Source organism: Excalfactoria chinensis, chromosome 1, assembly GCF_039878825.1.
Source record: "Excalfactoria chinensis isolate bCotChi1 chromosome 1, bCotChi1.hap2, whole genome shotgun sequence".
Classification (NCBI taxonomy): domain Eukaryota; kingdom Metazoa; phylum Chordata; class Aves; order Galliformes; family Phasianidae; genus Excalfactoria; species Excalfactoria chinensis.
Genome location: NC_092825.1, coordinates 71,834,849 through 71,895,796, shown reverse-complemented (window position 1 = coordinate 71,895,796; position 60,948 = coordinate 71,834,849). Strand labels below are relative to the sequence as shown.

The following is a 60,948-nucleotide window of genomic DNA, read 5'->3' as shown; positions in this document are numbered from 1 at the left end:
GTCTTAAGAGCCAAGATGGTACATTCCCTTGTGCATTCTGTTTAAATCATTATAATAAATCCATGAGTTCTACAGCCATGAAGAGCCAGTGTACAGCCACACTACCGCACGCAGAGTGAGTGTGGGCAGGGGTGCCACTCCTGTGACTGCAACTCCATCGGTTTATCTCAGGCTTTCTTAGTTTGAAGAGTTATTGGTCTTATTTCTTGAGGACCTGACGTTCCCAGATCTTCTAAATTGTTCTTTAGTCTTCTTGATTTTCTTATTATCTTTAGATCCAACCAGGATCCTGTTTATCTGAGTCCTTTTCTCTTTTGAACAATGAAGTTCTTAACTTCAGAGGGGTATGACACAATGGAAAGCCCAAGAATGACAAAAGAACAGCAAGATCCCAGGCTACAGTGAGTAAAGATTCACTCATACGCAAGAACAATGAACACAGAAATAAAGGAAAAGAAACCTCATACCTTCAGAAAGCCTCATATATGCAGGGATCACAGAATCACAGAATCGTAGGGGTTGGAAGGGACCTCCAGAGATCATAGAGTTCAACACCCCTGCCAAAGCAGGTTCCCTACACCAGGTCACACAGGCAGGCGTCCAGGGAGGTCTTGAATATCTCCAGAGAAGGAAACTCCACAACCCCCCTGGGCAGCCTGTTCCAGTGCACTGTCACCCTCACTGTAAAGAAGCTCTTGCACACGTTCATGTAGAACTTCCTATGCTCTGGTTTCTGGCCATTTCCCCTTGTTCTGTCTCCACATACTGCTGAAAAGAGTCTGGCCTCACCACTTTGCCCCCCACACCTCAGATATTTATAGACCTGGATCAGGTCCCCTCTCAGTCTTCTTTTCTCAAGGCTAAACAGACCAAGTTCACTTAGCCTTTCTTCATGGGGGAGATGCTCCAGGACCTTCACCATCTTTGTGGCCCTCTGCTGGACTCTTTCCAAGAGATTCCTGTCTTTTTTGTACTGGGAGCCCAGAACTGGACACAGATGAGGCCTTACCAGGGCAGAGTAGAAGGAGAGGATCACCTCTCTTAACCTGCTCATGGCCAACCTGTTGTCCAACAGAACACCCAGGCCCCTCTCTACAGAGTTCCTCTGCAGCAGGTTATCCCCCAACCTGTACTGGTGCATGCAATTATTCCTCCTTGGGTGAAAGTCTCTACACTTGCTTTTGTTAAACCTCATCCAGTTTCTTATCACCCAGCTCTCCAGCCTGTCCAAATCTTGCTGAATGGCAACACAGCCTTCAGGTGTGCCAGCCAATCCTCCCAACTTTGTACCATCAGCAAACTTGCTGAGGGTGGCCACTATCCCCTCATCAAGGACATCAATGAAGATGTTGAACAAGATCAGACCCAGCACCAGCCCCTGGGGGACACCACTAGTTACAGGTCTCCAACTGGACTCTGCACCGCCAATGATGACCCTCTGTGCCAGTCAGCCAGTTCTCAACCCACCTCACTGTCTACTCATCTATCCCACACTTCCTCAGCTTTGTTACAAGGATGTAGTGGGAGACAGTATCAAATGCCTTGCTGAAATTAAGGTAGACTACATCCACTGCTCTCTCCCCATCCACCCAGCCAGTGACAACATCACAGAAGGCTACCAGATTGGTCAAGCATAACCTCCCCTTAGTGAACCCAAGGGGTATTTCACCAGAAATACTCTCACCTCCCCCTCCACAACCAATGAGGTCTGGGAAGGGGTGGATCCTGGCTCCACCTCTTCTGGTCACTCAGGTGCATTGCATGCACCTGAGCTCCCCTGGTTTAGCCCTGCCTTCCTACCAGGTACTTAATCACTGGTTCAAGCTGTGACTTAGCATTTCCTGTACAATTATATTATACATTCTATGGGGGCAGCTATGAAACTTATGCCCTCTGTTTTATTATGATGTCAGAACTGGATGTTGGTATTATGGCAGTAGAGGCTGAGCCTTCCTGCTACCATTCTGTTACATTTTGTTGCCATGTGACAGATGGCGGTAAGGAGGCAATCTAATGAAATAGCATCTGACATATAAAGCAACAGTGTGTCACTGAATTCCTTCATGTGGAAAAAAAAGGCAACCATTGACATATATCAGTGCTTGATGAACATGTATGGAGACTAAACAGGGGATGTGAGCACAGTGATGTGGTAGATGCCATGCTTTGTTGTAATACAAGAAGAATTTTACAGAGCAGCAGCCATGGATCAAGATAAGGACTTCACAGAGCAGCAGCTACGGAGCAGGATAAACAGCATGAGAACCAAGGACACCTCTAGGAAAAGAATGAATAGCTCATGACTTTGAAGGGGGGTTTTAGGGTTGTTATTGCAGTAGCTTTCCTTCAATTAGTGTGTGTGATTTTTGAACGCCCTCGTCTGCTATAAAAGTATGGCTTTTGGGCAATAAAGGGACGCAGCTATATTTAACCATATTGGTGTGTGGCTGTTTGTCCAAGCGCGCTGACCTTTTGCCTTCAGGTTCGCCAACAGTGCTTCAGCAGTGGTGAGTGACAGTGGGTCACCTCCTCTGGTGCAGGTTATGGCGAGCATGGCATCTAGGCTCTTGTTCATCACTGGTGAAAATACATAGCTAATGGGGGTTAGAATGTTGATAAATACTGTTTTGTAGCTGAAAATTTTCTCTATCAAGCAGTTACTATGCTCATTTTATCAGTTGTAGTTTCCACAGAAACAAATAGGAGGCATTACTTTTGGTGCAAGCTATGTATATGCAACATTTTCTTGAGTCATTAAGATGAACAAAACAGCAACTTCTAGTTTAACTGGCAGATCTAAAAGTAACTGGCCATGTTTAAAATACAAATAGTGGACAGCTATATGAGGAAATACATAGAAGCAAAGACAGTGCACGACTGGTGTGAGCTAAATATGCAAACTGACAATGGAAATATACAAACATGAAAATTCTGTTTCATCTTTGCTAGCTAGTTCTGCCTCTCTGAACTGGAGAGAGGGGCAGAAGTGGGGAAGTGCAAAGTCTTCCATCTGAGAAGGAATAACCCCACACACTTATACATTCTTAGAGCCAACTGATCTTGTGATCCAGGAGAACATGAGCCAATAATGCACCATCATAGTAATTAAGGCTAACAGCACTCAAAGCTACATTAGGAGAAGTGCTGCCAGCTGGTGCAGGGAAGGGTCCTTCCTCTTCCTCACTACTGGTCACATATAAAGTACTGGGTGCAGTTCTGAGCTCTCCAGTATTAGAGGAATATGGACATAGCAGAGTGAGGCTTGTGAAGAGCCAGTAAGATGATTATGTGAGTGGAATATCTTTCATGCAGAAAAGGGCTATGACAGCAAGGGTTATCCAGCCTGGGGAAGAGAAGGCTCAGAGCTATCTGATTGGTGTGTGTAAAGGAGATTGAATCAGATTCAGTGGTGTCTGGTAACAGGCAGGTAGGGCAGACTAAAATATAGGAAATTCTGTCCAAAAGACACAAGAAAACACTTTTTTACTCTGAGGGTTGTTGAACATTGGAACAGATTTTCCTCGGGGGCTGAGAAGTCTCCTTCTGTGGAGACTTAAAACAGTCCTAGGTAATCTGTACTAGCTGATCCTGCTTGGAGCAGTAGAGTACTAGACCTTTCCTTACTAGTCCTCCCTGTGATTCTGTGAGTTGGAGCCTTAGAGGGAAGTTTGAGTAGAGCTGTCCACTTATGGGGTAGTGAAAAGGATGTGCTCCCAGTGGAGTATATTGCTCTCAACAGGACACACACAGATCTCTTTTTAACTAGGTCTCAGGAATCCTTCAGGAAAGATGACAGCTGAGAATAGATGCAGCTAGAGGAATTGTCCCAGCAGTCTGCTGACCACCTATCCATCTTTATGCAAACAGCTAATTTTTGGCCTGCCTTCCTATTTGTGGTTGTTTGACTTTTGTGTTTTGAGTCAACATCTGTGTGTTGCACAGAACAGACAACATGCTTGGGAGCAGAACTCCCCATAGTTGTGGTTCATTTTCCAGTCTAAAACCAAAATACTGAGGCCAATTCTTGTATACCTGTGCTCTGCCATTCCTGCTAGCATCTTTTGACTTCTCAGATTATGTGTGTTTGGGGGAAACTATTACCCATTTAAAATGCCTTATCTCTTCTTATGGGCTCGCCACATTTTGTGGTATCAGTGTTTTAGTTGAGCAGTTCAAACATTTCACCAATCAAGTTTCTTCTTTCTTTCTTTCTTTCTTTCTTTTTAAAGTTAACTACTTGTCAAAAAACATATTTAAATCCCTTTGATACACCCAGTTATAGTTTGTTGAGTACAACGTCCTGTATTTCATGAACTAAATTTTCTCAGACTGGAAAAGTGGCTGATCTGGAATGATAAAAATCCAGAATGGTAAGAAATTAGATTGACTAGATGAATGTGTTGATCGCATAAAAGATGAAGAAGCTACAAAACAACAGATTGGACATTGACATCTAATGGTATCATGTTAGAATTTGTATTTATGAAACAAATTCAGTGTTATGCCAATAGGCAAGGTATCTGATTTGGCATTGTGATCTTGTTTTTTCTTATGGAAACTTTATGGTAAAGTATTTGTCTATGCTTATCATTCCTTAGCTTCCTTGATATTCTTTGGCTCAGGACAACATTTTGACAGTGCTGATACAGTTTCTTTTGATTTTCTTGTTTTCTTATTTTACCAGCCAGTTGCCTCTAAAGCTTCAAAAATGAGTCTTGGTAAGCCATTCCCTCAGGGTGGGAAGGTTATTTTGCTAGGGAAAAAACAAAAACAAAAACAAAACAGTTCCTAAAACGTTATGAGGGTTTGTTTTTTTCAGTCACTCTGGAGACAAGACCGATGGTTCTTGCTCCCTAAAACAGTGAAATAACTGCTTCACTGCAGTATGTATAATAAACTATAGAATGCTGCTTTCCTCTTCTGTTTCTTGCAGTTTCTTATTGTTCACTCCTGAAAACCTTGGTACTCACTCCAATTCCTACTTTCATCTATGTAATTACACAGCAGCCCTTTTAACACTCTTGAAAATATAGTGTGGACTGTATTTTCTTATTCATTCATTCTTCTTTTTGCTTTAGAGTAAAGTCTGTGTTACCATGTTCACAGCATTCCCTGATTCCCTATTCTCTTATCATCTTCAGTAGCTATATGGGGAGACAATAAGCTTCAGCTCTTGCAGCACTTTTTCTAATTGTTCCTTAAAAAGTTGCTTCTACATGTAAAATCGCAATAAAATGAACAAATGTTAGAGTTTGAAGTCAAGTCCCTAGTTGCTTGTCAGTAACTTACTTCATCACTTTCCTTATGGGTCACACACTTGCCTAAAAGCTTGTGAGCAATTGTTACCAAAAGATGATCTTTACAGCACCTGTTGCATTCTCTTTGTGATGAAACTCATCATAGAATCACCATGGTTGGAAAAGACCTCTAAGATCATCCAGTCCAACCATACACCTATCTAGTACAACATCTAAACATTTCTTGAACACCTCCAGGGATGGTGACTTCACCACCTCTCTGGACAGGCTGCCTGACCACTGTTTTAGAGAATAAATTTTTCTTAATCTCTAACCTGAACCTCCCACTGTGCAACCTGAGGCCACTTTCTCTAGTCCTGTCACTAGTTATGATGCAGAAGAAGCTGACATACACCTCACCACAACCTCCTTTCAAGTAACTGTGGAGAGCTGTAAGGTCTCCCTGGGCCTCCTCCAGACTACAGAATCCCATTTCTCTCAGTCACCCCTCATAAGACTTGTTCTCCAGACCCTACACCAGTTGTAGCCCTTCTCTGGACACGCTCCAGGGTCTTGACATTTTTCTTGTAGCGAAAGGCTCAAAACTGAACACAGTACTTGAGATACAGCTTCACTAGAGCAGAGTACAGGGGGATGATCACTTCCTTGTTCCTATTGGCAGCGCTATTTCTGATATCAGCCAGGATGCCGTTGGCCTTCTTGGCTACCTGGGCACACTGCTGGCTCATGTTCAGCTGAGCATCAACCAACAGCCCCAGGTCAATTTTTTCTACACAGTCTTCCAACCACTCTTCCCCAAGTCTGTAGTACTGCCTACGATTGTCGTGCCTAAAGTGCAGGACCCAACACTTGGTCCTGTTGAATTTCATCCTAGTGGCCTCAGCTTGTCCAGATCACTCTGTAGGGCCTTCCTACCCCTAGGAAGACCAATGCTTCCTTCCAGTTTGGTGACATCTGCAGACTTATTTAGGGTGCACTCAATGCCCTTATCCAGGACATCAATAAAGATATTAAACATTAAAGATATTAAATATTGAGGAGGGGCCTCAATACCTACCCGTGGGGAATATTGCTCTTGACCAGTCACCAGCTAGATTTAACTCCATTCACCACCATTCTCTGAGCCCAGCCATCCAGCTACTTCTTTACCCAAAAAAGAATCTACCTGTCCAAGCCACAGGCTGCCAGCTTCTCCAGAAGATTATTGTGGGAGATAGTGTCAAAGGCTTTACTGAAGTCTAGGTAGGCTATGTCAACAGCCTTGTCCACCATGTGGGTCACTCGATCATAGGAGATCAGGTTGGTAAGCAGGACCTGCCTTTTGTGAACTCATGATGGCTGGGCCTGATTCCTTGGTAGTCTTGCACGTGCCGTGTGGTGTCACTCAAGATTATCCATTCCATAACTTTCTCTGGCACTGAAGTCAGGCTGACAGGCCTGTATTTCCCAGATACTCCTTATGACCTTTCTTGGAGATAGGACTCACAATGGCAAGCCTCCAGTCCTCTAGGATCTCTCTGGTTGACCAGGAATGCTGATAGATGGTAGAAAGCAGCTTGGCTATCACCTCTGCAGCTCTCTCTGCACCTTGGGTGTGTTCCATCTGGCCCCATGGACTTGTGACAGTCCAGGTGGAGTAGAAGTAGTAGATCTTTAATTGCTTTCACCCAAATTGTGGGGGGCTTATTCTGCTCCCCATTCGAGACTTACAGGTCAGGGGGTATAGTACCCTGAGGATAACTGGTCTGACTTTTAAAGACAGGTGTAAAGAAGGCACTGAGAACCTCAGCTGTTTCCTTATCCTCAGTAGTCATGTTTCTTGCTGCACCCAGTAAAGTTTGTAGATTCTCCTTAGCCCTCCTCTTACTGTCAATATATTTGTAAAAAATGTTGTTTTCTTTTGCAGTGGTGAAGTTGAGTTCAAGCTTGGCTTTTGCCTAATCTTCTCCCTGCATATCCTAACAACTTCTTTGTACTCTCTCCAAGTTACCCATCCCTTCTTCCACAGGAATTAGACTCTTTTTCTCCTGGAATCTCAGAAAGAAGTTCCTTGTTCATCCATACTGATTTTCTTCCCTGACAGCTCATCTTACAGCACAGGGGGACAGCCTACTCTGTGCCTTTAACACTTCCTTCTTAAGGAGCATCCAGCCCTTCTGGACCTCTTCACCCTTCAGGGCTGAATCCCAAGGGATCCTCCATACTAGTGTCCTGAATAGTTCAAAGTCTGTTCCCCAGAAGTCCAACATAGCAGTTTTGCTGTCTTCTGCTCCTGATTTTGCCATGCATCACTCCACATTTAGACTATATGTTATACAAGAAAGGTATTGATTATATGGATGTGGTAATTTTTGGTTTGGTTTGATGATATAATAGATTTAGTCCTGCACTCAGCAATCTGTGACTGGCATAATAGAGGTTTAAATAAAATCAGTATTGGTTTTATTATTCATGTAACAGTTACTTTTGCAGGCTGTACTTAGCTCTTGCCTATCTGGTTTCCTTGCCTTCTGATGTTTTTTTAGACCACTCAGCAACATGACCATTTTTATTGATTTGACAAGAGTTTAGTTAACAGAGATTTTATAAACCATTCTGTTAATGTCTACAGAACAAGTATCAAGCTCTTTCTCTTTGATCTGTCTTGGCTTTTCTAGATTTCTTAAATTTCCCTTCTTAATTTACTATTACTCAAGATCAGTCCAAGAATTATTGAACAATGTTTTCCACTACCGCTTCACAGTTTGAAAACCAGAAGTGTTCCTTGACTCAGCTTCACTGTCATGCAGCGACAGCTTTTCTTAAACCTAAATGGTTTGATAACAGTATTACTATTGTATTTTTTTTTCTTTCTGCACCTACATACATCTGTCATTCTTAGACCATTAATTCCTTGCCTTTCTCCTCTTCAAGACTAGATTTCCAAAGATCTAGCAGAGAGCTCAGAACACATACATAGGCTAGGAATACAATGAAAAGGAAGTGCTTACTGAGACTTTCCTAAAAATGCTCTTTAATCTAGTTGCTATCCTATCTATTTATAATATCCAGAAAGTGGAGTAGGGTTATTTCATTAAGACAAGCACTGCTATCTCAACCTAAATCTATTTCACCGATTATGCCAGGAAAAGACATTTTAAAGGGAAAAGGAACTAAAATGCTGACATCTTTCTGAAGAAGATAACTGTATACAAAGCAGGGAGTTGATTGGGAAAGAAAACTGGTGATTTTATGGGTTAATGAATAAAGCAAGAGCTCTGCTTCAGAGTGGAGAATAAAAAGAACAAGGCTGAAATAGAAAAGAATCACAGAAATAGAAGAATGTAAGTATATACAAGACCCCTGTTTGAATCATGGACCTTACATAGCTAAGACACCATAAGAATGATGAAGTAACATAATTGTCAGATTCAGAGAAGTAAGTCTTTAGCGCAAACTAGCATAGACTGATGCCTTTGTAAACATCCAGCTCAGTATTGTTTCCTAACTTCAGTACAGATAAGAATCTAGGAAGACTGGTATATATTGCCTACTAATTTGTTCTCTGTTTTATAACTATAGAATGCTTCCACTCCTGGTTAATAGCAGTTCAGATGAACAGGGTGCTGTATATTACACACCAGAATACATTGGCTCCCTTCTTATCTTCATCATCATTTCCATCCTAGGTATCCCAGGCAACAAGTTGGTTATCTGGGTAGCGGTTTGAAAATGAAGAGGTCTGTGATTATAACCTGGTTCCTAGACCTTGCCACGACTGGCTTTCAGGTACAGCTTGTCTTTGCCATTCTTCATTGTTCACTTGTTCCTCTACGAACACTAGCCATATGGTTAGTTTCTCTGCAAAGTCATTCCATCAGTCATAATCTTCACACATGCTAATATGTTAGTGTTTTCCTAATCACAGTGATCAGCATTGACCAGTGCCAGAAACCTGTCTGGTGTCAAAATCATTGAACAGTGAAGTTTATTTCACTAATATGCAGTGGCATTTGAATCCTGGCCTTCATTTTCTGCTCTCCCGTCTTTCACTACAAGTCTATCACTGTGTGTGTGTAACAATTTTGGAAATTATGGAATGCCAAATTACATGGATGACAGCGGTCCTGTAAATGAGTTATTGGCAGAATGCTCACCTTTAGTAACAACTGTCACATATTCTAGCACCGTCCTCACTCGTGAGGCTGACAATCCAGATTTACAGAGAAACAGCATATCCACCAACAAAGATAATCACAACAGCTCACCTCTTTTACACTGCAAGTGGGAACTCTATGTTAAATTCTACTGCCTATCCTGACATCAGACTATTGGAATCTCATAGATCTTCCTAATAGTAACTTGCCTGTACAATCCAACAATGACCTCCTTTTAAAGCTAATTGATCTTCCTCACTGTTTTCTTGATTTTGACAGCGTCTACAGTGGTAATGGCTCCCTGGGAAACCTCTAAGTGGATGATCATCATGTACCCCTCACCTTAGTTGTAATAATCTAGGGCTGTCTTCAGTTTCACATTGCTCCTTTGGCATAATGGCAGTTTGCTATACCCTTATTGTTTTTACAGTGCACGCAAATAACATTCACAAGCCATGAAGTATGATGCTGCAAATAATCACCCTCACAGTAGCTGCATTTTTTTTGCTATTGGGCTTAATACCATATAGCTGGAATTGTAGCTACTCCTGGTACAGGACTAAAGGAGTCACTGAACCTCTGGGATTAGCTTTCTGCATCACTCGCAAATGCCAACAGCCACATCAACCCCTTGCTATACATTTTTGTGGGCAAAGGTGAGGCAGTCACTGAAAGGAGTCTTGGAAGGAGTCTTTACTGATGAACCAACATGTTCAACCCCTTACTCCCTTGACAGAAGCAAGACTTCAAAATGTAAGGATGTTAGCACTACAGTCTAATACAGGACTTCCCATCACTTTTGCAGAAAGAGCTCTGTACATCAATGATTCACAGCTTTTTTTGCTCCAACACATCAGATCACTCAGCAGATTTGCACACAGGGCACTGGGATGGTTCAGATTAGAACAACTCATCCACTTTATATCCTACTATAGCAAGATGGGAAGTTGGAAATACTAAGAGTATCCCTAACTATTATCTCTGATGGAAGACTAAAAAGCATGAGACCCAGAATAATTAAAGTATAAAGCAGGCTTGCAGAATAAATCTGGTGGGTAGTTTAACTTCAGAATTGATGAATAAGAAGATAATTAGTTATTTGTATACACCTATTATAGATGTTCAGCATCTCCTGTCTCTGATAAAATGCAGATTAAACCAGCACTGATATCTCTCCTTGGAATCTACCATCATATTGTTCCTCTCCTTTGACTATCCTTTGATCTGAATGTTTATTTTTACCAAAGATAACTAGCTATTTTATTATAGCAATGCATAGGAACAGCACTTAGAGTCACCAAATAGCTCAGGTTGGAAAGACCTTCAAAACCATCAAGTCCAACCACAACCTAACCATACTACCGTAACTCTAACAACCCTCCGCTAAATCATGTCCCTGAGCACCACATCCAAATGGTTTTTAAACACATCCAGGAATGGTGATTCAACCACTTCCCTGGGAAGCCTATTCCAGCACTTAACAACCCTTTCTGTAAAGAAGTTTCTCCTGAAGCCTAAACTTCAACCTAAACCTCCCTTGGCACAACTTAAGGCCATTTCCCCTTGTCCTGTTACCTGTCACCAGTGAGAAGAGACCAACCCCACTCACGCTGCAATCAGCTTTCATATATTTGAAGAGAGCAACAAAGTCTCCCCTCAGCCTCCTTTCCCCCAGACTAAACAGTCCCAGCTCCTTCAGCCTCTCCTCATAGAGCTGATTTTCCAAACCATTCACAACCCTCGTTGCCCTTCTCTGGACCTGCTCCAGTACCTCCATGTCCTTTTTGTACTGAGGTGCCCAAAACAGTACTTGAGGTGAAGCCTCACCAGTGCTGAGTACAGGGTCAGGATGACTTCCCTAGTCCTGCTCAGCACACCATTCTTGATACAAGCCAGGATGCCATTGGCCCTCTTGGCCACCTGGGCACACTGCTGGCTCATATTCAGCTGACTGTCTATCAGCACTTCAAGGTCCATTTTCGTCGGGCAGCTTTCCAGCCACACCTCCCCAAGCCTGTAGGATTGCCTGGGGTTGTCGTGACCAAAATGCAGGACCCGACACTTGGCCCTGTTGAAACTCATTCCGTTAACCTTGGCCCATCGACTGAGTCCATCCAGGTCCCTCTGTAGTGCCCTTCTCCCCTCAGGCAGATCAACGCTCCCTCCCAACTTGGTGTCGTCTGCAAACTTACTGAGGGTACTCAATTCCCTCATCCAAATCATCAATGAAGATGTTAAACAGAAGCGGCCCCAGCACTGAGCCCTGGGGGACGGCCACTCATGACCGGCCGCCAACTGGATTCCACTCCATTGACCACAACTCTTTGGGTCCAGACATCCAGCCAGGTCTTCACCCAGAGGAGCATATGCCCATCCAAACCACAGGCAGCCAGCTTTGCAACAAGAATCTTATGGGGGACAGTATCAAAGGCCTTACTGAAGTCCAGGTAGACCACATCAACAGCCTTACCTTCATCCACTAAGTGGGTCACCTTGTCATAGAATGAAATCAGGTTTGTCAGACAGGATCTACCATTCATAAACCCATGCTGACTAGGCCTGATCCCCTGGCTGACCTTTAATAGGTCCATGATGGTTCCTGAGATTATCCGTTCCATAACCTTCCCGGACACTGAGATGAGTCTGATAGGCCTGTAGCTACCAAGATCAGATTTCCAGCCCTTTTTTAAGATGAGCATCATGTTCACCAGCCTCCAGTCATCCAGAACATTCACAGTCAGCCAGGACTGCTGAAAAATGATGGCAACCACATCCAGCAACATGGACTTGTGAGTGTCCAGCTTTCAAAGCAGGTCCAAAATTACATGGGGGTAATTCCGTTCCCTATCCCTACCTACCAGTACAAGGAGCTTTGTGCCCAGGGAGGAGCAAATAGTTCTAATGTCGTCTTTGCCTCAGTCTTTAAGTACCTCAGCCAGTATCCTGATCCTTGGTCACCAAGTTGCCCTCTGTGTCCAACAATTCTCCCTAGCCTTGCTCTTACCGTTTATGTATTTATAGAAATATTCTTTTTTCTTTCACCTTAGTGGCCAAGTTCAGTTCTAGCTGGGCTTTGGCTTTTTCAATTTTCTTCCTGCACAGCTTCACTATGATGTGGCTGTAATCATCAGAAGTAGCTTGCCCACTCTTCCACGGACCATAAACTTTCCTTTTACTCTTGAGTTCCAGTCTCCGTTCAGCCAGTCTGGCCTTTTTGCCTGTTGGCTCATCTTCCTTGACTTGGGGATGGTCAGCTCCTGCACCTTTAAGATTACTTCCTTAAAGTACTCCCAGCCTTCCTGGGCTCCCACACTCTCCAAAACTACTTCCCAAGGGACCCTCTCAACCATGATCCTAAAGAGGTTAAGGTCTGCTACCCGGAAGTCCAAGGTGGCAGTTCTGCTGACTCCCCTTTGTGTTTCAACAAGGATTGAGAAATCTAGCATCTAATGATCACTATGCCCCAAACAGCCTCCAACCTTTACATTCCCAACACCTCCTCTGTTAACGGACAGGAGGTCCAGGAACTTGCTTCCCCTTGTTGGCTTCTTCATCATCTGTGTCAGGAAGTTAACTCTCACACAATCTAGGAACCTCTGGGACTGTTCCCTATCTGCTGTATTAAAAATCCAGCAGATAGGGAAGTTCAAGTGCCCATGAGAACAAGGGGTAGAGACCTTGAAACCTCAGCCACCTGTCTATGAAGCATCTCATACACCTCTTCATCCTGGTTGGGTGGCTTGTAGCAGACTCCCACAATTATGTCAGCCTTACTGGCCTTTGCTATTTTTTTATTTTATTTTTTTGCACATGCACCAGTCAGCTGCACTGTACTATTTTTAATGCCCAAGTTATCTCTTTATCTCAACAAATACATCATCATATAGCAGTAACCCCTCCAATTCACATGCTGTAACCGTATTTCTTAGTATGCATTCACTGGCTCTACAACATTCTTTCCACTGTTCCCAAACCTTCCTTTAAGGAGATGTCTGAGACTGCCCAAATATCTCTACTGCAATTTAAGAAAACACAAGCAGAATCCGAGCAGTTGTCAACAAAACTGGATAGCTGCTGGAGTATTATCCAGTTTCCAAAGCCTTGGAACTGAGAAGTGATAAACTGTAGTCTGACCCCATGGCAAACGGACAACTGGTCTATTCCAGCTCAGTCATTTCCTTGACTCCAGAAGAAAGACGTGCTTTATAGCAGAAAAAAAAAATTCTTCCAGTCAGACTTTTTAGGGGTGTTTCTAAAACTTGAATATTCTCTACTCCTGATAAACATGCTTCTGTTTTTTAAGTGCTCTAACAAAGTGGTTTAAGGAGCAAGGTCAATAAATGCTATGAAAAAAAGCTAAGTTGTGGTGTAGCTTTCACAGCCTTTCTGGCCAAAACGCAAGTTCAAAGGTGCACTGATCTCAGTGTTGAGAAAGCACAGTTGTAAGGACTTCTGAGTCTCTGCTGACAACCTAAAAAGTCTCACCTGCAATGTACACATAGGTGGAAGCTGTTAATTATTAATGTCCACACACAAATTTTCTTTTCAAGGTAACCGGTAAGCAGGAATTAAGCCCACCTGTTAGACGCAGTCAAAAGAAATGCAATGCTGGTAACAAAGGAGTTAAACCATAAACATTCACTTTTTCTTTTTATTAAGAAAGCATGCACAAAAATAAACTTGTGAGACCACGCCCCTCTCTCCTTGACCCAAAGCACTGTGGGCAATGCCACTGTGGAAGGGCCTGCAGGAACTCTCCATGGCACGTTTGCATCCCTTCACTCCCTGCAGCTGGTACCAGTGTGGAGCTCCACATAGCCAACCCAATACCTTCCCACGCATTGACAATGCACATGTATTTCAGAGGCAGAGGAACCAGGCTAATTTGCACACTGACCGGCGTGTATTTACATATGCAAACAAGGAGCAAATCAATATGTAGATAAGATAAATATGCAAATTGTGGGGACTTTCATATGCAGAAGGAGCTATCTTTCTTTTTTCCTTCCAGTGGTTTCAGATTTCCACAGGGCTGGCTCAGTGATATGCTCTGCAAAGCACAAACTGGCACCAACCAGAAGCTGTCTCTGGTGCCACATTCCACAGAAACCCAATCACACACGCTTCCAAGTCGTATCATCACCATCCTGAGGCAGCACAGATAACAGCAAATTCCATGCTTTAGTTGGCTCTGGGATTCCTCATTTCTCTTGGAGATACTCACTGATGAACTCCCCCTCAATACACACATTTAAAAAAGAAAACAAAAACAAAACAAAAACAAAAACCACATCCCACTGCCCCCCCTCCCCAATACAATGAGACTGTCCACTTCTGTAACAAAGATCCAATTGATTTATCCCTATAGCAAATTTAAAGCAATTTTAGTTCCCCACAGTCAGAGCAGAGGTTTTTACCTCCTCTTCCCCAGGTATGTCAAAGCCACCACGACATTTTACTTCTGTCTTGTTCCTTTCACTGATAAACAGGGAATAAGGGTTGGGGTAGGCTTTACAAAACACTAACATGAAACAAGAGGTTTGACAGAACACAGCCATGTCAGGAAAAATAAAATAAAAGCTAACTCAGGACACAGCTTAGGGGAGGAGGAATTTCAATACTAATTCCTGCATCTGTTTTGCTTTCCTAATTTGCTGACAGAAACCATGAACTGGGATTTACATTCTATTCCATCATCTTCCTCAGCTGAACCGCAAGGAGTCTGAGCTACCCACCCCCCTCCTTCCATATAATACTCTTTGGCTGTTCATCTCTACTTCATCCTCTCTTCTAATGCATCTCTTAAAAAAATCACTTCTAAGAGCCTCTCACTTACTCAACCAGAGATTCTGAGCTCCTTGACCAGAAATCCCTTGCTTCACCTCCATTCTGACCAGCAGCTTCCTCTTTCCACCATTAACTCATTCACAAAGTGGGAACCACTGACTGAGAATTTACACCAGTGCAGCAAGGAACCTGTTGCCACAGACAAGGACAGTCTCCAAAAAGGTACAAAGGGCAGAAGGCCATGTAAGAATTGAGCAAATACTGATGGTGTGAGAAAACTTTTAAGTCTGCATATGCAAGTAAGAGCCTCACTGCATACTTTGAAGAAAGGCCTGAAGGGGCAGAGGTGAAATTAAAATCTCTGGAAAATAGAATTTGCTGGATCACAACACCCTTGACTGCTTCTTTCATCTGATGAGTATGTAGGCTTCACTTCACTTAGCTTGGAGACTGCAGAAGGCAGAGCAGTCAGGATCCTCTCAAAATCACTTTTGGTCCTCACTAAGAGGCACTGCATTCTGAAACCCAATATCTCTGCTAAAACATCATTTTTACTACATTCCCCTTTCTCCAAACTCAGGATTTCCCTCCCAGCTCCGCTTAGCTCTACCAACTTAAGAGATTATCCTATTTGCACTTGGGATCCCTATTTCTTTTCTTACTTTTCCTGCTGGTGTGAAACAGTTCACTGAGCTGAAATCACCTCTCCAGTGTCCCCTTAGCCTCCTGACCTTTACAACTTTTAAGAAATAATGTAATTACAGGGATCTACCAGACTCTCACTCAGTAGCCAATACAACAAATTTACTGTCCGCTTTGAAGGGAAAGAGAGATTGCTAAATGCAAAATGACAGAGGCAGGAGAAGATGCACACAAGGATTCAGCTTTCTGAGGTCTTTTTGTGGCAGCAAGGACCTATCTTTCTGCCCAATACAGGGCACCACACAACAAGATTTGATCTGATGCATCCGAGGCCACCAGAGGAGGGGAAGGGCTGTGCTCAATTATTGATAATAATAACAACAACAACAATAATAATAAACAAAAGAAGAAAAAAGATAAAACAGGATGCAATGAAAGATTATCTTCGGCAGCATCTTGCGGTGGCTTCTCTGGCAGAGATAGAGAATATATATCTATATACAGGCAAGGTAGGAAGGCTGGAGACGGTGGTGTGGCACCATTCACCCCACATCCCCCTCCCCTCCTGCGTCCTTCACAAAGGACGGGCTCTTAAGTCTGTAACTCGCTAGGTGATCAAGTCCCAGTCGAAATCATCAGGGATTTCCTCATTGGTGCCTGGAGGAGGCCCTGAAGGTCGAGGGACCAGATGATGAGCTGAGTAAAAAACAATTAAAAAAAAGAAATAAAAAGAACAGTTAGAAAAAAAAAGTCATACTTTTCCTGGGCATTTGGCCAAAAGAAAGCATTAAGGGCACTGTGGACTTCTCTGTTCTAACAGTATATGCAGTAACACTACTGGCATGAATTCCCCCATGTCAGACAGCACTACCAATGTCTGTTGGTAGCATGCTATGAAATTCTTTAGAGCAGCTTCTACTGAGGTTAAAGCCTCAGCTTCCTGAACGTTTCTCACAGCTGACTGCTAATAAAATACAAAGAAACTCCAACAACAGAAGCTTCTAAGGTAATTCTGCCTTTGTCCAACCAGCTGATGGTGACACAGAGCTAGAAGACCATTTATGTGAAGTGAAAGAAATCAGGTCACTGAAATTCGAAAATCTATTAGAGCTAATATTAAAGCTATTAGGGCACAGCCCTAATGAAGAGTCCTCAGCAGTCCAAGCACTCTCTCTACCCTGAGCACTTCACTGCAATCCAGTGAGAGTTTTGGGAGAAATGCAGAGGGCTTGAGAGCCAGTTCTTAAATATTCAGAGATATAATATGCCTTACTGTTACTTCTTACCTGGGCGATTATATCCTGGAGAGTCCTGGGTAGATATCTGGTACATCGGAGATGGACCGGAGAAGAGATGGGGAGGCTGGGGCTGACCATAGGAGTTCACTGTGGAATTAAATGAAACAAACTGTTAGTGGTCTGGTCAGCTGTCTTAGTCCTGACTGGTTTGCATCTCAGCCACAGAGCAACTCAGTCAAACACACAGAATACTGAGATGTTCAGTTGCCTGGTCCTAACCAAAAGCTATAACTTGGCTGACGATCTTGTTCTTGGCACCTGCAGGAGTTTCACCTGTTATTTTAAAATAAACTTTTCACCTAGAAATGCCAGAAGATGACTATTTATTTATTTTTCACTATTTACTATGAAGTCATTTAGTTCAAATACTGGATGACACACACCACAGCTGCACCAGGATCATCTCTGGACTCTCCTTGGAGCGTGTTCTTCTATTCCTTGTCCAGTCAATCTTTCTCCAATACAGGTACAGAAGCTTTCTCTTTAACAGCTACTGCCACCTAAAACAGCAAGCTTTCTAACTTGCCATTCCTTACTGTTGGTTTTGTATGAAAAACCCCTCCTTCCCTTTTCCTTTTACAGGTTAACCATTTAAATGCAATTCTTCCTAGAAAAGATGCTTTTTGGTAGTATGCATCACACAATGGTATATGTAGGCCACAGACGCAGGGCATCCTAATAATTTTTTTTACAGATAGAGGAGACTGATTTCATACGATCATTGAATATCCTGAGTTGGAAGGGACCCACAAGGATCACTGAGTCTAACTCCTGGCTCCACACAGAACCACACAAAAATCAGACCATATGACTGGAAGCATTGTCTGCAAGCTCAGTGCCACAGTCACTTCCCTGGGGATCCTGTTCCAGTGCCTGATTACCTTCTCAGTGATCTTTCCTGACAACCAACCTGAGTCTGCTCTGTCTCAGCTTTAGGCTGATCCCTTAGGTCCTATCACTGGTCAACAGAGGGAAGAGACCAGCACCAGCCCCTTCACTCCCTCTCACGAGGAAGCATGGCCAAGATGACATCTCACCTCACTATCCTCTTCTCTATGCTGAAGAAACCAAGGCACTGAATATAGTTTGTATAAACAGCTTCTGATAGAGCTGCCTGGTGCTACACTAACTACAAGGTAGCAAGAAGCTTACAATATGTAGAAAACTGGTCCTTCACTAACATAGCATTTTAGTTTCTCTCTGAATTACCTTGATTCATAGATTGCTCCTGTTTGCCACTGTTCAGGGCACAAGAATCAGAGATTCGAGGGGGCTGCTGTGGACCAACCAGATGAGGGAGCTGACCAGTCTGGGTAAGGAAGTGATTAAGAGAGTCACAGAGATTGGCAATGTGGTGTTGATCCAGTGTCCAGTTCTTCCGCTCAGCTTGGCGCAGACTCTCCATCAACTCTGCAAAGGATAAGGACAGTGTCGAAAACAGCAACTAAACCGCAGTCACCCCTGTTAAATTTTTTGTCTTCAGCTCCTAAGTTCCACCTTCTCCCCACAAACTCAACTTCATTACTTATTCATTACTTATTCATTACTCAGTCACTGGAATAATGGAGAGCTTCCTTTTTAAGGTACTGTCTCACTGACCTGGGTAAAGAAAGGAGAAGCGGGAGGGAATGAGGATTTTCCTCATTCACTTTCCGACATACTTTTATTAATTAATTCCTCTTGCCCCAAATCCCTACAGTGTTCAAGTGCTTTAGGGTCTTTAACAGGATCTATGAAGTAAGATGCATCATACAAATGGAATGGCTGAGTCACTGAGACTTGCTGAAGTTAGATTGAAAAAAAAAAGATCTGCACTCTCAACTGCAGCCCCTAGTCACTGAGTCACTAGACCTCATCACTAGGCCAATACTGACCTGAGAATTGGGAATGCTCAATGCTAGACCAGTTCAGCCGGTTTACCATCTTGAAGCTCTCCTTCAGGGAATCAATGCTGGAGCACCAATCAGGGGGAAATGCTGTAATGAAATGGAAAAAAGATTATTCCAGTACAGAAAGCTCTTTTTCTCCATCCCTTAGTACAAGATAACCAGCCACTTCAAAGATATTAATTCTGTAGGAGATAGAAATCTTTTTGCCCTTGGAAGACCGGGGTACTGCCTCCCTTTTCATTTAGCTCCTGAACTTATCCTGCATCCCTGAACAGAATCTCAAACCTAGCATGACTGTATCCCTAGGAAGGCAGTTTCCTTTGCAGATTTCAATCATAACTGGTTATCATCCTTTTTTCACACAATTCTTAGGGGAAGCTCAGTTGTGGAATTTCTGTCTAAGGGATCCCCACTGCTCCATTTCTCCCAGCTTTTCTTTCCATCAGCCCTGACTCACCAAAGCCAGCATTGCTGATTGAAGCCTGTGACTGCTGCTGCTGCTGGTGCTGATGTGGCTGCTGCTGTGGGTGGGAGTGCGGGTGATGCTGATGCTGATGGTAGCCTCCATGCTGCATTGGGGGAGGGTGCATAGACATCACTGGTGGAGGGCCATAACCTTCACCACCCTGCTGCTTTCCTCCTTGGGATGGGCAACCCTCTGGAGTTGGAGTGTGGAGTGGTGGAGTAGCACCCACTGCTGAGGGGCCCTGCTGTTGCTGCTGGTACATGTAGTAGTTGTGGTTGGAGGGCTGCATGTCACTAAGGAGAGAAGAGAAACCTGTGGAATGAAAGAGAGAGGAGGAAACTTTAAGATCTGCCTAGATCAGACCGCTACTTAAATTAACCATCTATAAAGTCACACTGAAGATGAGCAGTGCTATTTAAGAAGCTTTTGAAGTGCCCTCTAGAGGCTGCCAATAATTAGCACCTACACAGTTAAGTTTTTACTGTCTTCAAAGTTCCATCAAAAACAAAAGGCTCCACAAAGACCCAGCAGAATTTAACTCCTTAGTGTTTAAGCATGTCTATGCCTCCATGAACTTCATCTATATCTATCAAGTAATGCATGCTTTCTGGAAATTTTATGCACACATTTTCCTAGAAATGACCACTAAGCAAACTTAAGCAACAAAATATTTAGAAAATAGAGGTTGATAAATCTGATCTGTTGTTTACAAAAGCTCCCTTCAGATTCTATCTTACAAGCAGTTTCATCTGAGACCTTCACAGTTTTTCTCATACAGATTATTAGTGGTCATTGCTTCCTACTGCTTTTATACACAGAGCACAGCACACATCAGGACTCCTTTAATACCTTAATTCTTCCTGACTTTTTAGGTGTTATTATTTCTATCCGCTCCCATTACAGGTATCCTCTACATGCAAGAGCATTATATGTTCTCCATTCTTCCCCATAACAGGAGCTCTGAACATCTCTTACATCTGCTTCCCTGGTTTTCTCCTTATGTTATGGAAATTCTAAGAAAAATTGCAGTGGAAGGTATTACTTGTCCATAACCTGAGCTACTCGCTCATTAGCTGACCCTCTGTAAAAGAAAGCCTTCGTTTTTCACTGGAGTCAAAATCAATCCTTAGACCTACTAACTGCAGCAAAGCAAAAGGGTCAGTATTATTCTGACTCCAAAAGGGCAATGTCCCAACTCAGTTACTAACACAATTTCCTCAAAAACTGCAAGTTTTCCTAGATGACCTTACAGCTGTAGAACTGAAAAGCAGATCACTGCTTAATTTTTAGAGACAGAGGAACAGAGTGAGTCAAGGCTCTCCTCTCCATTTGTGTAGCCTTCTTATTCTATAGCACCACACATAACAAATTCCTGCTAGTAATATCAAGTGCCAACTTGATGAAAGCTCTCACTGAAGTTACAAGTTCAGGAGGCTCTTCCTAAAGCAACAAACTCTGCCTGCGCTATACGTTGGCTGAGATCATAGGCGAAAGTCTCATCTAACCACATATTCCTTTCTACACCAGACTAGTATTTAGAAGAACATTTAAGGATGAAGACAACAATTGGAGACTCTCAAGAAGTGCTTTCTGTAGAAACACATGTCTCATCCCTACAGCGGTTGTGCCTCCTGGTAGCTGCTTCCTCAGTAACAGAAATGTCAGCTATGAGTGAAGCTATAGGCTCCCTCTCCCCCTCAAAGTTCAGTTCTCCAAGACTTTGTACAATTCTACTTTAAAAGGATCTTTGCAATGATGACTTCTCATTTTCCTTTTGGGGAAATTCCACTGGCTACATGAAAAAAAATCCTCCTCCTCTTACAGCTTCTAGCCCAACAGATTGTCAAGACTTCTCAGACAAGCTATTCTTCAAGGTCTTCATTTTTGTACGCTTCTACCATTAAAATATTTGCTTCTGTATTAAGACATGGTATTTTTAAATCATTATCCCTTTCATTCTGAGTGAGGTGCAATAAGAAAAAGGACATGCAGATTTCTTTTTTTGCCTCTGGCAGAGCTAATTACAGCACACCAAAGAAACTTTGCTCCTAAAAGAAGGAAGATCTGAGACATACCAAGGATAAATGAGTGGACAAGACTGTGTAAACAGCTATCTGCCCACTTCACCGTGGTCCTTATGGTTACTCACCGTGCTGAGAGGAAGATGATTTCTCCAGCATGGATTTGTAGAGATTTCGGAAGGACCAGCTAAGATCCTGAAAGTTGATCTCAGAGTAGGAGAACTTGAAATCATGGTTGGCACTGTACAGTGGGGGAGGTACATCAGCCCCTTCACGGCCCTGTCCCCCTGCTACAGTAGAGGCAACATCCACAGGCCCTGCAGACTGCTAAAAGGACCACACATGACAGAAATTAGGACTTTATTTTATACTATATTTTTTAACTTCTGACAGGACCCAGAAACAACATACAGGTAGCAGTGTGTGTTCTATCTCATATCACATAGCTCATCTTGCAGCTAGCAGATCTTTCCCAAAAGCTATTTCCCTTGAGGACAGTTAACCATCACACCCTCACCCTACAGCATACTGGCATATTCTTCAGCTCTTTAATACCATTATGCCTTTACCCTTATCCCCATCCAGCCCTTTCTTAAATATCACTTCCTCCACTATTTTCTGTCTCATCCATTTTAACTTCTTTCCTTTTTATTTTTTTCCTCCGCCTCACTATTTTTCACTATTCCCTCTTTTCTCACCATGCCACTTTTCCACTCAAGCACCCCTCCCACTTCTCCTTCTTTCACTCTTCTAAAAGTTTCTATTCTCCACTGCTCACCTGACTGTAGTTGGCAATGGGGGTAGTGCTCTGGAGTGACAGCTGAGGGGTAGTCTCAGGTGGCAAAGAGGCTTCTGTGCTGACTGGAACAGCCCCTCGGGGGCTCTTACTTGCCTCTTGCTCTGGGGAGTCTTGTGGTATCTGTGGATAGGGAAGAAAGAGCGTAAGAGCCCAAATGAAATAAAAGATGAAGAAGTGAAACTGAAATGGGAAGCCAGTTCCACTACTGTAGCTCATGGCTTAAAAAACAGGAGAACCAGGCCCTAGTCACTGAAAAGACAAAAAAAACCCCAAACTTAAATATAATTATTTTTGCTGCTGAACAGCATTAACAATGGCCAATGAGCACAGTATACACATTAATCCTCCTCATCTATATTTGCTACCCTCCCATCTAGTGCTGGAAGAACTCCTTAGAACAAGAATGGAACGTGCACTTCTGCTCCATGTTGTCAGAAAACAGTAACACTCACGTCATCATCAGGAGGATGCCGCCTCTTGCGAGATATATCTGGACATGTATCTATTGTCCAATAAGAGCCCTGGAAAAAAGACCCACTAGTGAATGAATGAATGTGTTACTGAATCAGAGAGCTTCCTACAGCAGCAGGTTACTGACTCAAACAATGCAGCACCAACTAAATAACAGAACCACACTGAATATCAGACAACTAAGAAATAGAAGAGATGGCACTGTGTTGTATTGAACAATGATGCTATCCACTTTGATCACTCCAAGAGCAAAAGATGTTTTGATCCAAGGTAGACCAACACTTTGAGGCCTGTAACTTCCTCTTCAGTATCTCCACACAGCATGTCATTTCTATTGGACCAACTCAGTGTTCAGACTGAGCAAAAAGAACTACAAGGACCCCCTTTTCCATACTTCTGACACTTCGAGTACTGTGCCCACCTGGGTCTTTCTAGTGCAAGAAATACATTAACATATAAGAATGGAAGGAAGGAGGTCCACCATGATGACAGGAGACTTAAACACATGATGTAAACACATTTCACACAAAGAGATTTGTTTCAGCCAGACAAGGTATGGCTAAGAGAATCTAGCCACTGTATTCAATGATGTAATGAGATTATAAAGACAGAGTTAAACTGTCAGAGTAAAACTCAGAAACGCACAGCACAAGAGACAACAAACAAAAGTTACAGCAAGGAAAATTCCAATAAGTTATAGATGAATTATGGTGATGCTGTGCTAGAACAAACACCCAACAAAGACCTCAAAAACCCAACCTAATTATTCTTAACTGGTAAGCTGGGGAAGAGGGGAGAGTGGAGTCTGACCTTCAGAGGTCCCTTGAAACTAGAAATAGACTATTATTACATCAGTTTGTTGTTTTCTGAAGCAAACAGTATAAGCAGAACTCTAGGGTGTACATTTTTATCTCCAATTGAAATCTGAATAATCAACAAGTACTGGAGGGATTATCATTAAAAAAGCAATATATCAATGAGAACGTGCAAATGTACACTGAAGTCAGTCAGGATTCCCTGAAATAAACCACATAATCAATGGTATTTTTGCAGTGATCTTCAGAGAAACTTATTTCTAATTTTAGATGTCAACTGAGCATCATCTTGTCCTTCAAACACAACCTGAAAAAGCCTGCATGAGTGACACCTTCTGGTAACTTCAGAGTACCGGAGAAAGTGAAGAAAAAAAAAAAAAAAAAGTTAAATTTGAGTCTAAATGCATTGTTTCTCACTCTCACTGTCACCTTCTGCTTGTTGGTTACATTAAAATTAACAACATCTGCGTGCCACAACTTGCAATTGCTAACAATTCCCCTTTACAACTGATACATACTAACAGAGCTTTACCTGCTCTTACTAAGGCAACAAGTAATTAAACTCTTGAATTCTTCCAGTAACAGATTTCTACAGATTTGAACTACCTGATCATGACCATTTCTCCCCCAACACCAAATGTTTTGCAGTCCTAAATAAGCAGTCATCTTGCTCTCAGTTCCCCAGATCCTGCCTCCATGATGTCATATCATAATCTCATCATTCACCACCAGACACTAAAATCTTAGAAGCACGGCAATAAAATTTACTACTGCTTCCCTTTCTGCCTACACTTCAGGTTTCAAATTCCAACGATCAGTTAGAAATGGCAACTCTTGCTCATTCCATGCAGCTTTAAATGGTTTGGCCAGGAGCACACAGATTTCTTACCTTCCCCGGATCATCCCTTGGTCGAGGCACTTTCCGAAAACACTTATTCAGAGAGAGGTTATGACGAATTGAGTTCTGAAGAGAGATTGAGAGACAAAGATAAGTGCTATAACAAAAATGTATAGCTTTCTGTGTATGTTCGAGAATGGGTAAAGAAAACTGAAGGATGGTACATACTCAAATGCACTACATATACCCACAATAGAGCAGAACAGAAGCTGAGGAAATCAGAGGAATTTATCAGGCTGAGTAACATGCAGCTGAACCATCTATGCCTATACAGAAGGTACTATAAAAATACTATCAGTGTTATGCAGAGGTTGGTAGTGATATGGGTTTTGTGGGTGGTGATTTTTGTCTTACTGTTTTTTGCCCCTCCTTTCCCCAGGGTCCTACTTACAGGGCTGCCACATACATACAACAAAGAAAATGGGACTTCCATCTCAGTTCATTTCTTCTCTGGTCATCTTATTTTCACATCTGTTTCTTTTTATTTTGCTCAGTGAGCATATTTGGCACAAAAAAAAAAAAAAAAAAAAAAAGAAAAAAAAAAAAAGAAAAAATAAAGCCCATTTATTAGACAGAAAAGAGCACTTTAGCTATCAAAGTCCTTACCTTCCAACCAATACCAGCATTTTTGTAGTAGGGAAAGTTGTCACAGATCCAACGGTAAATCTCACTAAGTGTCATCTTCTTGGCAGGGGATGAGTTGATTGCATATGTGATCAGAGTGGCATAGCTGTAACGTGGCTTGCCATCTTGATGCACTGCAGCCTCATCCTTACTGAGAGTAGCATTGGGATCTGTTGGTGAGCCTGGAGGACACTTTCGGGCAGCCCCTGGAGGTCCTGCTTGCGAGGAACCCCCTAGTTTTTCAATAGTAGCTCTTAAAGTAAGTTGTGGGAGCCAGTCTATGGAAGTGAGGCTGCTTTCCAGGTCAGAGGCCATGATACTGGAAGCAGCTGTATCTGTAAGGAGACAGAAGGAGAAAGGGATCTCCAGAGATACAATCAAGATGAACCATAAGAGCAGAAATACACATTTGCATTCCTCTTCTACTTCTTCCCTTATTAGAAAACACCTGAGTGAAGATCATCCTATTTGATATACCTTATTAACAACTAAATATCATCCTCAAAAAAGGCCTATCTCCGCATCCTCTGGAGGGCCATCCTTGCTGATAATAGCTAGGAAAGTGTTGATGATAAGTGCTTGTATAGTCTTATCCAGAGCATCACAACTGTTCCCAGTTGAACAACCAAGATTTATATACAGGAAGTAGACTAACCTCTGCAGCTGTATCACATTCACTCCTTAACTATCTAAGCAATACAGCTTTGAGACCTTCCGCAAGATTATGTTATAATCCAGCAGGTTTTCTGCATCAGGTAAGAGGAGAATCATAACTAAAAGGGAACAGTCCTTCACACCATATCCAAACAACAATGAATCTAATGATTTAATTAAGTTCTTCTGGAGAAGTCAAGATTGTGACTATCTTAATTTGGGAGAAATTAATTTCTCTCCAAGGCCAAAACTATTTTTTGGTGTTTTGTTGTTGTTGTTTTGTTTGTTTGTTTTTGTTTGTTTGACTTTTTTGCATCAGGCAACATTATAATTAATACTATTCCTTACAGTCAGGATTATGTATCTCACTTAAAACACCAAGATTATGCATAATACTATATATAGATAATTACATCTACCATGTTGAGGTAGATGCAGACCATATTAAGCTTGTAAAAGTTAAACTTTTGCCTACTATAACCAATTTGTCCTAAATATACCTATCATTATTATTGAATTAAGTCCTGCTTAATTCACAATATAACAAGAAACCGTTTTCCCCAAATTTGAGACACCAGAAAAACTGTCTTATCCAAACTCATACACAGGACAGAAATGGACTCACGATCTTTCCTCTCATAAATATTACATGTTTCCCTCATAAGATAAGATGCATCTGTCCAACATGACTAGCACTTGTACCCAGCGCTATTTATTTTACACGAAAAAAAATTATTTAGTAGTACAAACATGTATACATTTGCACACTCAGTACGCAAGCTTCTATGCTCTCTTTTGTAGTAGTCACGTCATCATAAATATCATTATTCTTACTTGCAATTGGCTGCATTGTTATGTGAGGAGCTATCCCTTTAGGTTTAGACTGAGCTAGTTTTCACAGCCAAAATCTGCACTGTTCTGCACTTAATCTTTGAATAAACAGAAGAAGAAAGGCTACAAGTTTTGCATCTTCCACTTTGGAAATTAATCTTCTTAGAGAATTGGACAATACTATACCACTGCATGCTAGTACATACAAAAGTTAAATTCCTAAACATATGCATACACTTAAGTACATCATCACATAACAGATTACCTGTGTACACACATCTAAGAGAGAAGACTAATATCAACATATTCCACTTCTGAAAGATTCTTTACATAACACCTCCCACCCAAGCCCATCACTCAGCAAATCAGATGAGACAGGGAGGCACCCATCTGCACGAGTAACCAATAGACATTAGTTCTAAAAATAGATATTTGTCAATAACAGTATGGATGGACCCAGCATTTGACACAGGAGCTCCTCATTCTTCCCCTACAACCACATGTGTTATACAGAATTACAGAATGGCTGAGGTTAGCAGAGCTCTTAGCCCATCTGCTCCAAACTACTACAGTAGGGTGCCCAAAATCATGCCCAGGCAGCTTCTGAAGATCTCCAAGAAGGACCTCTCAGCCTCTCCAGGTAATCTATGCTGATGCTCCATCTTCCACACAGCACAAAGCTGCTTCCTGATATTCAGAGGGAACCTCCCACATTCCAATTTCTGTCCACTGCCTCGTGTTCCGGCACTAGTCTTCACTGACAAGAGCCTGGCTCTGTCATCTTTGAACTCAACCTTCAGGCATTTTTTTCACTGATGAGATCCCCCAAACCTTCTCCAGGCTGAACAGCCCCAGCTCTCTCAGCTTCTACACATAAGAAGCACCCTTCATCATCTTGGTGACTCTTTGTTAGACCCTCTCCCCTATGCCCATGTCCCTCCTATACCGGGGATCCCAGAACTGGATGCAGCCTCACAAGTGCTGAGAAAAGAGGAATCACAGAACTGCACGGGCGGGAAGAGACCTCTAGAGATCATTAAGTCCATTCCCCCTACAGCAAACAGCAAAGTTAGACATCCATGCAGGTCTTGAATACATCTAGAGAATGAGAATCCACAACCTCCCTGGATAGCCTGTTCCAGTGCCCTGTCACCCTCACTGTGAAGAAGTTCCTTTGCATGTTGGTGCAGAACTTCCTATGCTCCAGTTAACAGCCTTTTCCCCTTGTTCTGTCCCCACAGACTGCTGAAAAGAGGTTGGCCATGTCTTTTTGACTCCCACAGTTATGATACTTAAACACATAAATCAGATCCCCTCTAAGTCTTCTTTCCTCAAGGCTGAACAGACCCAGTTTGCCCAGCCTTTCCTTGTAAGGGAGATGCTCCAGACCTGTAATCGTCTTTGCAGCCCTCTGCTGGACTCTCTCTGGGAGATCCCTGTCTTTTTTGTATTAACTGGACTGGACACAATATTCCAGATGAGGCCTTACCAGGGTAGAGTAGAGGGGGAGAATCACCTCCCTTGTCCTACTAGCCACACTCCTTTTAATGCACCCCAGGATCCCACTGGTTTCTTGGCCACCACGGCACACTTCTGGCTCATCATCAACTTGTCTTCCACCAGGATCTCCCAGGTCCTTCCCCACAGAGCTCCTCTCCAGTAGGTCATGGCCCAACCTGCACTGATACAATTACTCCTTCCCAGGTGTAAGACTCTACACTTGCTTTTGTTAAATATCATCTGGTTTCTTGCTGCCCAACTCTCCAGTCTGTCCAGGTCTCACTGAATGGCAGCACAGCCTTCAGGTGTTTCAGCCATTCCTTTCAACTTGCTGACATGGGCACTATCCCTTCATCAAGATTGCTGATAAAGACACTGAACAAGACTGGACCCAGCACCAACCCCTGGGGAACACCACTAGTCCCAGGTCAAGGAAGGTTCAATTCTCATGACTTGCTGGCAATACTTGGCCTAATACAGCCAAGAATGTCTTTAGCCTTCTTAGCAGCAAAGGGTACATTGCTGACTTAGGTGCAGCTCAGTGTCCATCAAGATTCCCAGGTCCTTTCCTGCAGAACTATTTTCCAGATGCGTGCTTCCAGCATTCCCCAGTGATTGGGATCTTTTATTTTTTAATTTTTTTTTTTTACTCCAACACATTTGTAGGCACTAAACTTTTCATTTTCATGCACACGCTTGCTCATCACACTTTTTACAGATCAAAAACTGTCACACGATGTCAACAGAATCCATCCCTCAGCCACCAAAAAAGCAGCTGTACCAATGCACTGGGCTCAGAAAACAAACCCTAACTGCAGAGTTAATGTTATAATTCACACTCCAATGCAAGCAGAGACTGAAAATTTAAATTGCAGAATTACAGTATCTGTAACAGGTGGGAAAAAAATTTCTCTCTGTGAAGGAAGGAAAAACCCAACTGCTACTAACCTATCTGTATACTCAACTGCCACAGTACGACAGTCAATAGCAATGACTACTAACTCCATACGTAACGAGAAAATCAGGGCTGCAAAAGGATTTCTGTTACGTGCCTGGGAAGATCACAGAGCAGATCTAATGGGCACATGTGAGATGAAAGATGATCCAAGATGGACAGCACAGCTTCACGAAAGGTAGATCGAGTCTGATCAATCTAGAGGCTTTCTATGGCGGAGTGACAGCATCAGTGCAGAACAGAAGGGCAACTCATGTTGTCTACCAGTACATGTGCAAGACCTCTGACATGGTCCCATACCATATCCTTATCTCCAATTTCAAGAGATATGTATTTGAAGTCCGGACTAGTAAGTGGATAAAGAACTGGTTGGAATGTCACAGACAGAGTGATTTATGGAAGCTGCTCACAAGTGGTGTCCCCCACAACTAAGTCTCAGGATCAGTGCTCTTCAACATCTTTATCAATCACTTAGACAGTGGTGGTACAGTTGATCCAATAAAAGGAAAGGTTACTATTCAAAAGGACCTGATCAGGCTTGAAAAGTAAGCATATGAGAAACAAATGAGGCTCACCAAGGCTAAATTCAAGGTATTGCACTTGTGTCACGACAATCACAAATACGTACACAGACCTGGAGAACTCAAAGCAGCCCAATGGAAAAGGACTTGAGAGTCCTGGTGGGCAAAAAGCTCAATGCAATACAATAACACGCGCTTGCAGCTTGGAAGGCCAACTGTATCTACCCTGGGTTGCACCAAAAGTAGGGCGGCCAGCAGGGCAAGGGAGACTGTTTCCCTCTATTCTGTCCTCTTGAAGACCAGGGTCATCAGCACAAGAAGGATGGGAAGGTGTGAAGGAGATCTAGAAGAGGGCAATAGAGATCAGAGTGCTATATCACAGAATCATAGAATTACCCAGGTTGGAAAAGACCTTGAAGATCATCAAGTCCAACTGCAGCCTAACCAGTACCCCATCTCTAAAATAAAAACCTCTAAATCATATCCCTGAGTACCACATCCAAACAGCTCTTAAACACATCCAGGGATGGCGATTCAACCACCTCCCTGGGGAGCCTATTCCAGTACCTAACCACCCTTTCTGTAAAGAAGTTCTTCCTAATATCCAACCTGAACTTGCCCTGGCACAACTTAAGGCCATTTCCCCTCGTCCTGTCACTTGTCACTAGTGAGAAGAGACCTGCCCCACTCTCGCTGTAAGAACCTTTCAGGAACTGGAAGAGCGCAATAAGGTCTCCCCTCAGCCTCCTTTTCCCCAGACTAAACAGCCCCAGCTTCCTTAGCCTCTCCTCGTAGGGCTGATTCTCCAAGCCCTTAACGAGCCTCGTTGCCCTTCTCTGGACCTGCTCCAGTACCTCCATGTCCTTCTTGTGCTGAGGTGCCCAAAACTGGACACAGTACTCGAGGTGAGGCCTCACCAATGCTGAGTACAGGGGCAGGATGACTTCCTTAGTCCTGCTCACCACCACCATTCTTGATACAAGCCAGGATGCCGTTGGCCTTCTTGGCCACCCGAGCACACTGTTGGCTCATGTTCAGCCGTGCATCAATCAGTACCCCCAGGTCCATTTCCTCCACACAGTCCTCCAGCCACTCCGTCCCAAGCCTATAGCGCTGCCTGGGGTTGTTGTGGCCGAAGTGCAGGACTCGGCATTTGGTCTTGTTGAACCTCATCCCATTGGCTTCAGCCCAGCTCTCCAGCCTGTCTAGATCCCTCTGTAGGTTAGATGTTAGGAAAAAAGTATTTACTCAGAGGGTGGTAAGGCTCTGAAACAGACTGCTCAGACAAACTGCAGATACTCCTGTTCCTAGACACATTCAAGGCCAGGCTGGATGGAGCCCTGGATAGCCTGATCCAGTGGGTGACAATCCTGACTGTGGCAGTGGAGAGCCAGGAGTGAAATTGGGTGGTCTTTCAGGTCACTTCCAAAACAAGACATTCTGCGATTCTATGTTAAAATGTTTGAACTCTGGCAGACTCAATGCTGTGATCACTTTGCCAGGGAGCCTGCTCCGATGTCTGACTACCCCCTCTTGGTGAGAAACCAATATCCAATCTGAACCTCTCCTGAATAAAAATCACCTCAACCAGAAAGTGCCACTCTCAAACATTAATAAATAAATAAAAGCAGTGTAATTATTCCTTCTCAAATTATATACGGGTAAAGCAAAACATATTTTTATACAGGTTCTGGGGGCATGGAAAAAGATCTCTGATTTATAAATCTAACTGAAACACGGTTAAACTCCCATAGTAATTTTACTTGTACAGTCTTCACCAAGAAGTTTTATTCTGATGAACTTTGGAGAAAACAAAAATAAAGTCAGCTGAATGCTAGATTTTTTAAGCATGCCTCATAAATTTAAATTTCTACATGGGAATCACAGAACAAATCATCACATGCATATTAAACAATTATGAAACATCAGTTGAAGCTATTTTACTATTTATGTGTTTTGTTAGAACAAGTTCATCAGTCAACCTCCCCAACATTTGTTTTTAAGGCAAGCACAGATATTAAAAAGATGAAGTTGTAAACGTCTACAACAAACTGAAATACCAATTTAAAACAACAGAATTTTAAGAAACAAAATGAAACAATGTAGTTTCCACAGAGCCTCAGATTTACCCAGGCTAAGACAACAGAACAGTTTGAATGATTGGATATGCGTTAAAACTTAAGGTTGATAGGCAACATGTTAACTGTCACATATATAAGCATTTCTGTATTAGTGTAGAATACCTTTTTCAAGGAGACAATCAGGTTAAAACTGGGTCCGATTCCATCCACACTAAAAATACAATTTTTTTCATTCCCTGGTTTATAAAACAATTTGACAAGAAAACAAAATCCTCAAAGCTTAAATAATAATTTAGAAGTTCCTCTGACATCACGGGCCAACATAACAAAAAAAAAGGAGGCACTACTTTTATCATATATTTTATGAGAACTATTCCAAAATATATAATATAGTTATCATTTATATAAGCAACAAAATATTTTAATGTTTAATATTTTTTATTAAAATGGTTAAAAAAAAAAAAAAAAGAGAGAGCAACAAAATCAAAACTAGTGGGATATTTGACCTTATCTTTGTGAAACTAAATCATCAGCCCCATTTAATGGCAGTGGTTGCAACCCTTTTGCGAGTTCTCAAGGTGCTCATTAGAGATTTTTTTCCATCAAATTTTACTTTTCTCGTGCTTCATCCTTGACAACAGTTGCTCAAAAATGCACGTACTGCCAAAAACGATGACATGAATGAAGAATGACTGAGAATCAAAGAATATTTTTCTCTTATAAAATTCTGGTAAAAAGACACAATCAGATTTCCAAGTTGAATATCTGATGGCAACTCCATACATTCCATTTGAAAAGTGTATTTATGTTGAATGAAAATAGAGTTGCAAATATTAAAAAAAAATAAAATAAAAAAAAAATTGACGATTATTTTGAAAATCTTGAAACCTATTTTCAAATTCCTATATCAAAACTGAAAGCATGGCTGCACATTTTTCTCTTTTCACGGGACTGTGTTTAGTCAGTGTACCAAAATGCAGAAAATTACTAGCCATAACTTGAGTTGGCACCGTACTATGCCCTCTTGGTACCCTGGTTTCAGCTCAGACAGCATCAACAGCATGCTAACAGATTGGTTGTTGCTGAACAATAGATGCATGCCCAGGAGTGAACAGAGCCACTCAGCAGGACAGAGCAGCAACCATGGTGGCACCAGGCAGGTGGCACTGCAAGCTGTGCCAGCCTGTACGCTACCCATGGGCCACAGACTAGACATGCCTGTGCTAGACAGTAATTCAGAACAGAAAGCAAAGACAGACTCAACAGCAATCCATGAACAATTTCAAAGTAGGGTAAGACTGTTTTTCCAAGTTTAAACTTGATTGTGTTACTGGATTTATGAATCTGTGTCCTTACAGTACCGGACACGTAATATGCAGCCAAACCTCCATGGAGGGCAATTGCAGAACATAATCATTACAAAAATAATTTGGCTTAATATGCCACACAGTTATTTAAAAGAATACTTACTATCACAGTAACACTTAGTGTAATGTTTGCTACATATCTCATTCACCTAATCAGGCAGTATACCAGCTAGACTCTACTTAATGGATCAATATAAACAATGTCACAGCCAAACTACAGCTGATGATTCTACCAAATTCTCAGTTTATTGTCTATCAGTTCTTCTTACAAAGTTGTTTTTTTTGTTTGCTTTTGTTTTGTTTTTTTAATGATGGTAAAGGAAAACAAACAAACAAAAAGCTTATGATTAACAACAAACACACTGAACTGGAACCCAGAGTATTTAAACAAATAAACCTACCCAATTAGCAAGCCAGAATTCACTTCAAGTAAGTTAAAAGGAAGTTAAAGACCAAAATTTATAATCTCCCATTTTACACGTACAGAAGTAAATACTATTTGTTTATGCATTGGCTGATTTTAATAACCTTCAATAAGGTTGGCAGTTGTAACCACCATCAACAGCTGGAAATTGACTAGAGTCTTCATTTCTCAAGTACTAATTCCAGTACAGCCCGAATTTAAGACAGATTGGAGATGCAAACATGCCACCCAAGTACCAATTCAAACCTATAGTTAAATACACAAGAATCTGCCTGATTTATAATGGAAGTATATTAAAGAAAATCCTAGCACTGACTACCTATTAGTAACTACTAATTCCCTTTAGATCAATAATACTTCACTACAGCTTTTCAGTAAAGCTACTGCCTTATTTTGAATATTTGCTAGTAGTAAATTAAACCTCACACTGAGAATGTAAGCCACGTTTTGGTCTATCACATCATACTAACCCTGCTGCTGACTGAGAAAATCTGCACTTTGTCTTCCTTGCTGTTTTGTGAATGCTTCAACAGCCAGCTCTTACCCAGTAACACTATTACTTACGTATCAGAACTGCAAAGATCTAAAGGAACAGCACTCTAAGGCTCATACTGAATGCAGTCCATAAACACTTTCAACAAAAAATATTCTCTAAGACTCTCCATTCAGAATCAATCACAACTGAAGTAGGAAAGTAAAACAAGTGCAACTACATTGTATACAACCTACAAAACATTCATGTTCTATACTAGACTTGTAAATTTATTTCCCTATAATTTTCCTTGTTGCTTTTTCTTCCTCCTGCTATTCTAACCCAATGAAACTCTACTGTCAAAACATTCAAAGGAGACTCCAATTTATGAACATAAATAAACTTTGAGAAGGAAGATACGCAGAACAGACTACTAAGTAGTGAGACATATTGCTGCAGAACACCTGTAAAAATAAGGTCACTTGTATTTAGGTGTCTAAAGCACAGATCCAGTGATCTAAAGGACAATATCCATCTGGTATAGCCAGAGAGAAAACTAGCTTCTGGTGTACTGAACAAATAAACAGACAAAAAAGAAGCAGCTGAGTACTTTTCTGAAGCAGAATAGCAAGCAGGATGTCCATTAAAGTAAACTGCCTCAGAAATTAAGAAGGTAACACACAAGAATACATGGAAAAATAGACAGCTTCTGCTTTGATAGTAAAAGACAATTTTGAAGTACTCATGCAAATTACAAATGCAAGAAACCTGTACTCTAATACCAATACAAAAAGGAGAGAAGAATCAATGCTGCAAATTTCTGCATGAAGAAAAATTTGCCACCTCAAGACATGCTTCCCCTCAAAAATAAGGAGATATGGATTAAGCAGGCAGGAACAAAACACCTAAAAAATCCCACCTTTTCTTATTAAGTCTCCTCACTAAGGGATTTTTTTTCCCCTTACATGGAGGAGAAAAAAAATAAAAATAAAAAAGATAAAGCTGATTTGGTTATCTGTATAGTCTGAACTATTTGCCTTCAGGAATTTTTTATGTTTCTGGAATCAAATCCATACGAAAGAAAAAAAGAAAAAGGCTACTTTCTATTGTTCATAAAATGAAACATAACATGAAAGGACTACTAGGGCTTGTATCAGCACACACAAAAAAGAGAAATATTGCAGTTTGAAAGTACATTTCTGTCTGCAGTATCATAAAGAGAGGAAAACCATACCCCGGGGCAAAGAGGTTGCATTATACCTTGAAACCAAAATTTCATCTCTCTGGAAGCAGAACAACTAGCAGGAAAAAAACAAACAAACTAACAAACACAGTAATAGAAGAGTTAAACTAATATACTAATAATTTATTCCCAATAAATTAATGGATTGGAGAGATGGCAATACAGCATACGCAGTTCAGTCAGTGGTCATGAACCAAAGGAAAAAAATATACTTAAATGCTTCAACCAAAGAATGCTTCAACCTAAAAGGACATCATATATACGAATTCACATATATATATATATATTCATATGTACATATTCATATGTATGAATATGACAATTCATATGAATATGAATTATCATAATCTTAGTCATCTGACTCAATGCTCTTATACATAACTATTTAGAGTGCAAGATCAAAAAGCTTTCAATGTTTAATGCATGTAAAAGAACACAGATAATACAGTAACAAAGACATTCTGAGCAGGAAATTTGCTAAACAATACAACAATACACTAAGATGAAGGAGACAAAATCTTTTTGTTTCTGTATTGCCCACTACATATCATTGAACTAATTGTTCTGTTATAATCATATTGTTTTACAGATATGGTTTTCCTTTAGCAAACAAATCTCAACAAAATGAGTTTCATGCTAAGTCCAGGAGGAGAAAACAAAAATAAAACAAGTTTCTTTACATAACAGATTCTAACGACATAAATATCGTAACAGCACATTTCATTTTATGAAAGGTGCATAAGTAATGCATTTTGAATTTAGTGAGTGAACAGCTCTGTTTATGTTGTCTTGGTGGAATGAAAGCAAGATTTGCGGGATCACCAAGACCCCCGTGCCAGAAGCACGTCAGGATCCAATTCCAAAAGCACTGTGTACTAGTTCTGCATAAATCTGGTTTACAAAACTCAATCTACATGTTTAAGCTTATTGATAGATGGCATTATGGCCAATATTCAAAGCATTCTGATGTCAAGAAAGACAGAGTCTTTGCATGCACGTAAGGCTAGAATCAAGTATAGTTAGTGTTAAAATCTGCCAGGGCACTAAGATGAACTAGTAAAAAGATTTTTGTTGTTTGTTATATAAACATTCAGTAGAAATTCAGAGAAACCTCAGTATGAAAATGTGTTTAAAGTTACGACAAGAGTTCTTATTTATGCTGCTGTGCAAGCGAGAGTAGGGGATATGCAATGCCTGTCAAAAGAAATAGCAAATGATATTAAGAATACTGGTATACCTAAAATACTTCTGAGCTGAAAGCTACTTTATTTGTAATAAATCATTTGCAGTGGTCTTATTCTAATTTTAAGCCCAATGTCCCATTATAACATCCCTCAAAATAACAGATATGAAGCAAAAAGCAAACCACGTACACTGAAGCATAAAAAAAATACATCACCACAGCAGAATCTCTATAGCATCCCTCCACCCTCAGGCCCACTATGCAATATTTTAGGTAGGCAAGATAAATATTTGGCATTGAATAATATTGATATCAATCAGCCCTACACTGAGGAAGGTATTTGTTATTGTTTCTGGAATAACTCAGATTTAAAACCACGTATCTAGAATAAAATGTCCCCTTGGAAAAACAGAAGTCAATTGTAGATAAACTGTATTTAAGAGAAGGTATTTCCCCCAGCCTCACGGTAGCACCTTGTTTGAATGCAAGAACTTCAGTTTTAGCTGCCTACAAGAATCACATCCAGCGGTAAACCTTCAGTACACAATACGTTAGCCACATTGTTTTAGAAACTAGGTATAGTATTCAAAGATCAGCATACAAAATATCCTACTCAGAAAATCTTCAACTCATCACAAAGACAGCCACACAAACCCAGCTCAGATGAATGCAACATGCATTTATAAACGAAAACTTTATTCATATTCCCATTAAAAAAAAAAAAAAAAGAAAAAAAAAAGGACAGCAATAAAGGATGACTGTTGACCCTGCAGCTTAATAACACTGACATTCAAAACTTTATACATAAGAGGGCACCCTGGGTTAAATGAATGCCAGCCAGCAGCCAGGCATACAGAAAAGGCAAGTCAGATTGCAAGTAGTTAGAACTCTTTCACAAAAAACTGAACAACTTAAAACATACTATTCCATACTAATTTTGCAACAGTTACTGACAACAACCACAACCCATTCTGTTCCACTTGTGGAAATGGCCACTAAGCAGTAAAAGTGTACTGAATTCACAAAGTATAAGACAATTGGTATAGAGAGTAGATTAGCTAAATACAACCTGGCCAGAAGGTACATACCAGAGATAGCCCCAAAACTACCAACACTACACCCTTTTTAGTAATTTTTAAATATGTCAACAAGTGGTATCCAATATTCCTGACCTCTACTGGCTGGCAATTTTCCTGCATGTATCAAGGTATGAGTCAACTAAGGAAGAATGTGAAGGGATGATCATGGAAGAAATGGAAAAGCACAATATCATGCCTGCATTGCTGGAGAGGAAACTGACAATGCAGTAAAAGACTGCAGCTGACAGAGGAGAAACATATCTGGAAAGCCCCTTAGAATAGGTATAAAAAGCTGATGTGGTAAGTGATTGCCAATGGGCTGAACAGAGAGGAAAAGAGAGATGGCAATGTGTTGAGAAAAAAGGCCAAGAAATTTGCTTCAGCAATTGTCTTTTTGACAAGACTCAAGGCTGGTAACAGTTGTCAGAGGCCAGCAAGAACAGGTTTAATTAACTGAGACAGCAAAAAAAAGAAAAAAAAGGAAAAAGCATAAAGGGTTACCCAGTGAGAGTAAGAAAGAAGCAGCAGATCAAGGCCATAAAACTGGAGGATGAGACCCTATCCTATACAAGAAGAGTGTAACTCAGAGAAAGCATGTGCCCAGCTGTGGTTCAATTATAGAGGTTCACAAAAAAAGAAAGCAAGAAATAAAGGGAAATCTTAAGGGAGATTTCTGGAGTTCCATCTTAGCCTCTGTATAGTTGTACAGTCAACAAATATACAGAAAGGCATTATCAGATTGATATCCATAGATTATAAAGCTAGAAAGATTATCGCATTGGAAAGGGATAATCAGAAATAAATGGAAAATGGTCACCTATATAGGTTTGCAGGGAAAACACCAAGAGCAACCTACAGAAAGAGATCCTTGTCCAGTGGCAATCAGCCCTTAAATGGGATCTAGAAGAGGTGCAGCCAGGCTCCACCCCTTCCAGTCACACAGCTGACCTGCCTTCACCTGTGCTCCCACAGCTGACTTGGTGCTTCCCTCAGGTGGTTAATCAAAGGTTCAGGCTGCGTTTCAACAGCTCCCATACAGCCTCAGTAGTTTTAAACTAACAGCAAATATTGCTTCATCAAAAAAAAAAAAAAAAAAAAAAAAAAAAAAAAAAAAAAAAAGGCAACATTAAGGTGGTATACTGAGATACATATTTTAATATCACTGGCAGGAAGAAAAGCAAGGAGAACATGCCAGAGCTGGGTTTTTAATGTCTAACATATGTAAACAAAATGGAATAAGGTAAATAGCCTAGTGCAGAAATAACTGAATGAATGACTAGAAAAGTTCAGGGAAACTAGTAAAATACAAACACAAAAGTCAAGGGAGGACAAGATTTCAAGACTGGGCATGATCAAGTGTCAAAAACAGCAGGGAAGCCAAGAAGGATGAAGATGAAATAGAGACTCTGAGATCTGGCCAAGAAAAGGAAATTAGAGATCTTAGGAGATACTTAAAGGGAATCAAGATACCTATACTAAACACAACTTTAAAAACAGATCTGGGCTACAGACATGGTACAGGAACTGTCACCTTTTAATTTTGGCGTTTTAGGTCTTTCCATGAAACAAAAATGAGTTGAAGCATCATACTTTCACTGCTTCTTACTGCCAAGGAAAGCAGCATACAGAGTCTTTGAGTTCAATTTCACACTGTAATTAAGGAAATCAACAGGAAGAACACCACTGAAAATAACACCCACATTTATGAAGTGTTTCTAATATTTTGGAACTCTTAAAAAGGATCAATACCCAATTCTTATATGAATAAATCCTGCAAGGAGAAGAGCACAGCCCAAGGTCATCCAGCAAAGGAACAGCAGAACCATGCAAAGAATGCAGGTCTCCCAGACCAGTTCTCCACATTCAAATCTTGCCTGCTTTCAGGTAGAGATAAAATAAGTAGTTCTGCAATTAATTTAATCTTTTAAAAGTTTTGTTCATTTTCTCTGCAAGTTACTGATAGAGAGAGAAATTGTTTTTTCCTACTAGGAGAAGAAACAGAATTCTGAAACTTCATGCATCTGTCACCACAAGAAGTTCAGAATCTTTCCCAGTTGTTCAAATTTGAACTTTAAACAGTTAATACATCTTTCCACTATAATCACCCACAGCCTTTACACAGTAAGGAGCATAAAAAAATCTGAATTGGAGATGTTTAAAAAAAAAAAAAAAAAAGCAAATACTTTTTCCTCAAGATATAAAAGCTCTCACTCCTCATCTCTCCCTCATTACTCAGTTTCTATTCTACCTCAATTCAAAACCAAGATCCTGATATGCTGGGAGCAACCAGAGATTGTAAATGTAAGGGTTTTTCCATTCTAACCAGCTAAAACCTAGTTATTCTTGAGGAAGTGGAGAAGATAAGGCAGGAGAACGAACAGGTCTAATACAAAGAGTCATTTTCCAGCATGAATGACCAGCATATCTTCAGAGGAAGAAAATTCCTTTTATTTCATATTTGTATAAAAGCAGGCTTCTTGACTTAACTGCTGACAAAGAAACAAACAAAAACCAACCAACCACCCACAATGTTTTGTGTCCACAAGTATACTATCTAATTAAAACCAAACAGGTCAAAATGCAGGTGTAGAAATAAGGCCTACAAAATAGGTAAAGAAAGAACTGCTGACAATAAAGCATCTTAGAAATGCTTGCTTTATAAAGAGACAAGATGCATTTTTGGTTTATGGAACCACAGGACAGAATGACAAAGGGACAGTGAGGAAAATAAGATGCAAAGAGCAGGACAGAGAGAACTGGGAGGAACAGTGGGGTGCAGGAGGAAATGAGATTAAAGAAGTAGGAAGGTTGAAAGCATGCTGGGCCTTAATGGTGAAGAAAAATCTGACTACGGCATGATGAAAAGAAGCCAGCAGTGGGGTTTGGGAAAGGGTTCGCAGTGGTCAGCAGCTTGCAGAATCCATACACCTTCTACCTCTGAGATACTAACTCTATGGTTCATTTTAGGATGGGGTAAGGGACAAGACAGATCAAAGACAGAAGGATAAAACAACCCAAATATTGGTAAAACACTACAGGCCACCACGGTAAATGGGTCCTGAAGTCTGTTGCAAGGCCTTCGGAAATACTGAGAATGTTTCAATATTCCATGTTTCTTTTCAAACGTAAACTGAACATTTTCCAATTTGTTAACTGTGAAAACACATGGCAGCATTCTTTGCCTTCTCTCAGTAACACAGGCTGCATTGTAATATGAAAAACTAAGGAGAGAGAAGTACACAGGAGATTTTAACATTCATCATATATTCTTTAGAAGAAAGCAGGACATATCAACAGCAGAATAGGTAGCAATACTAGGCTGTCCATTATCCTGGACACCAGTCTCATTTTCAAAGATGTCTTCCAGATCAGAAGTGCTAGAAACATTTCTTTCTTAAAGTATCAGTTTTGACGCATCATACAGCAACAGTTTCTGCAAATTTAGTACTACAAAACACAGAGTTCTATCTCAACACCACCAGTTACAGTTCCAAGACTGGGAAAAGCAAATGGAAAAATGAGTCCAAAAGCATTTCATCTTTTGGTTGCTAATGACAGAGATGCAATTCCTGTCTGACAACTGTGTAAAATGAGATAATCATCTCAGCCTTGCTCTTGAGGGACAACTGTCTATATCACAGTTGCCATTAATCATATTTCCCTTCTGACACTTGAAGGGCCAAAGATCCAAACTGTGACACAGACTGAATTTCCCACTACATAAAGGTCAGCTGACATTTAGGGGAGGATGCAAAGATACCAATACCTCTAGATTAAGAAAAAAACTCCTCCAGAGACACAAGCAGCATTAAGATCTATTTTTATTGGGGAGGGGGGAAAGGAAAAAAAAAAAAAAAAAGTACTGCATTTGTCAAAATTATATTGGATAGGGAAGTATTATTAAAACCCCTTAAATTGTTTATTCTGTTTTAGTTGAAGTTCTCTGACTTCTGATTTGACCCTACACACTTTCAAGACAAAATCCAAGGAACTTACAGAATACATACTTAAATATTAATACAACTGTCTAACCCTTCAGTAATGTAATCCTTTCCCCACAACTCTCCAGACTTTCTTATTTCATTTTTATCTTAGGGCCTGACATACACTCAGTTCTCAAATACAGAGTGCACACTGGGCAGAACTATACTGCTTCTACTATTAGGTCAACTTTTGGAAATATGAATGATCAAATTTATACGTACAAATCTATAGACACATCTAAGAGTCTCCGTACTAAAATACTGATATCTTCGTTGCTTCTGCTGAAGCACTTACTCATGAGAATTTGACTATGTATCTATTACTTATATATCAAAGTGTTGGCTTTAAAAGTCTAATTTATGTGTTCATATTTAATATTCTTAATGTAAACTCTCAGTGACATAGCACTTTCAGACAAATGCTTCCGTACAGTACCTTGCTCTTTCATTTCAATAAACGATATTAATCATTTTTCTTTTAGATACTTTTGTAAAAAATAAATGATGCAGAAAAGCTGCAGTACTCCACCTCAGAAAAAGCTACATTTAGGCAGTGATAAACATCTGATGCATATACCAACACTGTCAAAATCTATGCTCTCTAAAAATCATCTCCTTCTTTGAATGTATTAGTATATCCTGACTTTAGTACAGTTGTGTTTTAGACTGTGAATTTTTCAGAGCAGAGATTGTCTCAAGTTTGTGTATCTGAGTCAGCACTGAATGCTCTGTCAGCAATTAATAAACAAATAGCAAACAATTATACTAATGCATATGACTTTCAACCATGGATGTCTGTCACGAATACTTAAAGCTCTGACAGAAAATTAAAAAAATCTTTAACATCATAACTAAGAGAGAAAAAAAAGCATTTTTAATACAAGAAAAAAAAAAATCATTGAAAGAGCAAATTTTCATAAGTCTGGCATGTATACATTCTGTAAAGTGCTCTGGCACCCATCAGAGCCAAAAGCACTTAAAAACTTCAAGTCATTACTGTGATGATGAATGTAGAGCAAGGTAAATTAACCTCCAGAGTATGAAAAGTCTGTTAACTCCCCTCCCCCCCCCCCCCAATGTACAAAGGCCAAAATGCCCCAGTTATCTCTTTCCTTGCACTAGATAACACTGTACTCAAAACAGGTTGATTGCATAACTACAGGACAACAGGTAGGAGAGCATCTAACAATATCCACAAAACATACATACGCTTCTTGATTCAGTCTTCCCTCAGAAAGGGGCATCTTCTCAAGCTAATGATAACTGTCAAAATTTTTAGCATAGATTGGGAATCACTTTGGATGAACCTGGAGGCATTTTCAGTTTGATCTTACTGACAAATTACACCAAGTTCTTTCTTCATGGACTCCCTGTTAACCACGGTGATCCCAAATAGATTCTGAAAGGGTTCCTGTCCTGTCCTGGTCAAGTGCCCTTTGATCTTGGATTTCCTCACTGCAGAACACAAACATAAATATCTCAGGTGAGATACCCTTAGACTCAATTCTTCTCCCACAGGAATCTGCTGTGGTTTCATTTGAGATGAATTCTCTCTTAAACTTGTTTTTATTAAAAAATCACTTTAGCGTCAGAATACACATTTGAGACTGGAATTAACAGTTTCATCTACAGAAAGCAACTTGCTTGGCTCACCACAACATCAGCACTACCATTCACATTCCTAGCTCCCAAACACAGCATAAAACACACAGGAAGACTACAGAATGGCTTGTTTTGGCTTTCAGATCAGGTTCCACTTGCATTATTTCTAGGCCCCAAGCCCAACAGAACCCACTCTCAAGGGCAATCATACCAGAACTCATCCTGCAGTCTCTAGGTACAATAGGACAAGTATCCCAAAGTACTAGCTCTGAGATCTGTATGTTCAGCTTCCAAGCATAGTAGTTTGCAGCCCATAATTACTTCATTCCCAGTTATTCACATTGTAACATACAAATGGACAATTGACGCTCCAACCCCCATGAGCGCATCCTTGAACACTAGTACTACAACTCAACATTCCTGTCTACAGAATGTTTTGTGTTTTTTAAAAACATTACCCTTCTCAAAGATGCCTAAATGGCAGAATTTAATGCTGGTGATGATTAAAGGCCTAGGATGAATACAGCACTGCAACAGGTGTAAGGGAGAGGACAAAGGTTTCTTACAATTGAATAGGGTTAAGGTATCCAAGAAGACTAAACAATGAAAGAATCAGGTCAATTCTATGTAGTGTAAAAGATTGCCAAATAAGTAAAACGCACACAAAAAGGCTTGAGAGAGGTTCAGAAAGGAGATGAAAAAAAAATAATAATAATAATAAAAGCAGATACAGTGAGAAAAGCGACGATGGAAATAAGGATAACACACAAAAGAGAAGGTCAGATACAAATAGGAGGTAATACAGTGTAATCACTCACTTTGTCTGGAAGATTTTTCAGGAGAGAGGCAGATTATCTTCACTGTTGATTTCTGGGGGTGCTGCTCTTCACACTTCTTCTCTGAGAGCCATCCTCAGAAAGTCTTGTTGACAGCTATTCCAAGAGCTTCTTCAAGAAATATTTTGAGAGCAAGGGGATTGTGAACGAAATCAGAATCTTGAGTATTAAAACAATCTGCTTGGGATCTTCACTCCCCTGAAACTGCCGTTTTTATCCCTGGATGGAGATCCTCTCACTTTTGGCAGCTAACTACTGTCTCCCTGGGGAGAAAGCCTTGTCTTTTCCTCACTCACTGCCACGTTGGGGATATTGATCTTAAATAATCTCCCTACCTGGAAGTCTCTCTTCTTTTTCCTGTAGGCACACCTTGTCCTTAAGGGTGGGCAGATCTCAGAAAGAATTCTTGTCAGTTCCGTGGACAATATCAGCAAAAACTGTGTAAAAACAGTCGCAGACAGCAAGTGGAAAAGGGAGGAGTATCTAAATCTGGTTGTGCTTTCTCTCCCTTGTTTTACTTTCTCTGCTGTCTACTGACCAGATGTAAATAATTAAAATTATCTGGTAATTATCTGGAGCTCCTGCTTATTTCTATTTTGGAAATTGCCTCCCTTGAGCATTTGAAGATTCTTCTGTAAAGGCTCCCTGCTTGCTATCTGGTCTAGGGAAGAGCTTGTTAAGGGCTGGCTCCTCTCTTGAGGAAAGAATTCCCTCACCCAGCAGCTAAGTAGTAAGGGGGAGCAAGCAATCAGGGTTATTCTTGCAAACCTCAGAAACTGGGGAAATGAGGATCCCTCTCACTTACATAGGTATCAAAGGATCTCCAGCAGGTTCTCTTCCACTTCGAGGTTAGAGCAGATTTGCTTCTCTATCGGGATTTGGTGCTGTACCCTGCGCCCACCCTCAGCTAGCTAGCGGGGTTGGGAGCCACTGCTAGGTTCCCCTTAGCTAGTTAACGTGGAAGGGGCCGGCAGGTCCACCCTCGACAAGGGCCCGCCGGGTGCTCCGGCTGCGAGCAGCACTGCCCAACCAGGTGCTTCCCTCCCGGCTACGGATGGAGCAGGCAGGCAGTCTCTCCCCCACCCCAGCAGAATACGGGGGTGTTCCCCCACCCCGGCTGCCCGGAGGCCGTCCCTGGCTTCCCCCCAGGCCCCAGCTCCTCTTGCCCGGGCCCGGCTACCACGGGAGGCCACAGCGGCTCGCGAAACAGAGCAGTTGCTTCCGCCGCCTTCTGCTGCGCCTCAGCTTCGTCCCCAAAGGGCTCCCCGGGCTCCGGGGGGCCCCGGCCAAATGGCGCTGAATCTCGCCAGGCCCCACCGCTCCCGCAGCTGCTGCTCCGGGCTGCGGCTCCACTGCAGGCCCCGACTCCTCCCCGGCCTCCGCTCCGCCTCCCTCAGCTCCCCTCAGCCGCTGCCACCCCCGCCTCCCCGGGTTAAGGAGGCGCCGGGATGGGGCTGCAGCGGCCGCTGTGAGCGCGCCCACACTCGGTGTCCGTGGAGAACTGTGTGCAGTTTCGCCCGAGAAGCCAGGGTGCTCACAGGACAGGGGCACCCGCTGGCAACCCAAACTACTCCAACATCGCCGTTCCACCCTGGGGCCTTGCTTTGCCCCAGAGATACCTGCAGGTCGTTGGACCCTAGGCCCTTGGGACACTGACACTTCTTGTTGCATCTCCCAGCCTACTGGGACAGCTGTTGAGGCCCCGGCATAACTGTCACTCACCCAGACAGTGTTCATCTGCTCCAGCCTTAGGACACGACTCATCCCACCCACCTGACACTGCTTCTAAACAGTCACCAGCCACTCGTCTTCACAGCCCCCACACCTCTGACAGATGTCCTGCTGCCTGGGGTGGGCCACTGCCCAGCATCTTTTTGGCAGAAATGTCATAATACCTCCCAGTCATGCAATAACTGTGTCACACTCCCACCCAGACACCAAGTTTGTTCCCACCCCCCTGAAAATACCATCCTTCATTTCTAATAATCTTCCCTCACACTATGTATTTGTCAGTAACCTATTACAGTAACATCCTCTAATTTTAAGAGGCATCCACAAACCTTTTAAAAGTCTTGTTGCTGCCCTTCCATCACGTTACAATCAGCTAAAAGCATAGATAAAACCCTGTGTATTACATACAGTGTTCTCTAATTTTCGCCTAGCTCGCTAAAATTGTGAGTTTTGTGTTGGTATGTTGCTCATTTTGGAGACACAGACTAAGACAACTGTCCATTATTTTAGAAAATTAAAGGAGACTTTCCAGTGAAGTAAATTATATAATAGAGCAAATACTCCACAATGCATGTGAGAGAAAGAACAGCCATTGTATGGGATCCCCCTTAATCGAAGGCCAGTGATGTAGGCAGACCACTACCACACAGGCATCTGAAACATACAAACATGTAGCAGACTCAGGTTCCCTGCCTTACATGAAAGATTCACAGTATTTTATCATCTCTTCTTTCCATGGCTAGTTTCATATTTGCATTTCTCTGAACACTGACACTGCTATAAGGCATGGAGACATTAAGCATGAGTAAAGGAAAAACTGCATTTTCTGAGTGGATTCTTCTTTGAACTGCAATAAGAGAACTGTTCAATGGTAGAGGGACTGTTGTGACTGTTGTGCTGCTTTTGCAGGGCTTAATCTTGTATCTGCTAGAGACTCCTTGCATTCCATCAACAGGCCAAAATCTGTGCCAAACTTCCATGCCTTCATTTCAGAATGAATTAACATTTACAGGAATTAACACACAACCTCCATTCTCTCAGGGATCTTGTGCTCTTTTCCCAAACCAAATCTTTGTTTTGCTTTAATGCCAGCAGCCCAGGCAGTAGCTCAGGCAGTATGCTATTATTTATCCTCCATCAAAGAGGATTTCTTGTCCCTTAACCCATATTACCCTTTCAATACAGGTCACTTTATAGCCTTCCAGTTCTTTACCACAGCCAACACCCACGTTTTCCCTCTCACCTCCACAGGTCATGGCAAAGCCCTGTCCCATTATGGTTTTTTTTTGTTTGTTTTTGTTTGTTTGTTTGTTTGTTTTTGGTTTTTTTGTTTTTTTTTTTTTTTTTCCTCAGTCTCATTCCAGCTCTGGGTAAACACCTGAGCTCCTACATCCTTTGCTTTCTGCCTGCCCTCAGGTTGGACAGGCACGTCCAACCTGCAGCCAGGCACAGCCCATCCTGCAGCCAACCCCTGCCCCTCATAATCAGGGCAGCAGCTCTGCCCTGCCCCAGGCATGCACCCATTGTTGAGCAACAACTGAACCATCAGTGTGCTATTAATGCTGTCTGTGCTGAAACCCTGGTACCAAGAGGGCATAGTACAGTGCCAACTCAAGTTATGGCAAGTAATTTTCTGCATTTTGGTACATTGGCTAAACGCAGTCCCAAGAACAGCAAAAAATGTGCAGCCATGCTTTCAGTTTTGATACAGGAATTTGAAAATAGGTTTCAAGATTTTCAAAATAGTCGTCAATATTTTTTTGGTATATTTGCAACTCACCATGTCATTGCTTTTGGCAGTATGTGTATTTGTGAGCAACTGCTGTCAAGGATGAAGAACAGGAAGAGTAATGATTTTTTTTTTCATAAAAAATCTCTGATGAGCACTTTGAGACCTCATGAAGAATTGCAACCACTGCCACTGAACCAGACTGAGGCTTTAGTTTCACAAAAACAAGGTCAAATATCCCACTAGCTCTATGTTTTTGTTGCTTTCTCTCTCTCATTTTTTTTAATCATTTTAATAAAAATATTAAACATTGCAATGTTTTGCAACTTACATACGTTAACTGTAGTAAATATTTTATGAGAGCTGCTCCAGAAGTAATGCCTCCTATTTTATTATGTTGTCCCATGATGTCAGAGGTGGATGTTGGCAGAATGGCAGTAGTGGCTGAACTATCCTAACAATATTCCTTTAGATTCTGTTGCCATGCAACAGATGGCAGCAGAAAGGAAGTTTGACAGAATGGCATCTGACATGGAAGTGTATATGAAGCAAAGTATGTCATTGAATTCCTCCATGTAGAAATAACATTGACATTCATTGATGTTGAAAGTTAATGAAGACCAAACAGTGAATGTGAGCACAGTGAGGCAGCAGGTGGTGCATTTCAGCAGAGGCAACAGTGGGTCACCTCTACTGGTGCAAGCTTTGATGAGCACGGCGTGCAAGCTTTGATGAGCACGGCATGCAAGCTTTCGTTCATTGCTGGTGCAAATGCATGGTTAATGATAGTGAGTATGTTGAGAAATATTGTTTTGTAGCTGCAAATTTGCTCTATCAAGCAGAGTTACTGTGCTCATTTTATCTTTTACAGTTTCCATGGCAATAAATAGGAGAACAGCCTATGGTCCAAGAAAATTTTTCACTCAGTGTGGCCCAGATAAGCCAAAAGGTTAGGCATCCATTTCTTAGGATACCTCTTAGAGCTAGGTGTTATTCATTACACTCTGCTATTTCCATACCAAGCCCTGCAGTCCTCCTCTAGCTAGGATCTATGTCCATATTGTACATTGGCTCCTCATTACTCAAGAGACAAGACAGAAGTACTGTTTTGCTGGGAAGCACTGATGAGAGGAGTCCGCATATTGTTCGACCTATAGCCAACTGCAGAGGTGTTGGAAAAATGCAGCTGGAGTCAATACACTCCAGGAATCCCATTTGTGTTTCCCGTTTATTTTTCCTTTAAGTTTTTATTGTCTTCTTCCCCAAATTCACATCTAAAATATTTCCTGCTTTTTATAGGCACAAAATGATCTGATGTAATTAACTTACTCCACTACTTGAAAGAACATAAATACAAAAATGCCATCAAGTACAAAAAGGGCCTTTGAGAGGCAGCTATGCATTGCAGAAACACATAGAGTCATAAAACCACCAAGATAGGAAAAGACCTTCAAGCTCATCTAGTCCAAACATCCACGATGTAGTGAGGGGCCCAAAAATGAACAGTGCTCAAGGAGCAGTTTCAGCAGAGCTGAGCACAGACGTATGATCACTTTCCTGCTCCTGCTGGCAACACTGTTTCTAATACCAGCCAGGATGTCACTGGCCTTCTTAGCTATCTGCTGGCTCACATTTAGCTGAAGACTGATCAACTGCACCAGGTCTATTTCTTCCACTAAGTCTTCCAGCTACTCTGCTACAAGCCTGCAGTGTTGCCTAGGGTTGTTGTGGCCAAAGTGCAGGACCTGAAACTTGGTCTTGTTGAACTTCATCCCATTGGCTTCCATCCAGTGATGCTGACTGTCCAGGTCCCGCTGTAGGGCCTTTCTACCCTCAAGCAGATCAACACTTCCTGGTGTTATCTGCAGACTTATTGAGGGTACACTCAAAGCCCTCATGCAGGTCATCAATAAAGATATTGAACAGGATAGCCTGTCCCCCCAGTACTGACTGCTGGGGAACGCCACTCATCACCAGTTGCCAGCTGGATTTAACTCTGTTTGCCAGCACCCTCTGGGCCTAGCCCTCCAGACAGTTCTTAACCCAGCAGAGTGTACCTGTTCAAGCCATGGGCTGCCAGTTTCTCGAGGAGAACGCTGCAGGAGACAGTGTCAAAGGCTTTGCTGAAGATTAGGTAGAATGGATCATGACCCTATTATCATATTTAGTATTTGGAAAACCAAAAGAACCATCCCAAAGCTTCTCCAAGCTAAAAATATTGGAGGACAGATTAAAGTAAATAAATAAATAAACTAAGTGCCACAACTGAATTGTTAATGTTTGCTACATATTGAGTTGCTCTCTATCATATTTGAAAAATCATGGCTGTGAGGGGCCCCCACCACAAGAAAGACATAGAGTTCTTGTAATCAGTCCGGAGGAGGACTATTAAGATGATCAGAGGGCTGAAGCACCTCTTCTGTGAATAAAGGTTGAGGGAACTGGGCTTGTTTAGCTTAGAGAAGGCCCTGGGGAGACCTCACTGTGGCTTTCTAATATTTGAAGGGAGCATATAAGCAGGAAGGGGAAAGACTGTATCTGGGGGTGGATAGTGATAGGACAGGGAGGAATGGTTTTAAACTAAACTAGGGGAAGTTTAGGTTAGATATTAGGAGGAGGTTTTTCATACAGAGGGTGGTGATGCACTGGAACAGGCTGCCTGAGAAGGTTGTGGATGCCATGTCCCTGGAGACATTCAAGGCCAGGCTAGATGTAGCTCTGGGTAGCCCGGGCTAGTGGTTGGTGTCCCTTCCCGTGGCAGGGGAGTTTGAAACTAGATGATCATTACAGTTCTTTTCAACCCAGGCCATTCTATGATTCTATTATATTGCTATAAATTTTGACAGATGGATCAGGGATGGTTGGTACTTCTGATGTCTATGAAAGTACAGGAGGTGGCTTTGGTTTTTTGCAGTTAGGACAATGAAACTTATGATATTTGGAAAGGAATTATCTTTCATGTCCTGGCTAGATTTCCATTCCTTCCATTTACAACCAGTAATAAGCACACACTTCAGCAATCTAGTAAATGCATAATATGCAATCTAGCATAACAGCATTCTAACGTCCCTGAGGGTTGTTTCCTTTTTCAAAACCACACCTTCTGATATTTTGGTATGTAAATAAAATAGGAATATGCTTTTACAGCTAGTGCTATCTTGCTATCTTCCCTGGATCCTTTTCATGGCATTTTGTAGAAATGACATGTACACCTTATTTTTTTTTATTTTTTTTTTCATTTAAATAATGTTGGGTCTTAAGCAATTAAGAGCCAAGAGTCCGTGGTTTAGAATCAAGCGCTTTAAATACATGTTTGGAATCTTGATCACGAAAATGGCTCCAAACCCAGCATTTCTGACCAAAACCAACAGGACCTGCTGGGAGATCAGACTGTGTGAAGCCTGGGAGGAGCACCTATGGATGTATGTACTGGCTCCATCTTTCAAACACAACAGCTTTGGCCCCAGCTGCCGCTGGCTGCGTGCAATAACTCCACACCTCTGCAGGAAGAAGCCTCACGTAACAGACTCTTATCTGCTGCTGGTTAAAACTAGAAGATACCTCCTTCCCCTACAACCAGCTCTGTTACCACTCCCCACAAAGCAGATCCATTCTCTCTTCGTGGTAGCATGTGTAACAGGCTATGTAACTTTGAACCCTACATCAGAGGCCTCGTTCCCAGAATTCTACAAGCAGAACGCTCTATCCGAGCTAACCGGACCTGGATGAAGTCACGACCATTCCGGAATGCCCCTTTACCCATGGCGAACTCCCGCCCATCGGCAGGCTCTTCCTGACGCCTTCTGATCCCTCCCTCCTGAGAGAAGGATGGCGAGAACATCTCACACCGGTGCCACCTTAAGAGCGAGAGGCGCCACTGCGCGCCGCGCCGCAGTCGTGCGACCCCGCCCCGTGTCGCATCCCATGGGCAACAGTCACGGGCGAAAACGGACCGCCCGCGGGAGGTCCCCAAGCCTGGGAGCGGCGGAGGGGAGGCAGCTCCTGGGGGCACCTGGCGCGATGCCTTTACACGCACCCCCCATTAGCGCCTTCTTGCCATAGCTCACTTGAGGGAGGCGGGTTAAGGCTAGCCCGCAGCTCTCTCTCTGATTGGCCCCTGCGTTCATCCATCAAGGGGCGAACAATTTGCTTTGTCAGTTGGTCACGGCCCGAGAGAAGGCCTGACAGGAAGGCAGAGGAGGTCTTATCGGTCTCCTTCACCTAATCAGTCAGATGACACACAAAGGGCCGCGCTTCCGTCCAAAGAGACCCAGACAGTGCGCCATCAACAACGGCGCTATTTGTTATTCCGCAGTGGGGTCACTTCCTGCCTGGGGCTCATGGCTTCCGGTTAGCTCTGCGACCTGAGGCGGGTTCGGTCGTCCTTCGTGAAATGAGTGGTGCATGCGTGGAGAGGGTGGCCGCTCTCCCTGCGCCTCGCTGCGCATGTCACAGTGAGGACGGTGGCCGCCGGGGCGGGGTGGAAATGTGTCGTCTGGTGGAACTGGGCGGGCGGTGGGGAGGGTTCTGAATTACTGCGTGGTGCCCGCACGCTGAGCTTCGCTGGCAGCTGCGCCGTAGCCAGGCCCAATAGCGGGGCTGCGGCGGAGTTGCGTGCTGTCTCAGCGTAGAGGCTGTGCAGGAGAAAGTCGCCTCCTCTCACTTCTCCTTTTCCTTCTTCTCCTCTTCGTAGAAAACGGTGGCAAAATGGCAGAGGAGGAGCTGCATGTTTGTAGTAGCAGTGCCTGCTACTGAAGCTAAATAGTGCTTTCTGAGTTGCTAGGCCCTCAGACTCATGCTCCATAATTAATTTAAACATAGTATACAGTACAGGAGTCACGATGATGCAAGGGAAAATGGTGTCTGTCTTCCTATCTTGGTTGTATAGGTTCCATATGGACGGAAGTAAAGCCATTGTGTGTAACTTAGTCACTTGCTCACTGGACAAATGAATTCAGAGAGTGAAACATTTTCACATGGAAGCTCCACTTGGGCTTTCAGAATGAGGACCTGCTTTATATACTCAGACACACATACTGTGCCAGTATAATCTAGCAGGTTTTTATTAAAAAAAGTAATTGGTCCTACTCTATAGTTTAGTTTTAGTACTGAGAAAAGGTAATTGAGCTTTCCAGATGGAAAGAAGCCCATTTGTCTCTCAGCACTCACAAAAGCACAGGCCTCTTGCTTTCAAAGGGTATCTATAACTATGTGAACTGAAACTGTCAGAATTCTCAACTAGTGGCTGTGCTTTTAATATAGAAAGTCCTTTTGAAAATGAGGAAAGCCCCCGGCCTAGTTTTCTTTGATGGTTTATCCTTTCTTTTCTTTTAGTCCAACTGTAAACGCTATGTGCCATCACACGTTGCAGCAATAGTCATTTCAGCTACAACTGCACTTTAATGTGCTTTGAAGCAGGTTGTTCTATGAACAATTGAACTAACAAAGGCTGGTTTCTTATCAGTTTTGGTCTTGTTGGATTCTTTGACATCTGGTAAGATACATATTCCATCTGAAGCTTTCTCCCTAATTAGTGCATTTGTAAGGTCTCTTTTCATTCTGTTTCTTTAATGTTTTTCAAAGCTAAGGTTGTACTGTGACCTTTTTGCAAGGACACCATGTCTACTGTACTTGGTCTTGTATTTTCAACTCTATAGGAGTTCTCTACTGTTTAGATCTTTGCAAGGGGGTTTCATTCTTCTTGTAGATGTGTAGCTATACAGACATACTTGGTTAGTGGAGGACATGACTAAATGAGCCTAGGCTAAGGCCTATGTGCTGTGGTGCATGTTATTCTGACAGTGTGTCATAGTTTTGTGGTGCTGCTGTCAATATTCCACATCATAACATCATGTGCAGTATGGATCATCCATACTCCAGTTCTGTAGAATGGTAGCATCCCGGGTGCTCAGCTCTCGGAGAAGAACTACATATCCCAGAGGATGCCGCGGCCAGAGATAAGTCACGGAGGAGGACATATATAATCTCGCTCTCAGGCTGGAACTCACTCTCTCTCGGACTCTCAGGGAGTGAGAAACATTCCTGCCGTGTCGCCTAGACTTCACAGTAGGCCTCTCGGTTTTCGGGGACTCTCTCTCTCTGTTTTGTTTGATTTATTAGCCTCAATCATTGTATTCCGATATCATATTTAGTAAAATAAGTTTTCCTCCTTAGATTGCTGCCACTGTTTTATTTTCCCTTCCTTTCCGGGGCCCCGGGAGGGGAGGCCCTATGGGGCGGCTGCCCTGTCACGGGTACAGGTAAATCTAGGTAATCCGTGACACAGTGGTCAGTCACAGTCCTCGACAAAGTCTGCAAGAATAGGGAGGTGCATAAGCAGAAAAAGAGCTGCACTAGCAAAAGAGCAAAAAGTTACACTTTACGCTGAGGTAAAGCTGCCAATGAATCAGAGTAGAAACTTAGGTGTGTGATTGGCTCGTGACATTCACATACTAACCAGTTGATTATAGAGGCATTACACATGATTCATGCTGGCACCCAATCAGAAGTATGTTTTGTATTATTTAAGAATTGTATTTTTCCAATAATCTGTCTCTGTTATCACTTTCATAAAGTGCCAGAGTGCGTTCTTTCTCTCCCAACAAATGGTGACCCTGACCTGATTTTGGGACCAGTGCAGTGACACAGCGGGAGACCTCAGCAGGAGTAGGGGAGCTGGACTGACTTGGGACCAAGACCAAGATATCACTGGCCAGCAGAGTGGTGAGCATTGCTGAGGACAGGATGGGGCAGAGCACGTCTGTTGAAGAACAGGCAGTCATCAGACTCTTCCTGCATATTCTTTTAAGAGAGGGATTAAGTGTAATGCATGTATAGTGCGTAGACTGTTGATGTGGTGCAAAACTACTGACTTTCCAACTACCACTGCTACTGCATTTGATCCTGAAGCATAGCGGAGAGCTGGGGATGCAGTATGGGTGGCTATAGGCAAAGGGGATTGGCAAGCAGTAGAAGTAGGATCTACATGGCACATTTTACACCAGAGCATCCTTGCCTCACGTGCTGTGCGAGAGGTCGCACCTGCTGCAGGAAAAGTATTAGATGAGCAGTCATCAAGTAAAGACTAGCAGGAGCAATCAAAGCCTACTGCACCATCATTACCTTTGGCCCAGGTCACAGGGACTGTAATACCCAAATCCCCTGTAATGGTGACTTCTTCACAAACTGAATTGTTTTCAGCCGATGTGGCTGGAAAAGACTGATTCTGGTGAAGATGAACGTGATTCATTTCTTCCCTGTGATGACACCTGGCCACTGAATGCTTTGGGGGCCATAACTGTGAAGAACAGCAAGCCTAGAGAGAAGGGATACCGGAAAAAGCAGTATCTGGGAGGATCACGAGATCTGCAGAATAGATGGCAACAAGTTCAGCAGGCAGCAACTGCTGAAGGTGAGGTTCTCCCCCTTCAAGCTTTATCATTATCAGTAAGGCCTAAGAAACATGCCTGTGTTTCATTGGGACCCGATTAAAGAAGTAAGGAAAGCAGTTACAGGTCACGGCCTTTCTGCTCCTTTTATGTAGATTTCAATGGATAATATCTTTGGGGCTATGATATGGACCCTGTGGGACTGTGAACAGCTAGTAGGATTGTTAGTAACACCCATGCAAAAATTGTTATGGAGAGATCAGTAGGAGCATTTGTGTACTACTGAGGTGCTGTGTAATTTAGACAGACCTGAAGAAGACCTACTACAGCATGTAGGGGCAGTTCAAATGTTAGAAGCACCTCCATTTAGTGACCTGTGGGAACTGGCACAATTGCTGGTAGATGTGCTGCATACTTCAGCACATTTTGCTCTTAAGGAGTTGTTACCTTTGCTGGAAGAAGGAAAGAAAATGCAGTCTTTTACGCAAGTTAAACAAAGCAATGGAGAGCCATACATACAGTTTATTGATAGTCTCAGAGATGCTTTGGATAAACAGATATCTGATTATGAAGCAAAAGATGCCATTCTTACGAAATTAGTAGTTGAAAATGTTAATGTTGATTGTAAATGGATTTTATTAGGCCTACCTTGAAATGCTACTATAGTTGATATGATTGAAGCTTGTAATGCAGTTGGATCAACAGAGCACTCTATGTCAATGTTAGCTTATGCTTTTGCAGCAGCACTGCGTATGGGCCAAAAATGTTACAACTGCAGGAAACAAGGTCATCATAGAGCTCAGCGTATAAAAAGGAATTTCTCACACAAACAAGACCCAAGACAGGACAGAGAGAGATATGTGCACGCTGTAAAAAGGAAGGACACAGCACAGAAAAATGTTTTTCAAAATACCATCAAAATGGTTCCCCTCTTGAGGGGCTGGGAAATGTGCTGCAAAGCACTGACTTGCCACACCAAGGCACAAATAGTGTCATCCCAGGGTGCCTGGATGGCAGCTCCACCAGTGCTTCAGGAAGTTCTGGTGTGGACCTCAGGACAGACGTAGAGATTACCTTAAGGGATAGATTTGTACAGCATGTTCTGTCTACAATGAAGGAGCCTCTGGGACATGGTTTAAGTGCACTATTAATTGGTTGTTCCTCTACTACTATAGCAGGAGTTCTTGTGCTGCCTGGTATAATAGACTCAGACTTTGAAGGACAAATAGAGATAATGTTGTGGGCACCAAATCCACCTGTAAACATTCCACAAGGTAGCAGAATTGCACAGCTTATTCCATTTTGGTCTGCTGTTCAACAACTGGATAATCAGTTGTGATACCAAGGGACTTTTGACTCCACAGGGGTTCCTGAACTGTACTAGATTATGGACATTAATCTCCATAAACCATCCCTGAAAGTAAAATTTTTCAACCCAAAGGTAGGAGATGAGTGTACGGGATCCTTTCTTATAGACACAGGGGCTGACATAACTATTATAGCAAAAGCAGAATGGCTGAAGGACTGGCCTTTATTAGCAGTCACCTGTGGGTTATTGGGGATTGGAGGTTCATCACCCTCTGTCTCATACAGTGAAGCACTTTTAGTCTGTGATGGACCAGGCTGAGCCCGTTACACAGTACAGCCATACATAGCTAAAGTGCCATTGAATCTGTTGAGGAAAGATGTGCTATCCCAGTGGGGTGTGTTTATCAGTAATGGATGTACAGTGGAAGATCAGCATTGGAATCCACCTTTTTTGGGCTGGCCATTGATGAAAGGATGACCTTAAAACTCTCGTGGAAAACAGATAAACCCATGTGGTTAGATTGGCAGCTGCTAACAGAGGAAAAGGTCATCATTCTTAACACCTTAGATCAAGAACAACTAGATAAGGGATATATTGTGCCAACAACTAGCCCCTGGAACACTCCAGTATTTGTAATACCTAAGAAAAACAGAAAGTAGCATTTGTTACATGATCTTCACAGGGTAAATGAAGTTACAGAGGACATGGAGGCACTACAGTCAGGTTTACCACCACTGACAATGATTCTGCAAGACTGGGATGTCTTAATAATTGATCTTAAAGACTGATTTTTAACAATTTCATTGCACCTAGCAGATGCACCTAACTTTGCTTTCTCAATGCCATCTATCAACAAAGCTGGGCCAGTGCGACAGTATTATTGGACTGTGCTGCCTCAAAGTATGAAAAACTCTCCTACAGTGTATCAGTTGTTTGTAGCTGCAGCTCTGGCACCTCTCCGAGTGTGCTAGGTAAACTGTTTAATTTACCATCATATGGACGACATCTTAGTAGAATGTCAGCATTCAGATAAAGAAAAACTAATTCAGGAAATGGAGCAAGTGCTCGCAGAAAAGGGGATACAAATTGTGCCTGAAAAGGTGCAGAAAGAGCCACCATGAAAATACCTGGGATGGAGAATCACCCAGACCACAGTAACACCATGGAAGTTGCTGATAAAAGATCAAATTCAGACCCTGAGTGATGTACAGCAATTGGTAGGAGACATTAACAGGATCAGAAATATCTGTGGCATAACAAATGAAGACCTGTATCCTTTGTTTCACTTGTTGACCAGGAATGCTGATGTTACTGCACCCAAAAAATTGACTCATGATGCCAAAAAAGCACTTGCAGACATAAGCTCAAAAATTGCTGCATCCTACACCAGCCACAAAGTGGACAAATTGCTGGTACAAGTGGCAGCTGAAATAGAGACTATCCATATGCAATATTGATGCAATGTGTTATAGCACTGTGGAATCCTCTCCTGGTTCTGGAATGGGTGTTTTTACCGCAGTAGCCCAGGAAATCCATTACACCATGGTTAGAGATTTTAGCTCAACTTATTTGTAAATGCAGAGAACAAACAACTGAAATAACAGGGAGCAAAACAGCTCATCTTCTGTTGCCTATTTCACAGGACTATTCGGAGGGGGTTGTGGCACTCCGTGGCTATTCAGGTTGCGTTATCTGAGCTTCATGGTGAGATTTCCTCTCATTACCTGTTTTGATTTTTAATTGACAACACCACTGGAGCAGAAAACAAAAAGCAGAGAGACTCCTGTTAATGGACTGACTGTTTACATATGTGATAGATCAAGCCAGAAAGGCAGTTCTTGTATAGCAACATGATGGTTCATGGCATAATCAGATGTTAAGCAGCACAGAATTGGTACGGCAAATTCAATTGCAAGCAGTTCTTGTCATTTTTAAACAATGGTGTACAGTTATACAGTCAGTAGGTAAACATGGGTTAAACAGATATTTCATATGAAAAATTATCATGATAGAAAGATAATCTATGATAAATGAAAAATGCATATTGATGTTGAAGGTTTGCAATAAACTCCACACAGGAGCAATCTCCAGAGAAAGAGATCCAGCCTTAGTGGTAGTCAGCCCTTAAATGAGATTTGGGAGAGGTGGAGTCAAGCTCCACCCCTTCTGGGAGCACAGCTGAATTACCTTCATCTGTGCTCCTACAGCTGACTCATTGGTTGCTTCAGGTGGTTAATCAGGGGTTAGTTGTGGAAAGTTGCTCTTTATGGCAATGGCTAGCAAGCTTAGGCACTACAGGTGGCGGAAGGATTTACTAATAGATGGAATGGTAATCATGATTGTAATTCTAATCACACTCACAACTATCCCCTATTCGTACCCATTTGTAGCTGTGTACAGAAAGTGCTTCATAAGGTAGTTTTTGCTTTTTCTTTTTAGTTCAGACAGAGAAAGGGGGAATTATAGAGACATACTTGGTTAGTGGAGGACATGACTACGTGAGCCTAGGCTAAGGCCTACCTGCTGTGGTGCATGTTGTACTGACAGTGGTCAGTCACAGTCCTTGACAAAGTCTGCAAGAATAGGGAGATGCATAAGCAGAAAAAGAGCTGCACTAGCAAAAGAGCAAAAAGTTACACTTCAGGTTGTGGTAAGAAGTTGCTTGCTGCCAACGAATCAAAGTAGAAGCTTAGGTGCATGATTGGCTTGTGTCATCCACGTAGTAACCAATTGATTACAGAGGCATTTGTCACGGGGTTCTCCCTAGAGCTCCCCCGTGACAGGGGAACAAACCCAGGGGAGCAGGAACAAAAGTTACCTCCCTTCCCTAAAAGCGCGGTGCGGTGCGGCGCGGCGTGGCCCGGCCACGTGCGCTCTGGGAGAGGGGACGGGAAGGGAGACCGCGAATGGGTCTAGGAGGAAAAAAAAATGAAGAAAGGATGATCTGAGAACGAACGGCAGTTTAGTAAATCCAGTAACACTAAACAACAACGAGAGAGTTTCAACAAGGAGAAAACCAAATCCCAATCTCACCGACGGGCTGCAAGAGGCGGGAAGTTCCGACCACGCTGTCTCCTCGCAGGGCGCCGGGCCAGAAAAACCCGTCCCCTTCCCGACCTCCCCCCCAGTGCCGCTCCCCACATGCCCATTTAAGGCAGTCCACAGAAAAAAAAAAAAAACTTGTCCCCTTAACTCCCATTATCCTACGTGATGTTTTGATGTGGAATACCAACACCAACCAAATTATAAAACCATAACATTCCACCCCTTATTCCACATCACTACATCATGCTTAATCAACATATAAACAGAACAGTAGTTAACATGCATTACATATGTACATATGTATATTTGGGATATACTATATGCTATAATTTGGGATGTGCATCCTCCAAAAGCCCACTACACCCAGAAAGGACTGTGTCTCTTTTTTGTCAGTGGGTGCAGACATAGCAGTAATTTTGTCAGTCACATCTGTTGGGATGTGACGACGCCCATCTTGCCATTTCACCCCTAGAAACTGAATTTCTTGGGCAGGTCCTTTCACTTTGTCTCGCTTAATAGCAAAACCAGCAGACAGGAGGATTTGGATTATCCGCTCTCCTTTTTTAAAAACCTCCATTGCTGTATCACCCCACACAACGATATCATCAATATACTGCAGGTGCTCTGGAGCACCGCCCTGTTCCAACGTGGCTTGGATCAGCCCATGGCAAATGGTCGGGCTGTGTTTCCACCCCTGGGGCAAACGGTTCCAGGTGTACTGAACACCCCTCCAAGTAAAGGCAAACTGTGGCCTACACTCTGTGGCCAAAGAGTTAATAGTAAAAGATTAAAACTCTTAGAAGTGCTCCATATACATATAATATCAGTCATAATAATAGTCTTGAATGCCATTTAGGAAAGGGACAAAACATTTTAATATTTTTATTAAAACATTAATAAAATGAGCAACAGAAACATAAAACTAGTAGGACCTTGTTTTTGTGAAATTAATGCATCATTCTGATTTGATGGCAGTGTTAGTCATTCTCAGTGAGTTTTCAAGGTACTCATCAGAGATTTTTTGGATGAAATTTTACTCTTTCTGTACTTCATCTTTGATAATCACAGAACTGCAGGAGTTGGAAGGGAGCTGTAGAGATCACCAAGTCCAATGCTCCTGCTAAAGCAGATTCCCTACAGAAGGCTGCACAGGTAGGTATCCAAATTAGTCTTTTCACCTCCAAGGAACGGGACTCTACAGCCTCACTGGGTATTCCAGTACTCTGTCACTCTCACTGTTCTTTCATGTATTTGCATGGAACTTCCTGTCTTGAAGTTCTTTGCCATTGCTCCTCATCCTGTTCCTCCAAACCACTGAAAAGAGTCTGGCCTCATTCAATTACTTCATGCACTTTATGTATTTATAAAATTGATCAGATCTCCTCTCAGACTTGTGCAGGCTGAACAGACTCAGACATTCCAGTTGGCGGCCAGTCACAAGTGGCGTCCCCCAGGGCTCGGTGCTTGGGCCGCTTCTGTTTAACATAGTATCATAGTATCATAGTATCGTGCGAGTTGGAAGGGACCTTAGAGATCATCGAGCCCAACTCCCGGGATTCGAGCCCTCTAGTGTAGCAGAGCGGCAGTTATCCACATCTTCATTGATGATTTGGATGAGGGGATTGAGTGCACCCTCAGTAAGTTCGCAGATGACACTAAGCTAGGAGGGAGTATTGATCTGCCTGAGGGGAGAAGGACACTACAGAGGGACCTGGGTAGACTTGATCGATGGGCCAAGGTTAATGGAATGAGTTTCAACAGGGCCAAGTGTCGGGTCCTGCATTTTGGTCATAACAACCCCAGGCAACCCTACAGGCTTGGGGAGGTGTGGCTAGAAAGCTCCCAGACAGAAAGGGACCTTGGTGTGCTGATGGACAGTCGGCTGAATATGAGGCAGCAGTGTGCCCAGGT

The 60,948-nt window shown here is 42.2% G+C and overlaps 1 protein-coding gene and 1 pseudogene across 7 annotated transcripts; one reads left to right on the top strand and one right to left on the bottom strand.

Annotated features, from left to right (window-relative positions):
- Positions 1 to 8,820: 8,820 nt before the first annotated feature.
- On the top strand, positions 8,821 to 10,173 carry LOC140247331 (C3a anaphylatoxin chemotactic receptor-like; annotated as a pseudogene).
- Positions 10,174 to 14,027: 3,854 nt separating this feature from the next.
- Positions 14,028 to 45,215, bottom strand: FOXJ2 (forkhead box J2). Of its 7 annotated transcripts, none has more exons than XM_072345964.1 (12): positions 43,818 to 45,215; positions 42,607 to 42,852; positions 25,087 to 25,439; positions 24,472 to 24,546; positions 22,749 to 22,817; positions 22,276 to 22,416; positions 21,626 to 21,824; positions 19,468 to 19,788; positions 18,996 to 19,097; positions 18,331 to 18,531; positions 17,110 to 17,208; positions 14,028 to 16,519 (listed from the first exon to the last, which is right to left on the bottom strand). In XM_072345964.1, exons 3-12 carry the CDS (start codon positions 25,417 to 25,419, stop codon positions 16,431 to 16,433), a joined length of 1,629 nt encoding a protein of 542 aa, XP_072202065.1. In that variant the 5' UTR covers positions 25,420 to 25,439; positions 42,607 to 42,852; positions 43,818 to 45,215; the 3' UTR covers positions 14,028 to 16,430. The 7 variants fall into 7 exon arrangements, with proteins under 7 accessions (XP_072202065.1, XP_072202074.1, XP_072202082.1 ...); XM_072345973.1 differs by lacking the exon at positions 42,607 to 42,852 and having other exon boundaries at positions 43,818 to 43,946; positions 44,171 to 45,215; XM_072345981.1 differs by lacking the exon at positions 42,607 to 42,852 and having other exon boundaries at positions 43,818 to 43,946; positions 44,641 to 45,215.
- Between the last annotated feature and the right edge of the window lie 15,733 nt (positions 45,216 to 60,948).

Bases quoted from the DNA above. Each gene is read 5' to 3' on its own strand.
- FOXJ2 (XM_072345964.1), bottom strand. From the start codon at position 25,419: ATGGCCTCTGACCTGGAAAGCAGCCTCACTTCCATAGACTGGCTCCCA. The intron at 21,825-22,275 runs GTGAGCAGTGGA...TGGTCCTTTTAG, and splicing joins CCATTGCCAACTACAGTCAG to CAGTCTGCAGGGCCTGTGGA. The intron at 18,532-18,995 runs GTCAGTATTGGC...TATCCTTTGCAG, and splicing joins TGAGCATTCCCAATTCTCAG to AGTTGATGGAGAGTCTGCGC.